The sequence below is a fragment of the Labeo rohita genome, chromosome 20 (genome assembly GCF_022985175.1).
Source record: "Labeo rohita strain BAU-BD-2019 chromosome 20, IGBB_LRoh.1.0, whole genome shotgun sequence".
Taxonomy (NCBI): domain Eukaryota; kingdom Metazoa; phylum Chordata; class Actinopteri; order Cypriniformes; family Cyprinidae; genus Labeo; species Labeo rohita.
The window spans coordinates 13,452,743-13,524,831 of NC_066888.1; the positions used below are offsets into that span (position 1 = coordinate 13,452,743).

The 72,089-nt window shown below is 38.5% G+C and overlaps 1 protein-coding gene across 1 annotated transcript; it reads left to right on the forward strand.

Moving 5' to 3' along the window:
- Positions 1-5,939: 5,939 nt before the first annotated feature.
- jag2b (jagged canonical Notch ligand 2b) lies at positions 5,940-59,519 on the forward strand. Its single transcript, XM_051138042.1, is given in 26 exon segments — positions 5,940-6,157; positions 6,558-6,878; positions 22,869-22,923; positions 26,694-26,951; positions 29,141-29,201; positions 35,114-35,244; positions 35,832-35,951; positions 37,466-37,579; positions 40,768-40,881; positions 43,543-43,589; positions 43,679-43,855; positions 47,549-47,711; positions 47,804-47,968; positions 48,389-48,502; positions 48,587-48,700; positions 48,801-48,914; positions 50,197-50,313; positions 50,461-50,488; positions 51,166-51,251; positions 51,623-51,736; positions 52,444-52,559; positions 52,637-52,888; positions 54,298-54,429; positions 55,452-55,602; positions 57,468-57,694; positions 57,696-59,519. Coding segments are annotated over 26 exon segments (3,654 nt in total). The 5' UTR covers positions 5,940-6,088; the 3' UTR covers positions 57,990-59,519.
- The last annotated feature ends 12,570 nt before the right edge of the window (positions 59,520-72,089 follow it).

Below are 72,089 nucleotides of genomic sequence, written 5' to 3' on the forward strand. Positions count from 1 at the left end.
CTGTCCATCCATCCATCCATGCTTCCTTCTTCTTTCATCCATCTATCTATCTATCTATCTATCTATCTATCTATCTATCTATCTATCTATCTATCTATCTATCTGTCTATCTGTCTGTCTGTCTTTCAATGTATCCGTCCATCTGTCTTGCTGTCTGTCTGTCCATCCATCCATCCATGCTTCCCTCTTCTTTCATCTATCTATCTATCTATCTATCTATCTATCTATCTATCTATCTATCTATCTATCTATCTATCTATCTATCTATCTATCTATCTGTATGTCCATCTGTCTTGCTGTCTGTCTCTGTCCGTCCATCCATCCTTCCTTCCTTCTTCTTTCATCTATCTATCTATCTATCTATCTATCTATCTATCTATCTATCTATCTATCTATCTGTCTGTCTGTCTATCTATCTATCTATCTATCTATCTATCTATCTATCTGTCTATCTGTCTGTCTGTCTTTCTATGTATCCATCCATCTGTCTTGCTTTCTGTCTCTGTCCATCCATCCATCCATCCTTCCTTTTTCTTTCATCTATCTATCTATCTATCTATCTATCTATCTATCTATCTATCTATCTATCTGTATGTCCATCTGTCTTGCTGTCTGTCTCTGTCCGTCCATCCATCCTTCCTTCCTTCCTTCTTCTTTCATCTATCTATCTATCTATCTATCTATCTATCTATCTATCTATCTGTCTGTCTGTCTGTCTATCTATCTATCTATCTATCTGTCTGTCTGTCTGTCTTTCTATGTATCCGTCCATCTGTCTTGCTTTGTCTCTGTCCATCCATCCATCCATCCTTCCTTCTTCTTCTATCTATCTATCTATCTATCTATCTATCTATCTATCTATCTATCTATCTATCTATCTATCTATCTATCTATCTATCTATCAATCTGTCTGCCTTTCTTTCTATGTATCCGTCCATCTGTCTTGCTTTCTGTCTGTCTGTCCGTCCATCCATCCATCCTTCCTTCTTCTTTCATCTATCTATCTATCTATCTATCTATCTATCTATCTATCTATCTATCTATCTATCTATCTATCTATCTATCTATCTATCTATCTGTCTATCTGTCTGTCTTTCTTTCTGTGTATCCATCCATCTGTCTTGCTGTCTGACTGTCCATCCATCCATCCATCCATCCTTCCTTCTTTTCTTTCATCTATCTATCTATCTATCTATCTATCTATCTATCTATCTATCTATCTATCTATCTATCTATCTGTCTATCTGTCTGTCCTGTCTTTCTATGTATCCATCCATCTGTCTTGCTTTCTGTCTGTCTATGTCTCCATCCATCCATCCATCCATCCTTCCTATCTATCTATCTATCTATCTATCTATCTATCTATCTCTATCTATCTATCTATCTGTCTGCCTTTCTGTATCCATCCATCTGTCTTCTATCTATCTATCTGTCCATCCATCCATCTATCTATCTATCTATCTATCTATCTATCTATCTATCTATCTGTCTGTCTGTCTGTCTGTCTGTCTGTCTTTCTATCTATCCGTCCATCTGTCTTGCTTTCTGTCTGTCTGTCCATCCATCCATCCATCCTTCCTTCTTCTTTCATCCATCTATCTATCTATCTATCTATCTATCTATCTATCTATCAGCAGGTTAGTTCTTTATCTAGTTCTTTATCGTCAGGTTAGTTCTTTATCTGTGTTGTAGTATTTGTATATCAGGCTGCAGTGAATTTTGAGTTCTCTTTCCCTGGCACAGAGTGTCAAGGTTGATTGGGCCCATTGTATAAGGTCTAATTGTAAAGATTATTGAACAGAGCAATCTGCACCTGCTCCAAAGGAGCGAATCAGTTGGGGGTGTGTCAGGTCATTTTCAAGGGTAGACACAAGAAGATTACACACTACAACTTGCCATGCTCATTCTCTTAACACTAAAGACAGCACATTGTTCTGTATAATCTATTTGTTCAATCATCATAAGACACATCTAAAGCATTGTTTTTGTATTAAGCTTTAATTTCAATAGTGAATCAAATTCACAAATTGCCTAATATGTAATTTTTCATTTTTTATACAGGCTGTGTTTCACATACTTGGTACACATTGACTGAAGATGAGCTCTGTCTGTCCTAAGATGTATCCCTTGTTTAGGTTACAAGGCTAGAGGAAGTAATGTTTCCTTGAAGATAAGAAGACTAAGCAGGGATCAGTGATCAGGGTGTGGGGAGTCGCAGCTCTGTCAGGTGTCGGATGCCCTCATGTTATGCACCACTGCAAATATGTACACCACTTTTACCATGCAAGAGGTCACAAAGTGCTTGACATGCATTTGACCCCTGAAAATAGATAGTGAGTATATGAATGTGTTACCAATAGCAAGTGAGTAAAATACTTTAAAACGCATAACAAGGAGTCATTCACATTATGTAATGTGACATGCTTCACTAGCTGTCTATCATGTCTTCATGAATGAGGCTTTGGTGTCCAACGGCGTACTAGGAGAATCGTTTTTGGAACGTGAAGAGTGAGATTCCATTTAGAACAACCGATGCCATTTCCTCATTCCTTTTTTTTTTTTTGCATGTTTGCTCTTTTAAAGTTATGGGGGGAGAAGTAGTTTATTTCAGATGCATTAAAAGCCACATATCAGTTGTATTTTTTTCCCTTGATACCTTTCTGCTGGACGCCTTATTGAAACCAGTATGTTCTGCAAAAGGTCATTTTTAGAATAAACTTAAAAAACACAGACCACTGACTGACAGCCTCATGCAGCATGTCACACCTCCACCCATGACAATAGTTAATGTCAGCACTAGCAAGATTAGTCTTTTGCATGATATTATATGTGAGTCATGCTTTGTGAGGATTATGTACAGATGAAAGTAAATTGCCTCAGGTTATCGGCCAGGTATGAACAAAGGTAAAGCAAAAAATAGAAGCAAAACCTGTACTTATTTTTTTCCCTAAAGGGAAAGGAAGTTTGCCTAAAGGTAAAACAAAAATAGAGGTATAACCTGTACTGTTCTTTTTCTTAAAGGTGAAGCAAAATGAAAGGCAGAATCTGTATTTTCTTTTTTATCTTTTTCTTAAAGGTGAAGCAAAAACAAGAAGTATAACCTTTACTTTTTATTTTATTTAAAGTATCAAAGTGGGTGTCTATAAAACTGCTTTAATAATCAAATCAAATCTGCTCACTGCATCTCATAACCATTCGAGAAACTCTCTTGAAAAGAAAACAGTGTTATGGATGACAAAAACTAGCTATATGTGTTTTTTCTTCATCAGATTTGATGGAAATATTCTGCTAATCATACAATCTGAATGGTTGACACTTTTTTTGCCATAATTTATGAGTCCAATATATGTAAACAAAAAGATGTTGTTTACCTCATACTAAAGCAAAAATAACTAGTAGCTAAAGAGGGCATACATAATATATTATGAAGTCAGTAATTCTGTGTAACTTGATCCAAATAACCCAGCAGCCATAAATCTGTGTGATTTTCCTATCAATAATTTCTCACCTTTGGGAAATCTCCTTATATCACATTTAATTTCCTGTGCTTGCTTTACAGTAAAATCATAAGCCTATCGCTATGGAAACAAGCTTCAGTAATAAGGTCATGCATCAAATATAGGGATGAGAATTGAGCACAGCAATTCAAAAAGCAAATGGATCCCACAATTGATTTATAACCTGTCAGCAAGTACAAACGTTGCTATTTGATGCCCTGTTTTTTCTGTTTCTGCATGGCTGAATGATGCTGTCACTTTAACATATGGTTTTGTCTTGTCAGAATCGCAACAAGGGATTCATTATTTCCCGATATCCCAGTCGCAGCTGCTTTTTAGGAGGAAATGAGCAACTAACAATTGTGAAAGCCATTAAAGTGGGTCAAGGCCATGATTGGAGATAAGGGAATCAATGCATTGGCTATAGGTTTATATGCGAGGCCTCAAAGGAAAAGCCATGAAAAATGGATGAGGGAAGCCACCAAGACACGCCCACCAGCACCAGCATCTCTGTCCATCAGTCCGACACTCCCCCTTCCCCCATCGTCTCCACCACAAATCTGTTATTACCCTTCTTCTTCTTCCTCTTCCTCCAGGCTCCCCCACCCACCCTTTTGCACCTGGCTGTGACAGCGTGTGAAATATTCCAGTTGAACTGAGGTTACGGTTTAAGTAACACAGCAATTGCCAGGTGAAAAGGCGTTGGGTGGCGTAAGAAAACGAGAGCCTGTTCGGCCACACTGTCTGTCTGCATTACTTCATGCACTCACAAAAGCATGCAGCCTGCCTCCTAATACAAATCAGGATCAGATATATTTTAAAATGATGGAGGACTTCAGTTCTGCTCATTTGTATGACTCTTTTATCTGACACACACAATTTATGTCTCTCAGCCTTTTATTAATGAGCTGATGATATAAATCAGATGTGATAAGTAAGGAAGACATGCAAAATGTGGAGCGTTGAGGTTATTATCCAAGACCAGCTGGTCTAGCTGGTCTATCAGCCTGCCCAAGCTAGTGTTCTGCTGGTCGGCAAGCCGGTCTACCAATTTTAGTAGCTGATCCTCTAAAACCAGCCTACAAACCAGTCTAGGCTGGTTTAATATGTTTTTAGGCTTAGTTTTAAAAGTAATAGTTTGCTCAAAAATGAACATTTACTCACCCTTAGGCCATCCGAGAGGTAGATGAGATTTTATTCTTCATCAGAAGAGATGTGGAGAAATAGCGTGGATCCTCTGCAGTGAATGGGTGCCGTCAGAATGAGAGTCCAAACACCTGATAAAAACATCACAATAATTCACAAGTAATCCACATGACTCCAGTCCACCATTTAACATCTTATGAACTAAAAATCTACATGTTTGTAAGTGACAAATCCATTACTGAGGGACTTAAACTTTAAACCGTTGCTTCTGGCCAAAATATGAGTCCATAATCCATGCTTCCTCCTGTCATAAAGCAGTTTGGACTGTCATTCTGACAGCACTAATTCACAACAGAGGATCCTTTGGTTAGCAATGCTAAATTTCTCCAAATTTGTTTATATGAAGAAACAATCTCATCATAGATAGTTGGCTGGAGTTTGAGGGTCAGCAAATTTTTGGGTTAGCTATTCCTTTAAGAAGTTATTCTTTTCAGCAAGGAGGATTGAGAACCTCTGACTTAGATACTAAGGTGATTAGATCTTTAAAAAAATTTTGTTGTATCTATAAATATTTTAAATATTTTTCTTTTTGGGGTCTCTTTTTCAGGTTAATGCACACATGTGCAGTAGAGGGCGCTCTCACCTGTGCCAAATCACACTAGCAGGCAAAGCACGCATCAGGAGATTGAACTGCAGTAAGGATATACAGGTTTCCCGAGGCTCTGACTACTTTACGCGGTTTTGTGGTTTCCACATAGTAATGAATTTCAATTAATCTCAAAGCATTTAATTGTCTTCATTGTTTTACATATAATGTTGCCAAAGCATCAATACACACAATAAAGAAGTAATAAAATAAAGTGCCATGTTAAATTAGAATCAAATACTAAATTAACTTATGCTAGAATATGCCAAAGTGTTTAAAACGAATATGGTTGAAAAGATTGACACCTTTCCAGTCAACTGGATTATGTTTTAGCACTTAAAATGCAAGTCTCTGTTACATTTGATGTGTGATTGTCGCTTAAAGTATTTAGTAAGCATTCACATAATAATATACAAATAATGTAATTTTACTGTTACAAAAATGTCAGAATTTTAATGGAAAAAAGACCGTGCGTTTTATTGCTCGTTGTGAAATGGGAATAGACAGCGTAAGTTTTTGACAAGCTCCGCCCCTCGCGTGGCGGTTGGCCAAACGAATCAGCAGGAGGCTTTGCGATTGGTTCTAGCAGCTGTCAATCACGCGCGATCTCCTCAGGCGTGTGGTAGCTGTGAAACATATCATTTGCCGTGAAGTGATCAGACGGAGGGAGAGATCAGCCCAGACCATCACCGCGCAAACACACCACGCTTGTGAATTTTTGCATGTCAGGAGCGGAGGATCCTGTCGCCGGTCAACGGCCGTTTTCCATCTCGTATTCATAACGCATAAAATCAGCGGCATGTGGAATTGTATCAGGATTAGGAATTGGTTCCCAATCGCGTGCCTGCTGTTAACGATATGGACGAAGGTGAGAGCGCTGATTGTTTCTAGTATTGCAGATCGATTTAATTGCCATAGCAGTGATCAGCAGGCAAAAGTTGATGGGTGTGGGCTGACGATTTCAATCAATTCTGCTCAAAGTAATCGATATTTGAATTACGCAGCCACATGTGCTCATGCATTTGAAAATGTCAGGAGATGAAATAAATGTTAACTTGCACCCCTTCGCTCCCGATAAACGAGGGGTGGATCAATTTTTAAAATTGCTTTCTAATACGCACTAACAGGTTAGCAAAATTATAGACTGATTCTCTGGAGAATGCACAAGCGCATGCTTTTTGCAAACGCGTTTTGCATTTCAATAATAAACGACTAGTGTTATGCTTCCGCTGTTTATTTAATTTTTTTTTATTAAATGTTATTTTTAGGTGTCCCAGTCCTCTGGCTATTTCGAGCTGCAGCTGATTGCTGTAGAAAATGTAAACGGTGAGTTGTGGGACGGGGAATGTTGCGACGGCTCACGGAACTCTCAAGACCAGCGCTGCGTGCGGGACGAGTGCGATACTTACTTTAAAGTGTGTCTGAAGGAGTACCAGTCTGAAGTCACCACCACTGGGCAGTGCACCTTTGGCTCTGGATCTACTGACGTTCTCGGTGGAAATATATTTTCTTTTAAGACTGCAAAGAACAACCCCAGCAAAACGAGCGATGTGGGAAAGATCATCATTCCCTTTCACTTCGCCTGGCCGGTAAGTGCGCGTCTTTGCATGAGCTATAATAATAACGCGCCGCGGTGAGCTGTCACTGCTCGGAAGTTGACTGCACTATATTGTTACGGTGATGACAGGGTCTGTTTTTTTTATCTTGGGCGTGTAAGACTGCTGTGTCCTGACGATTTTTGCTTAAAAAAGGTTATTTGTTATAATAGTTAAGAAATTGACTTCGCTGTGAGTGTTTGGTTAAGGTGCATTTAAGGTGACACGCATTTCTTAAAGAGATAGTTCACTCATAAATCAAAATTCTGTCATGTTGTTTCAAGCCTGTGTGACTTATTTTCTTTCTTGGTGCACAAAGGAGATGTTAAACTGAATGTCAGTCATTCACGTGTGTTGGATGAAAAACGATTCAATGTAAGTGAATAGCGACTAAGTCTGTCATAACGGAAGAAAGTCAGGTTTGAAAGAACATGAGAGAATATTACGCGTAGCCGGTTGTGTCTCAAATCCTAGTGAGCTGCCTACCTAGACATCATTTTTGAACATTATAGATGCCCTCTCTAGGTTCTGGTACCGCTTTTGCATTGGTTTTTTGTAGGCTTTTCATTGCAAGTGATGCGAATCTTTCTCAAAGCTTCTTGTGTGTTTTATAGTCATATATGACGCGTAATCCGGCGGCAGCTGCATTTGCAGTAATTGTGGCGTTACTGCTTTTAGTAAATTTGTTAAATCTCTCTTTTGTAGCTTATAACCTTCACAAAAATGTACCATGGTAACCAAAGTTTTTTATTGTTAGGCAAAAACATTAAATGTTGAAACACGCGTTGTGGTTGCCCCTCACACTTTGATATCCCCATATTTTTTTGCTACAAATTAGTTAAAACATTTATTAAAATAATCACAAATCTAAGTGTAAAATTATACTTGTATGTACTTATACTAATTTAGACTTTTTTAACTTTTTTAACGCCATGAATTTAAAAAACAACTGTAGGGTTAAAAAATTAATTTGAAGCTTCTAAATCTTGATCAGTTTGTTTTTATTATTATTATTATTAGTGGTTAATATTGCACTTTTCTAGTAGTTAGCAACCATAACTAACTTTGCAAGTGTGGGATTTTAGTGGAAAGTTTAGTTACCATGGCAATTTGTTGTAAGGGTAGCCTTGTACTACTTGCGTCTCCCTTGTGTTGATATGTGAAAAACTTATCAAGTGTCTCTCCAGACACGCAGGCACGTTACTGATGCTGATATCAGGTAGCAAATCGCTGCAATGTTTTATGCAGTTCGGTGTCACACCCGCAAACAACAACAGCAACAACAACAAAAAGAGATGTTGTGTAGTATTGACTGTCAGCTTTGGACGGCAGCCCAGTTAGGCACATACTCACCTGGCAGACCCCTAAACCAGCCCTCCCGTAGGCATGAAAAACTAACCCCCCCCCCCACCCCCCCTCAGCACTCAAACACTCAACCATTTAAGTTAATGTGTAACATGCTATCAAACTGACCCTTTCGGGGCCGCCTTTGATGCTACACCTGCTTCACTTCTGACCACCGCTTGAAATCTTACCTAGATATGTCCCTGCGTAAGTCAGATCACGTGATGTGTGGTTGTGGATATGTGTCTGAAAGCCTGTGATTGAGTTTGAATTTCAAATGCTGAGTGTTTGTAGTTTCTTAGTGTCCCATGGAAGCTAATGAAATTGGCAGAGGAATGTGCTCTTAAGTGCCTCTGCATCCGGACATCTGTTTGATGTGCTCGGTGTAACCTCATCTAGAGTGCATTGTATAAAGATATCTAGCACCGCACACAGAGTCTTGGAGATTGAGTCTGCCACCTGTCGGAGGTGCAGTTTGTTTTCTTATATCTCTAGATTGGTTTTGGTAAACCTTTTGCCTTTGCTTATTAGTATTACAATAGATTTACCAATTTGATTTAATAAAAACTTTCAATTTGATTTCTCTCCTTTTGCTTCTGTAAATTTTAATGGCATTTTTTGTGATTTATAGCAATGTTTTATTGTAACAATGTGGGAACATATATGCTTTTAATATTTTCAGTTTTGTATAAAATGACTCTTAAGTTGTAGACTTCTCTGAAAGAGCAGAAAAAGTCTTTTGAATGATTCACTACAAGATTATTCAAAAGAGTCATTTGTTTATGAAATATGAAATATTGCATGCAACCTATGTGGAATGTGTTTTTGCCATCCCTGCTGAAAAAACAATAGACACCATCACAAAAATTGTAATAGTTTTATTGGTTATAATGGGACTTTTAATGGAAACTGTAATGGACCCTGTTGGTCTCTACTGGTAATTGGTCACCTTCTATTGGTGGCTTGTTAAAACCAATAAATCCTAATGGAATATGTCCCAAAATACACTACAGAAACCCATTTTTTTAATGGTTTAATGGTTAAAAGTTGATGGTTTGTTATGTTTATAATGGTATTTGTAGTGGAAACCATTAGAATTTCTGTGATGGTTTGTATTGCTTTTTTTCAGCATGGATTATTCTGTTGTGGAAAGCCTTTTATTATATCATATCAAATCTGGACTGCAAACAAGGGTTAAAATATGGCCTTTTTTTGCTTTGGGGATGTAGATTTAGTAGTGGGAATGTAGGAAACACGTAGAGTTAAAGATTGATCTTGTGTTTTTTTTTTTTTTAAGAAGTACATATCAAGATTGTGATTAATCCAGAAATTATATATTGACCCGGCCCTACTTGGGTGCATGTATCCGTCAAATCGGTTTAGTTTATTTAATGCAGACTTTGAGCCAGTAGGTTAGTAAGTTCTTCACCTGTTAGTTCTATTCCTTTGCAGTTATGTAACATAGATTTGTGTTACAGTTTTAGTGGATGTGTAACTCCAGTGTAAGAGTTTGAGAGAGCCTCTCTGGTGACACGGTAAATGTCGATGATGGAGACGGCAGCTGTATCCGTCCGTCAGAGTGGAGGACCACTACGCTTCAAGGCTAAACGGCAGCGTCAGCCACACCTGATTGGGAGCTTGCTGGGCAGTTGCTAGGAGACCGTTACATGGGCCTTTAGTAAACAATTATCTATTGCCCTCTGAGTTCCCTTCCCCCTTAACTGGTCTTTCAGCGGAGCCACTCGTTCTCGTCTCACCTGGGAAAGAAGTGCTAGAGCCTCACGACTGATTACACTATTGACTGTGTAATTAGCCAGTCACAGCTGGCTGTGTCTCCGGTCAACAAAAAGCAGTAATTGTCCAGTTCAGCATCAGAGCAGGTGGCTGTTGATTGGGACTGATTATAGATCGCTCCTCCCCCAAGGCCTCAAAATGTCCAGTGTCCATCTTTTGTTGTTGTTTTTGTCTTTTATGGGGGTTGACCCGAAGCCACGGTTAAGTCATGGGTGGGACGGTGTCACATTTTCACAAGCTACATTTTAAGAATGGTACCAAATTCATAAAAAAAGGAACGACAGGTACAAACTGGCATTGTGGCATTCAAAAACAGCGACAGATTAGAAACAACAAATTTTTTTTAAGTTACCATTTGTTAAACTTTTTAACTTGACGTAGTGTCATAAAATACCGTGTTTGTGGCAGGACTCTTTATAGATGGATGTTGAAGTTTAACTTTAAAAGGTTGAATTTAGACATACAACTTTTACATTTGCAAACTATGTAACTGTTTGCTATTAGCATGCTAATTAGCAGATCGCTTTTAAAAATATAAAAAGTATGGCAACACTTAACAGAAGAGCCAGGACATTTTTTTTAATATAACTCCAATTGTATTCGTCTGAAAGAAGAAAGTCATATACAGTTGAGGTCAAAAGTTTACGTCACCCTTTCAAAATCTGCAAATGTTAATTATTTTACCAAAATAAGAGGGATCATACAAAATGCATGTTGCTGTTTATTTAGTACTGACCTGAATAAGATATTTCACATAAAAGATGTTTACATATAGTCCACAAGAGAAAATGGTTGAATTTATAAAACTGACCCGGTTCAAAAGTTTACATCCCTTTGATTCTTAATACTGTGTTGTTACCTGAATGATCCACAGCTGTGTTTTTTTTGTTTAGTGATAGTTGTTCATGAGTCCCTTGTTTGTCCTGAACAGTTAAACTGCCTGCTGTTCTTCAGAAAAATTCTTCAGGTCCCACAAATTCTTTGGTTTTCCAGCATTTTTGTGTATTTGATCCCTTTCCAAGATCCATCTTTTCACATTGAAGGCAACTGAGGGACGTGCAACCATTATAAAAGGTTCAAACACTCACCGACACTAAAAAAAACAAACATGTATTAAGACCCGGGGGGTGAAAACTTTTGAACAGAATGGAGATGTGTACATTTTTCTTATTTTGCCTAAATATCATATTTTTTTTCCAATTAGTACTGCCCTTCAGAGGCTACAGAAGATACTTCCATGTTTCCCAGAAGACAAAATAAGTTAAATTTACCCTGATCTTCAAATTCCAAAATTTTTTACCCCTCAGCTCTTATTTTGGTAAAATAATTAACTTTTTGCAGTTTCTGAAAGGGGGGTGTAAACTTTTGACCTCAACACCTACATAGGATGGCTTGAGGATGAGTAAATCAAATGGTAATTTTCATTTTTGGGTGATTTTCAAATTTTTCAAATTTTTCAATTTTCAAACTATCCCTTTAAGACATCTTGCATGGAATCTTATTGTGAAGTGTTACCAAAAACACTATTTCCTCACTAGTAGTCTAGTCTGCATTGCATGACTAGTTGACCTGTGACACATCTCTAGATCTAATAAAATGGGTCAAGGCAGAGTAGTTTTTGTTTTAACTGGCTGCACTATTCGCAGTCATCTGCAGTGGTTTGTGATGTTACAGGAAGCGCCAGTATTGATTCCTCTCTCTCCATGGAGACCCGCTGTGGTGATTCACCAGGAAGTTTAAGATCATGAAGAATCTCTAGCTGGATGTGAGACTCTCTCTCTTTCCCTTCCTGACCCTGAAATAGCTTTTTGTTCTGCCACCACAATAAACATTTTCTTTCTTGTGACCCGGGGCAGAGCAAGGCTGTTTGTACCCATGCCTTCCCATTAAACGAAGGGAAAGGCTGCATTTTCCCTCTCCTCAATGCAGCAGTCATGGTAGAGGTATTTTTAGCAGCAGAGAGACCGGACCAATTAAGAGGCGATGTGCCTGAGGTGACTTTATGAAGCAAACCTGTTATGATACAATGCGGGTTGAGAGAGGTTGTCTTTGGCTTTGTTGCGTTTTGTAAACATGGACAGTTTTCCCGCCTAGTTTTGACCATGTTTAATTTTATAGGGGACCGTTTCGAAAAAATTCCATGAAGAGAAACCATTTGGACTCTTTGTGAAGTGTACGAGCCAGGCACTTCCTACTCCATCACTCCCACATGATGGACTCTTGAAACACATGAAAACAGTCTATTTAGATGGGCCTCTGCCAAAATGCTGTTAATCGATTAATGACTAAAGAACTTGAATTGAAACCCACTTCTTGGTAACATCAACTCACTCTCATGTTGTTCCAAATCCGTAAGACCTTCGTTCATCTTGGGAACACAAATTAAGATATTTTTGATAAAATCCGAGAGCTTTCTGACCCTGCATAGACAGCAACACAACTGAAACATTACCGTCGAACCACTATTGTCACATGGACTGTATTAACGATGACCAAACTACCTTTCTGGGCCATTAAAGCCAGAAAACTCAGAAAGCCCTCGGATTGCATCAATAATATAATTTGTGTTCCCAAGGTCTTACAGGTCTTCTGTAAGAATAGAGAAGTCCACACCACAGCTATTACAATAATGCAATATCATTGAGATTACTTTTTTTTTTTTCCAGGTGATATACTATAATAACATCAACAGCCAATCAGAACTTGACTTCAAAGAGCATTTAAAATGGTAGATGGCACAACTGCAGCTCACCCTTATAATAAACGGAACGCTATCGTCCCTTGATGTGGACGCCGACGTAGTTATCATTATAGTTATCTTTTCTTTATAATTACATTCTTAGTGTGAATGAGCCTTTAGGCCTGGCATCAGGAAGTGAGAGCTGAAGAAAAAGCACTTATTTTGTGCAGTACTTCAGTTGAGTACCCAAGAAAGCATGTCGGTGCTTTTAGAGTATGTTGAGATCTTGAGCGTCGCCCTCATGAAGAGTGCAAGATAAACGGGTTCCCAACAGAAGAGCTTCCATTAGGATGAACGCATTGAGCCACCAGTGGTGGACATGATTGTATTAGGCAGTGCAATTATAATGGACTTTCTGTCTCCCCTGAGAAGGGTCATAGAAAACATGGGGTCCATTCAGAAGTGGGAGTTAGCGAGCTTAACCCTGACGTCCCTTCCCAATAACACTGGAAGCTAGTGTGCGTGTGAGAGAGAGCCGTTTCTATTGTTAGCTCCTGGTGCTCAACTAATTGTTTTCAGCTACCCATGATGCTCTACCTCCCTGGTACTGAGTTTCTCCTTTGCTTCAGCACAGTTTCACAAATGACAGCGTGAATGATGATTGTTTTTTGTATTTCCAGCTGTATGAATATGTTCAGGCAGAGCCTGATTGTTTTTGCTGTGTTGGCGTACATGGATGTGGCGCATGTGTCTGACTAATGCATGTGTGCACCTTCCTAAGCTAGTAGGCTAATGAATTGTGAGCAGGTGCGCTGCAGTGATTAAAGTGCATTATGGCACAGCAAGTTTAATTCCCGCTTGACCTCTGACCTTGTTCAAAATGATAATGATTGTAATGGAGTTGTAGCCCATGTGGGCTGTAACATCGCTGGAGAGACCAGCTACTAGCAACTAGGGCGAGAAGTGAAGCTACTTAGCAATGGCTCTGCCATTTTAACTAGATGCTGAAACTGGAGTAATCGGCAGTACTGTAACTGGACAAGACCGACAGGGAGACAACTGGCTTGTCAGATGGTTTGATGATGAGCTAGCAGTCTAGGGTGTCAAATGGCCGCCTCACTGTAGTAACCGAGGGGCTGCTTGCCAAATGGATGGTTGCCCGTGAGCAGTTTATGGAATATTGTCATTCCGTATTGGGGTTATAACACCAGTGTAGGGGCGGCTATCAGGTGGAAGAGTTTCACAGATGTGGTTGTTGTGTTCATGTTCATTTTTTGGAAGCTACTTTAGATTAGAATGGCCGGACTAATGTGTAATACACGGTTTGGAAGGATTTAGAGCTGTGAGAATTGATCCAGGCCGGCGTCTTTGGGAGATCTGTGAGCTGTGCCCACTGGGATATGGCAGCTTCCAACCTCACAGCCTGTTTCTGTTGCTGCCAAGCAGCCATTCTAGTCTCAGTTTCTACAAATGCTGCAGTCAAACCTTCTCTGAAATTGAGAAGATCTGAACGATTACTGTGTATACTGGTGATTGAGTTGTAATTTGCCTGCATGACTGCTATACTATACAGTACTACTGTACTATACCTTTTAAAATATGCATTTTATACAATTTTTACAGTCAAGCTATAAGCATATATTGTAATTCCAGTGCTTAAAGAATTAGTTCACTTCCAGAATTAAAAATTTCTAATAATTTATTCACCCCCATGTTATCCAATTATCCAATTTTCCTCAAAATCCAAGGTTTTTGAGGAAAATATTCCAGAATTTTTCTGCATAGCGGACGTCAATGGGACCCAGTGGGTTAAAGGTCCAAATTACAGTTTCAGTGCAGCTTCAAAGGGCTCTACACGATCCCAGCCAAGAAATAAGTGTCATCTTTAGTGAAACGATCGATCAAATAAAAAATAAGTGTATGTACTTTTTAACCACAAATATACTTTATATACTTTCTAGCCACAAATGCTTGTTATAAGGCAAACATTATAAGGTTATATGATTGGCTTGATTTGGGTGGCATCAAAATATGATTACATCAAATATGATTATGCAGATACTGTATGTTTTGATGACGTAATAGTAGTTTTGTCCACAAAATGAGTGATTACATGGTGGAAATTGTATTGTACTTTTTAAGTTACTAGTGTTTAAAATATTTTTTATTTTGAGACAGTTTGCAAACATGTTCCTACATCCCATAGGAAACTTTGTTATCAGGCTGAGTAAGATAACCAATACACACCTTTGCTTGTGTTTCTATATGGGCTGTAAAAGTGTGTGTGTGTTTGCGGCCAATGCCGTCCGTTCCTGCTTAATTAGCACCCAGAGGGGAGGGGTTTGTTGTATTGTCATTGCTAATGATCTTGTTGGCATAGCAGCGGAATGCTAAATGGGCCGTGTGTGTACACACTCACCCAGAGTGTGCCCTGCGTTGGCCAAGTCTGCAGCGATAAGCACCACGCAAGCATAATTCTGCATCTCGCTTGGTGTTCCTGCCTTTCAGACCCGCCGGACTTTCGTCCGACTCGCTTTATTGATAACGGTGTCTCGTGGGTATGCAAGGTTAACTAGACGCATTGTAGTCGATGATGGTGCTTTATTATTGTGTCTGTAGGAACTCAACCCCCGTGTGGGAGTTTGCTGAAAGAGGGGAGGTTACCGAGCGCAGAATATCATTTACTGGCTCCAGGGCCCAGAGTGCACGTCGGGCTGCATCTTCCTGTTCTCCCAGGGCCATAATGCCGCTTAAACAAAGCTATTGTTCGCTTTTGTGCTCTGGAAGCCTGGCGGAAAATGACAATTGACTGATTCGAAACGAGTCGTGTCATATGGACTTGTTGTGTTGAGAGGTCACTCCTGCACTGGATTTCTGGGATGGAGTAGCGAAGAATTGCTCATCCAAAGTTGGGTTGTTGATGAGGATGGATGGGAAAGACCTTTCACATTGGCCTCTGGAAGAGGGACTAACAAAGCCACCTAGAAATCCCTTTTCAGCTCAACCGTTTTGGTTGAAGCAAGGGTTCTCGATGAGGGTGGGAAAGACTTTCCACATTGTTCTCAGAATGAGAGACCATCAAAGCCGCCCAGAATCCCTCTTGAGCTACAGGTTGAGTTAGGGTGTTCCTCCAGGTTCTTCCCCAGCAATTTTTGCCAGCCATTTTCTTTGATCCTGTCCCCTCCCCACCCTGCTCTCCTGTCATTACCCAGATCCAAAGAGCTGTTTCCTTCGGTTTAATTAGACTGCAAGCTCAATGTTGTTTTCCTCAGAGAGTTGTTGTGGCTGGTCTTGTGAGAAAGCTGGAAACTTGGGACAAATAAAATGGAGTTTAAGATTGATGGGATCGATACAGCGTTGACAGACAAGGAGAGGCCGGGAGAAAGAGCACAAATGAAACGACCTGGTCACCCCCTGTCGGCAGTGTGGCCGAGACCCCTGAGCATTGGTGATGGAGTAGGGGACACCTTTCTCTTGTGGGTGATTGATTACAGAGCTGGCTTTTCAGCCTCCTCTTCCCACCACTGAGGGCGTGATGTGGTCCCTGCGAGGTGACTGGACCTCCCCGACACCCCCGATCGTTCCCCGACCAAGTCTAGACTTGGTTGACACAAACATGACCTTGTCATGCTGGGGCGGGTGACAGTCATCATCACATCGCTCATTGCCTGCTCTAGAGGGTCGGTGAGAACAAAGTACCCTCATTTGTGATCAGACCTGTGCTGCAGGGAAGAGCACAGAATCTGAGTCAACACCGTCTTGATCTATGCTGTGGAATTGCACTGTACTTTCTAAAGGGGGTAGGAGTTCTTGGGCTCTAATGTGCTGAATTTATCAAAGTGGGTTGGCTTTTTGATTTATGTCCACCATTTTTCATGTACCATTGATGAACGCCGGTTTCAGAGTTTAGGCTTATTTAGACAGCCTGCTTCTACAATTGTATAATTTCTTACAATTCTTAAATCATTGGAAATTGTATAGATGAAGATTTCAATGATTAATAAAAGGCCTTTAAGTATCCGTTATATACTGTTTTCTCTAAATAAATTGTTCTATTGTAACAAACCATACATCAATGGAAAGCTTAGTTTGCTTATTTTTGAAATCTCAGTTTAAAAAAGACCCATATGACACTGGTTTTGTGGTCCGGGTTCACATATATGATAGTAATTGCTCATCCGTAGTTAAAACTGCATACATTCATAGCCTTATTTATTGACAAAGATTAAATAGTTTGTTCGAAAATTGATTTCTGCATCATGTTGAGCTAATTCAATATGTCAAACAGGAATGAGTATTTTCTTATTGCGTCACATTTTAAGGACATGCTCTGCTCCAAAACTATCCGTTAGTTTTGGGAAACAGTCTCATCTTGTTCCAGGCTGATGATACAAAAAAGCCTTTCAGTGTCCTTTAATTGGCCTGGTGGTGTCTTACATTTTGTGGTAATTGAAGGTTGCGGTCAGTGTTGTCCACTGCCTCTCCACCCTCACTTTGGCCCAAATCTCTGTGTCAGTCAACAGTTCAGCTAAAAAGATGGGATTGACATCCCAGATTAATGGAGATTATATACCGTGGTCGCTTGCCATGGAATGAATAAATGGCCTGCAGGTCCCCTGAGGACAATCAATCAAAAAGTCTGGCGCAGAACTTGTACGACTGGTGCTCAGACTATAAGTGACAGGTTTAGTGTGAACATTGTAAAATATTGGTTTTATGGGTAGCTAGTTCAGGTAAAAAGCCATGTATGATTAGGTGTTCACATGAAAAAAGTATCTGCATGCAATAACAGATCCCAAAGGAGCAAGATGTCACTTTTTAAAAGTTGGATTATAATGCGAGTGCTAAAGACTAATCACCGCAAAACTAACAAAACAGTTATCCATAGGTTATATGTTTTGTTGTTGAACCGCTGTGACCCTAGTTGGTCGGCAAAGAGGGTGGGGATGATATCTTCCTGCCAGGTCAGACAAGGGAAGTTTGCCTCTCTCTGCAGTTCCCTTTCCAAAAGCAGATGAGGAAATGAAGTACTCGTTTTCTCACCGAGGTCACAGAGGAATGAAGACCTATTTTTTTTCACAGTTTCTGTGATTTCTTTTTGACTCTTTCCGTCCCTTCTTTGCATCTCAGTCCCAGTTCTTTAATTTTCTTTCTATTCTCGTTCACTCTCTTTGTAGGGTATTGACGCGGCGCTGAAGGCTTCGGGTACTTTAGATAAGGCGTGTGAAAGCTCTCGCACTTGCTGTCAGCTGGACGTCACTTGTTCGTGACTGCTGGTGGAAAACACTTTGCTTTCTTAGCAAGAAGATCCCACATCATCCTGTCATGTGATCAGTGTTTGATTAAAGTTGACATTGTTTAATGTAATAATCATATGGTTTACTCTCAGTAGGGCCTTGTGTGCGAATGCGTCAGAGAATTGCAGCCAGTTGCGTGTGTGCGCCACTGCCAAATGAAACTGCGGCGTGGGAGCCTTTTGAAGCTGATGAGAAGCCTGATGAAAGGTCTCCAGGGTCATTCTTAGCCTCTCTCACTTCAGCCCCTTCTAATTTCAGCCCTGCCCCACTTTAAACTGCCCCATCCACTGACTGTGGGAACTTGCACCTGTGGCTCCCTCCACCACCACCCCACTAGCCACCCAGCTACTTACACACACACTGAGGGCGTCCCAACATGACTGCAGTACCTAATGCGAGTATGCAATTGCTCGAAGGTTTGGTTGTGATGTACCCTCCTAAGTACATCCGAGCCAGGCGGGCTGTGTTAGCTTGTTCACAGCCCTCTATAAATATCCTCGCTATCAGCAAAAGTAGTCCACGATAAGAAGGGAAGAATTACTTGTGGTGAAACGGCAGCATGCATCTCCAAGTTTGTTTGGGTGCGTTTGTTGCATGTTGGGCCACTTCTAGGGGTGTGTGTGTGGCCGGAGGAATGTTCTCGGAGTGTCACGAGACTCAGGTTGATGGTGTCTTGCAGTGATGGGTTTTAGATGGAGGTCTTTGTTCACTGGTTACCTCCCCCACTAGTCTTTATCCGCATCTAGCCCTTTGGGCAGCTGTCACATAATCCAGCTAATCAGAGACCGAGTGTGTGGGAACAGGACCGTCCCCATGCTACCGCGTCTCTCTCTCCCTCTCACGCGCGCACACTCCCTGACATTCTGACCTTTCTCCTTGGGTACGCGCATGCCATGCTACGGTACACATGACCGCATGTGCACGGCCAACCGGATCAATCCAGCATATTCATTTACTGATGGAGCTTTGGACCAAATCCACATGTACAGATAAGCGTGCGCACACAAACACACGCATTTGATGCTTGCTACTACGAGACCCCACTAATACGCTCTCTCACAGTGGCTGCCCCCTGTGTTGGGGGATGGGTGGAGAGGTCAGAAGCCCTGCAGCATGTCGTGGGATGATCCACGTTCATGTCAAATAATCCATCTTTTTAAGACGCATCTGTTGTACGTCTGCATGGATATGTGGCCCACCCACTCCAACCCATCCAGACAGACCTGGTGCTGCCAGCCTGCCGCTAATCCCTGACTGCATCCACCAGACCAGCCCACAGCCCCCAAACACGCTGTCTGGCTCCGCCCCTCTCATTTCACCTCTGGAGATGAATGAGATGCATGTGTAAATCTAACAGGTCACTTTAAAAGTTCTATTTCAATCAAATGCAATAATCAGTCTTTTTAAAATAATATAAACGTGTTAGTCTGGTTTTTGTGAAGTCAGACTTAAACCCAAAGTATATTTTCGTTCGAAAGCATAAAGTCGAACGCCTAGCCTTTTAAAGTATACTCCATTTGATGTTGTGCACGAACGCGGACAGTCGACACGTGCGCTCTAAAATGCTTCATCCATGTCCAGTGTCTGCTCTATATTCTCCTATAAGTTACAAACCGATAACAAATATTTTTGAACACTTTTAAAGCAAAGCTGAGCTGTCTCATACCCTCTCGCTCACAAGCGCTTGTCAATGTGAGTGTCCCTGATAGCACACAGACATATCGGAGACGTCTTTTTGACGTCTGCATTTACAACTGCTAGACCTATTTTTTTAGTGTTTGCTCTGCAATACGTCTATAGGACGTTTTTTATCAGATGTCAAATAGACGTCTACTAGATGTCTTTAAGATGTTTATGATTTAGAATGTATGTAAAACTGACATCTTATGGATGTCTGTCAGATGTTTGTACACAGCAGATGCTTTCCAGATCAAGTGATCTTTAACAGACATCTTGCAGACGTACGTGTGCTATCTGGGGTCTGTTGTTGTTGCAGTGTCTGCAATTTTGTTGTTGTTGTTCTGTCTCTTTAGTTTCCAGCCTGTGGAACAACTGATTACTGCAAAATAACATCAATGCGCGCGTGCGACCTGCGCGTACAAAAATCGTGTGGTGCGCATACAGTATGCACATACTATTCTGATGGCGAAATTACGTCCCTCGCATATGCGTAAAAAGTGAAGTATACTTTGGACTTAACAGAACTAGATGTTCCGTTTATACCTTGGCTAGGCCAGCATGTATACAAATTATTCAGACTATGTTTGGTCTACAGCTGGGACTACCATTTTAATATTGCTGTGGTTTTCAACAACTTTATTGTTTAATGTGAGCATACATCTTTGTAGATACTAGAAAGTCAATGACGTTAAACATAGTGAGCAGCCAATACTTGTTTACACAGTGCATTCTGGGAGTTTCTAATGTACACTGAGATGATATTGACAGTAGGACAGTCTTTGCCAGTGCTAACTCACTAAGGGGCCACCCTCAAGCTATCCTAGGTGTATATGACTTTCTTCCTTCAGGTGAATACATGAGTTATATTTAAAAAAGTCCTGGCTTTTCCAAGCTTTATAATGGCAGTAAATGGGTGTCGAGATTTTGAAGCCCAAAACACTGCATCCATCCATCATAAAAAGTGCTTCACACTAGGGATGGGCGATATGGGTTTAAAAATATATCACGATAATTTCTGGTATTATTGCGGTAACAATATCAATGGCGATAATCCAGGGAATCCTGTTTCTTTAGAGAAAAGTAATCTTTCCTATTGTTGTGAGCATTACTGATTACTGAGTACACGTACTGTAATGACCATTTCATCACAAATCATAAACATCTTAAAGACATCTAATAGATGTCTGTTTGACATCTGATAGGAAACGTCCAATAAGATATCGATAGCAAATGATAAGATATTGCCCATCCCTACTTCACACAGCTCTGGATGATTTAATAAAGGCCTTCTGAAGTGAAGCAACGTATTTGTGTGAGGAAAATATCAATATTTACAACTTTTTAAACCATTATCTTTTGCTTTTGCTAACTGTCGTACGCATGTTCACGAGAGAGTGGCGTCCCAGTGGATGATGTTGGACGTAAGCGAACATGGTGATGAATGCGGAAGTGAAAAATTAGGTACAAAGTGTAAAGTACAAAATGAGGATTTGTAGAGAAAAATGTTGGAGGATTTTGATATAAGCCAAGAGACGACTGCTTTTTCTTTGCTGTAAACAAAACTTGGTGAGACTTGCATATTATCACCAGGGCTTATGCTATGCCTACGCCTTAACATCATCTGCTGGAAGGCCACTCTCTCGTAAAAGCGTGTACGACAATTAGCGTGGTCATGGTTTATAAAATTTTAAATATAGATATTTTTTTTACACAAATGCATGGATTCATTTCAGAAGGCCTTTATTAAACACCTGGGAGCCATGAGTAGCATGTTTTACGATGGATGAATGCACTTTATTGGACTTTAAAATCTCAACACCCATTTACTGCCATTCTAAAGCTTGGAAGACCCAGGAAATTTTAATATAACTCTGATTGTATTTGTCTGAAAGAAGAAAGTCGTATACACCTAGGATGTGAGTAAATCATGGGGTAATTTTGATTTTTGGGTGAACTATCCCCACATTAGTTTTTAAATACAAGAACATACACTCTTCGTTCTGTACACACACAACTAAGGGTGTGTTCATACTTTTAGTTCGGTTTGTTTGGTTCTCGTAGTCCGAACCAAAAAGAAAAATGATACATTCGGTACTGGTCCACTTAGGGTTCACACTGGAATTTTTGACAGCGAACCTAAAGATACCGAACCTAAAGGCATAGTGATACTTTCACAACCTAATTGGTCGGGCTGAATGACGTAAATCTTGTGACGGAACTCACAGATGGCAGCGTTCACACTTACTCTAATGAACCGCACTAACACATCAACCGCACCGGAGTTCGTTTTAATCAAACCAAACATGACAAGTGTGAACACACCCTAAAAGCATACGGCTAGAAATGAAAGCCTAGCGGTTAGCATGTGCAGTTAACACGTGATGATGTTTTCTTTTCAGGAGGATTAGTGAGGTCGTATAAAGTGCTAAAAGTGGTGTCGTGTACCTGTCCAGGGTCAGGAGTGAGAACATCGTGTGAATAAACTCGTCTCTAAAGGAAACGCATGAATTAAATGATTCTTTTCCTCATTTCAAGATGCCCTGCTTCGGTGGCCTGTTTTTGATTCTGTTAAAGTTGATAATTTGACCTAGTCAGGTAGGGACTATAGGCAGCGTGTTAGTAGATGGACTCCCAGAAATCAGAGGAGCATCAAGAATGTTTCCAGATTTAGTTTGAACATCCAAGGTGTGGCTGGAAATCTCCCCCTCCCTCCATTTCGCGTGTAACGTAACTCAACTCTTATAAATGCTGCCCGCTGTCATGAGAGAGGACTGTAATGGAGCTTTAGCATCTCTGTCATTTCATTAGTGCTGTTTGCTATTTGCTAAGACAAACACCGCTATTTCTGTTGCTCATACTTGAGGTTAGGGATTTGAATAAACCGCTTACGCTCAGTATTACATTTACATTTACATTTAACATTTAGCAGACGCTTTTAATCCAAAGCGCATTAAAACTGCATAAATTGTCTGGCACAATTTCTGCCACCTCAGATTTTGTTTAGAGGAGGTGTGCTATTCCTTTCAGCAGCCACCTGACCCATATGTTGGGATCAGAATATCATAAAGACTTGAGGGTGGGACCTTTTGTCCTGACCTATTAAGAAAATATAAAAAAATTGTTTGTTTCTTGTTGTGCTTTCTTCAACAGCTTCATCTCCTAATGATATTCTCTCTCTTTCTCCCCCAGCGATCCTACACACTCATCCTGGAAGCCTGGGATTGGGATAACTCCACTCAGAACAGTGAGTATTTCTCTGTAACCGCTGTATGATTTACTGCTGCAGGCTGCTGTAGCCTTTCTGGGCTGGGTTTGATGCTCATAATGGCTGTTCCTAGTCTGTAGTTTTGCGCTTTAGAGAATGACTTCATATGTGGAGATACTTGAGGATGAGATGAAAGCGTTGAAGCTGCCCTGCTGACGTGTTGTAATTTTAGCGTGGGGGAATTCGTTAGGGCGTGTCAGGGCTTTATTGGACGCGTATGAGGTCGTTTAAGGATTTTGTTGTGGGCATCAAGTGTAGAAGTTGTCAGTTTTCATGTAGGTACTGATATAGAGGGTTGGAGGTATGCATTCAGTTTGAGAATTTTTAACCACACTTAGCAGGGATTTATCATTTTTGACAGATATATTGAGATGATGTGTTGCTTACCAAAGAATCGTTACCTGAGCTTCCAAAGCATTCCAGAACAGGGAACCTCACACGAACGTGCGTTTTAAGGCTCATACGAGCACAATCTTGTGTCTTCCACACCTGCTTCAGTAGTGCACGCAAGTCCACCGAAATTTCACAATAAACCTGATCATCTGAAGACCTCTGTTGATTGTAGCCGCTGGGTGAAATCTTCAAGGATCCTGAGTACTGAGTCATACACATAAATTACAGATATGAGGTTTTGGCACATAGTCAGCATTATAATGTTCAATTGTTTGGATTCCTTTGGTTTGTACGACAGATCTGTTGATCAGATTCATAAGCAAACAGAATTGCAATTAAATTTATTTCCTTGAGGCCCAATGTGTTAAAACAGGTGAAAATCTCACCTGAATATGACATCTTGGGTTGTAAACCCCTAACCCTGGTTCTTGGGGGGCCTTCCATCACATTAGGATCTTGGGGAAACAACATTGGCACCGTAATTCCACAGCTGTATCCTGTTTTCTCCCGCCGCCTTTGTCTGGCTTGAGGAATTGTCGGTAGGAAAGGGTCAGGCGGAGGAATTCGACGTATGCAAAAGAAAGGTGAACGCTGGTAAAACAGGAGAGACAGGGGGAGCCTGGCTTTGATCTGCAGATGTGATTTGTAGAATCACTGTATATTCCAGCGTCTGTAAAACTCCAAATGCAAACACTCTTTCTCTCTGCTTGAAGTCATTATGTCCTGTTTTTCGTTTTCATCTTCGCATGCACCGTCAGCCTGAAACAGTGGCCCAGAGGACTTTTGTTTGACTCACTGCAGTGACTCAAGTATCTTGTAGGCCTCTTCTCCATGGTGTTTGCTCATTAGGAGTACACTGAGCGTGACTTCAGAGAGACGCAATGCAGGTGTCTGGGTTTGTTTAATCAGTGCTTGAGCTATAATTTCCAGACTGACTAAGATTATTTGTTTTTTTTTTTTTTTTTTGCTTTGCTTTTTTTTTTTTTGTTTGTTTGTTTTGTTTAGTGTTACGATTTGTGTTTGGTTTCCTGATTTTGTTTGGTGTTGTTTTGATTTTTTTCTTGGGGGGTTTGGTGTTTTGTTTTTTTTTTTGTTGTTGTTGTTGTTGTTGTTTCTCATTTTGTTTGCTTTTTGTGTGTTTTTTTTTTTTTTTTTTTTTTGTTTTTTTTTTTGTTGGGTTTTTTGGTGTGATTTTTGTTTGGTTTTCTGTTTTTGTTTAAATTTTTTGTTTTTGTTGGTGTTGTTTTTTGTTTGGTGTTTTCATATATATATATGTGTATATATATATATATATATGTATGTGTATATATATATATATATATATATATATATATATATATATATATATATATAGGCGTGCCAGACATATAATATATATATATTATTTTATTTTATTTTATTTATTTATTTTTTTTAATTATTATTTTGTTTAGTTTTTGTTTGGTGTTGTTAATTTTTGTTTGGTTTTTGCTGTGTATTTTATATTTTGTTTGGTTTTTGTTGTGTATTTTATATTTTGTTTGGTTTTTGTTGGTGTTTTTTTTGTTTGTTTGTTTTTTTTTTTTTTTTTTTTTTTTTTTGTTTTGTATTACTTTTTTTTGTTATATGATCACATAAAAACTTGGAAACTTGCTTACATCATGTTCTATTTTATACTATTCAATTTTACGTATAAATTTCATTCTTTTACTATAAAAGCCTGTATTATTGCTTTCAAAGCTAATATTTTTAAAGCTAATCAGTGGCTTAATTTCTACCACCTCAAATGTTTTTGTACTGGTTTGCAACGGCAGTGTCAGCGAAGAGTTTGAAATGAAATATGAGATGTGTGAAGAAAACGGACAAATCAAGATAAATATCACTGTATTTTTAATGTCCCTCATTGGCAATCAAAATATGATTTTATCAAATAATTAGAAACAACTAAAAATATGAGTCATTAATTTAAGATACATAACATTCTTAGAAATTAGCTTTAGAGTTAAAAAAATGACTGTAGAAGTTTTCACCAGACCATCTGTAAGCTCTAGTGACCATTGATTAGAAAGGGTTGAAGTTGACGAGCTCTCTTTGATGATCTGGAGCGCTCTCAATGACTTGGCAGAGCTCTGTTTAAGACAGTGGCTTAATTTATCACTCAAGTCCATAGTACAGAGGCGTGCCAGACATTAATGATCTTGTCATAGAGAGAGAACACTGCCAAGGTCTGTCTGATGCGACTATCTGCAGTCTGTACTCACGCAAGGCTTGGCAACAAAAGCACCAGTACATCCTCCTCTCTCCAATGCCGTTTGATACTACATGTTTAGTATGCAGTGTGAACGCTCAGAGCTGCCGCACCTCTTTTCTTAAACCGGACACGTCCCCACGCCTCCTTGTCTGTCTGTCAGAAACCCAAGGGCAAAAAATATGCCTCTCACTCTTTCGCCGGGGCGAATAAAGTTTAGCCCGCACGATCCGTCACGTCATCTTGGGATTCTGGATTCGAACTGACAGAATTAGCCGGCATGCATTTTTTATAGACGCTTTAAATAATTCTGTTACATCTGTCGGAACGGTTCGTATGTGTACGTGTGCTTGGTAGGGCCATGCAGGCCGCAGGAAAAGTCCTGTAGCATTGTGTTTACTCTGCAGGAAGGGCCCTGGACTGCCCAGTGTTTAGACACTGGGCAGAACGGGCCGGCAAAAGCTCGCTCCATTGTTCTTTATCTGGAAGCGCCAGGGCTATTTCTGTTTTTGTTGCTTAATTCGGTCGACATTGTCAGGGGACGGAGAGGAAGGTATGTGTATGTGCGCCCCGCATGTGTGTTTGCAAGAGGAGAAAGACGCGGACGCGCTCTGCGTGTCGGGACAGAGGAAATCGCAGGCCCCCCGTTTCCACCGTGATTGTTCGCCATCTCCGATCCCACAGCGATAAAGATTGCTTTCTTTGCAGAGAGGCTGGGAAAGCTTGGGAAAATGGAGCTCTTAATGTGAACGCTAACCACTCTCACTAGCAGGAGGGATTCGAGTCGAGGGTCTGTGTCCTGGTGGACCTGGACAATGTGCTTGATGATTAGGACTAGGGTGGGTTCCAGGTCCTTCAAGGATGACTAGGGCTAAGTGCTGAAAGTGGCCGGCTATGGAGACCAGTGGCTTCCTCAGCCTGCTGCTCTTGCCCAGATCTCCCTGGTAACAGCAGTCAAACTCGCACCCCTCCCTCTGGCCAGACATCAATGATTTTATTAGAAGAACTAGATTTAGACTAGAACTCACTAGAAATGGGAGCGTTTCTAATAATTGTGTTGTTGCAAAATCTAGTTTTTAATTCTGTTAACAAAGTATGGGATTTATGCGCCTACTTCTGTTTTTTTCAGCTGGAGAGGAGAATTTGATCGAGCGACACATTCACGCCAGCATGGTGAATCCCGGCGACCACTGGCAGTCCATCCGGCACCCCGGCATCACGGCCCACATTGAGTACCGCATCCGGGTCAGGTGTGATGAGAACTACTACGGGAGTAAGTGCAACAAACAGTGCCGGCCAAGAGACGACTACTTCGGCCATTACCGCTGCGATCCGTCAGGAAATATCGTTTGCCTAGATGGCTGGATGGGAGAGGACTGCCGGACAGGTGAGTGATTTTAACCCTCTATATTTTGTACATAACATTTCAGTTTATTGAGATGGCCAAAAAAATGTTTCTTTTATATTTTTAGTTTCATGTGCTTTTGAATTTCTATTTATTATTTTCTATTTTATTTCAGTTTTAGTCATTTTAGTACTTGAGTAGTACTTTTAGTAGTTATTTTAATTATAAGTTGACAGGGTAGTATTACAGGGTTCTACGCTTACTTTTCTTTTTAGGAGCACAGTCAAAATTTTAGGAGCACCTTCTAATCAATAATCAGAAATCTGATCAGAAATTAGCCTTGCCATTACAAGGTGATATTTAACTTAATGTGATTTACAGGGGAATTTTGTTTTTGCTTTGTAATGGCATTCTTGTAATGGCATTATTAAAAGTACGTCATCTTTTATGTCAATTTTAAATATATATATATATATATATATTTTATAAGCTTATTAAAATTTCTAATTAAAACAACAGAATAAGAACAAGTAGAATAAGAATAAGTTATCAATCAAATGAAGTCAGTATTAGCAAAATGTATTTGTACTACAGAGGTGGCACAGAAGAACACGAAAGTGGCTTATTAATATTTTCATATGTTTAATGAGGCTCTGAGGTGGCATGAGTGCAATCAGATTCATAAGTTCATGTTGAGATTAATGTTTTAAATATAACATTTTGAATACAGAAATATTAAATGATTTAAAAGATACTTTAAAAATGAAACTAAAACTGTCAGTAGATGGCGGAAAGTTACTGATTTAATTACTGAATCATTTATTCATGTGATTCGTTCAAACGGCTGATTCTTTCAGGAGTAAAACAAGTGACTGTCTTTATGAATGGGAAATTGAATCATTGACTCACTAGATTCATTTAAAAATGCACGTTCATTCATAAATGAAACACTGCTATGTTTGAACGGAGATGCACAGCGGCTCAGTTGTGACTTGTTTCAAACTATTTTTGATGACGAAATAGAGCAAAATCAGGCAATAGTGTTATAGTCAGACATTGTAAGTCACTTAATATTAACTTCTTGTTTAACTGTTATATTAAATCAACATCTAATTGACAAACTCCCTTAAAAATCATTAAAAGCTGTCACTCATCTTAGTTTATCGCAATCTCACAAAGTTTCATTGTTATCAATGAAGCTCTCTACATTGCACAATGAGTCTCTTATTTACACTCTCTCTACACTTAGTTTATAAAAGGATTCGTGAGATATGTCTGTGATACATTACTTAACGCTGCAAAAACACAGAAACCTTTGAAGCTCCCCTCAGTGCAAACACTGCTGATCAGGTCAGTCACACTGGTGCTCCTAAATATTTTTTCATAGTCGCATGCAGTAGTTTACAGTAGCAAATGCGACTGAAATGGTCGCATTGTAGAGCCCTGTATTAGGTAGAAGTTTAAATTTTAAGTTTGTTTTTCATCTAATATTTATATTTTATGATATGTCAGTTTTATTTCAGTTAATAAACCCAATTTTAGCTGTCTTGGTTAGCAATACTGCACTAAAATCTGTTTTTTAAATGCTGCAACTGAATTTAGTCATCATAGTGTATGAAAAAATGAGATTAATTTTGAGATTACATTTAGCGGTTTAATAGTAATGATTTATCTGGCATCCTCAGTATCTAACCAAGTGTTATTAGCCACATTGCCCTTCATGAAGGGTGAACTAGGGCTGGCTAATGTCTTGAAGCGTATAGAGAGAATCCCTGTTAAATCTTGCCCTTTACTACCCTGTAAAGAGACCTGCTGCTATCAGTGTTTTCACAGCCCTGTGATCTTTGCTCCTTTGCCTGGAGGTGAGATTGTGTTGTAAACGACACCTCTGCAGTCCTGGAGTCACACTTTCCATTAGCTCAATTAATCTGAGTGATGCTGGGGTTTTTGATGTCTTTAACCGACCACTGCAGGCAACCTAAACACCTCTGTTCTGATGCTGTGTGTCTATACCCCACTAAAGAAAGGCAGTAAATCACCAGCCACCATACTAATGAGCAAGGGTATGAGTAGGTGGGCGTAACAGGGGCGGATGGGGGCAAGCGTATATGTGTGTTCGGGCCATAAAGTTGTCTTCTGTCACAGCGAGCATGATGAATTTGTCTTGTCGCTCTTGTAAGGCAACACAAACAAACAAGACTGACCTCTCCTCCCTCTCTCTTCTCTTACAGCAATCTGCAAGCAAGGCTGTAATCTGATTCACGGAGGATGTACGGTGCCTGGAGAATGCAAGTAAGTGTTTCATCATTTCATGCTTGGTTGGCCAGGCTAATCTGGCTCCTTAATTTCAGCAGGGCCATATGTGCTCATGCTGATAAGGTCTTTTCATTTGTTTACCTTTCCATTAATTAATTAGTGCACTGAAGCCATTGTTTGCGCAAGCTGTTTTTGTTTAATATGCTTTTTTTGATCACGCTGTACTTTCGCTCGAGTGTTTAAAAGTTGTGAACGATTATCATTTGATGGAGTTAAATACTTTAAGGCATCACAGCTACTTCAAGAGTTAGTTTACACAAAGAGAACAAAAATTCTGTTATCAGGTGCTCAATCTCATTTCACCTCAAGCCCATAATAGTGTATGCACACCAAAAAAAAGCGAAGCGAATATTCACATCACGTTACTCACTCTAGATGGGGATGTTTTTTTCGCGTCACTCACACAGTGCTTTCCTCCATTTTTTTTTAGTACAACGAAATTTCCCACTCAGGTTGAAATTTGAAACTTACTGAGTGAATAACACGCGTTCACAGAAATTTGTATGTAATCTAGGGATGTCCCGATCCGATATTGATATCGGAAATAGGTCCGATATCAGCCCAAAAAAACTCTATCGGATTATATCGGACTGCGTTAAAAATCTCCGATATAAGCAGTCCGTTCCGCTCTAAACTCCGTTACAGCTATTCTATCCAGCAGCGTCCAGAGCCAGCGTGCAAAGCCCACGTGATCACAACACTGCTTGCTAGCGAAGTAGCAAAGAAAAAGCGATGTCGGCCGTGTGGCAGTATTTTTCATTAAAGTCCGAAAAAGACAGTGTGGCTCAGTGCAACACTTGTCATGCACAAGTTTCCCGTGGTGGAACAGAACCGGGAAAGTTTAATACGTCCAACCTCATCGTGCATTTGAAGCAGCATCACAAAACTCTGCATGAGGACTTTCGCAAGACCACCAAGTTAAAGAAACAATCCTCTGGCAACTTCAAGCAACCAACGCTGCCTGAAACCCTCGCAAAGCGTGACAAATTCCCAAGAGATAGCAAAAAGGCATTAACCTTAACAGAAAAGATATGCCAGTTTATTGTGCTCGATGACCAGCCACTGTCGGCGGTGAGTAATATCGGGTTTAAACGCTTAATTGAACACCTTGAGCCTCGCTACGTTATGCCCAGCCGCCACTACATTGTCGACAAAACCATACCCCAGATGCATAAAGAAGTTAAAGAGTGTATTGCTATGCATCTGGATAAAGCAAGTGCTGTTAGCTTCACCACTGACATCTGGAGCTCAGACCACTGTCCGCTATCTTTATTGAGTCTGACTGCGCACTGGATAGACGCTGACTTTACTTTGCAGAGAGCAGTTTTACATGCACGCGAGTTCAGAGGTTCACACACAGCTATATTTATATTTATTTTATATAGTTATATTTATTTTGTTTGCACTATTTTTGTGGATAGTAAATGCAACGATCTCATTCTTTCGGGCAGTGTGTGTGAAATTGAAACTTTGGACACTCAACCTTTAGCAGTTGGTCAATTAACAGTATATTTTTTTTCTTATGTTCCTGCTCTCGGCTGTTCCTACCATTTGCTAACGGTAAAAAATAAATAACTGAAGTGACCTTTAATTAGTATTTTGCACTTTAAAAATTATATTTTTGTTTATTCAATTAAGATATTTTACAGGGTCTTAATATTTATTCTTTAATTCTTTTTTATATATTCTTATGTAAAAGGTTCACATTTATGCAACCAATAGTTAATAAATTGGTCGTTTTTTTCCATACTTACTGTTGCTGACTTTTGTTCTCAGTTTGATCTAGCCGTTCATACATTCCACACAACGAAATAGGTAAAAGTATTCATGATTTGTGCTGATTATGGTATCGGATTTGTATCGGTATCGGTTAGTACTGAAGGCTGCAATATCGGTATCGTATCGGAAGTTAAAACGTTGTATCGGGACATCCCTAATGTAATCTACTTGTGCAAATAATTCAGTTCACTTTTGGTGTTTAAGTTTGTTCTTAACCACAGAACTGTGGTTGACCTTTTTATATTTGTTGATCAATATTTATATATGCATAAAAGCCTAAATTAAATCTGTTCTTCATATAAAGCAAACTTTAAACCGCTGGATTCATATGGATTAGGTTTATGTTATTTTTATGAACTTTTTGAAATGTCAGCTGGCAAAAAAATCCACTGAAGGAGGGTCCTGAGTCTCATCTACCCAGCTGAAATAAAAACAATACAAACCATCACAGAAATTTCCACTTCAATTTCCACATTACAAACCATCAACTGTAACCATTAAACCTATTAAAAATGGTTTTCTGTGGTTTGTTTTGGGACATACTCCATTAGATTTAGTGTTTTTAACAGGCACCATTAAGGTTACCATTAAAACCAGTACAATTCACATTATAATCAGTAAAACCATTAAAATTTCTGTGACGTTTATGTGTTTTTTTTGTTTGTTTGTTTGTTTTTATCAGGGTACTTATGTCAACCACCCAAAAGATTTTAGCAACAACAAAAATGTTCAAAACTTTCTGAACACTTTAGCAACCTCTCATGTTTTGCAAAGGCAAACTCTAGATTTAAAAAGTTGGTTAAAGCAGTGTCCCAGCGTACCTTGTGTTCTGGACATTATCATCATTTGATAATTGTCAAACGATGGTATTTTGCTCTTGCTGTCACAGGAAACTCTGATGCTTCCTGTGTTGGAGCTGAGCGTTAAATCCACCTCGCCATCCCACATCGCATTCTCCTCTCGTTCTCTTCCTGTAGCTTAGCTCTGCCTTTTTCCTTTGCCACAGGAAAAGCTCCTCATCTTTGGCACGAGGAAAGCCTTTTCGCTCATGCCACCTACAACCTCAGTGTCTAAGGGCAGGGAATGAGTAGATCCAGAGGTGTCTAAACCAGGAAGTCACTCTCGACGATAATGACATACTGGAATCTTTTGACAACAAATCATTCAGACACTTAAGGACCCCTCACGCTTTAGTTTTACAGTTCTTACTACTACTGAGCAGAGATACCTGTCCTCATTCTTCTGCCCTCCTTTGCCTACTCAGAGACCTGAGCGGTTTCAAAAGGACATGGGTATTTTCTGCCTCAGGCATCGGAAATGCCACGAGTAGCATCTCGGGGGACGCTATGGCCAAAAACATGCTTGAGGACATCATGTACCCAAATCTCTCGATGGCCTGGAAGAAAGAGTTTCTGGAACCGGGGCTAGGAAACAGAGGCCAATATGTTATTTCAGAGTTTGAGTATTTGGGAAGTTCGGTGAGCCTCACTCCCCTGCAGGATGTGGTGACTCGCTTCCCTGCCGTCACTAGCTTGATAGTCCTTGGAAGGAAGGAGGTGGAGACTAGAAGACTAAGGTTGTCACAGATAGTTAACCAGTAGATATATTTGATTTGGTTTGGGTTTTTTTGGCTCTCTTTTAAATAACCATTTTAGGTGTTTTTTTTTTTTTAAAGCGAACTCCAGGTGTTAAGACTTTTAAGGCTTAATATAACATAAATTATGTCTGCTGAAATATGTAGCAGAAAACCCATAAATGACTAAAAATCCACACCGTTTTATACATATTTTGGACTATGGGGGCACCATTATTTCAATGACGTGCAATGGCTGCACTCGGTGCGATAATGCCGCTAACTGTTGCTATTTTTAACCGCAGCACAAATCGGAAAATAAAATGCTGATACAATGCAACATTGTGTAGCTTTGCTTGTAATTTTCAGTCGAAGGGCAACAAGAGAAATGATGTAAGTCTTCACTGCTTTTCCTAGCAATAAGAAGAGGAGCAAAGAATGGGAAGATGCCTGTGGACGCATAAAACTTCCTATAGACTCACGTCTTTCTCTCCACTTTAGCCTTGATGCCTTTGCTTTTAGTAGACCACAGCTACTGAAAGAGCTTACAAACGGCAGAAACAAGAAACGCTAGATGCCATCCTGGCAGGATGTAAACTTGCCGATGCTTGTCATGAAGTCGCAGTCACTTAAGGACATTCTCAGCGCACATTTCGCTCGATATCCGGAGTGTTTAGACTCCTTGTGGGGAATATCTGTTGTACGACATTTGGTTTAAGCTTATACTTGCATCCATTGTCCCTGTAAGTGCTTTCAGTAGCTGTGGTCACCGTATCAGTGTTTTATTTTCAGAGTTGTGTATTCTGAATTGTGTTGTGGGAAAAATAGCAACAGGTAGCACCAGTAGCTCAATGAATAGAATGGTTACCAAGGGTAACCATTTCACGTCATAATGGCGCCCCCATAGTCCAAAACATGTAGAACACGACATGGATTTTTTAAATAACGTAAATCTTTCATGGGTTTTCTATTATGTATTTCAGTAAGAGACATCATTTATGTTATACTTTAATTTACTCACCCTCAAGTCTTTCCAAACCATTTTTGAGGTTTATTTAGACTGTTTTTGTCTACACAGTTGAAGTCAATGGGGTCCAATATGTTTGTATCAGCATTTTTGGCTAAACTACCCTTTTAAGTGAATCAAAAGTGAAACAAAATGACACACAAATGCACTTGCGATTTAAGTTTAAGGCGTTTTTATGGTTGTAACGGACATGTCCTGACACATAAAGTAAATGCAATGCAACTTTCTCTTTCTCTGAGTTAGTGAGCAAGCTTATGTTTGGCAGTGCTCGGCAGAGCTGAACGCCCCCGTGCACAGGCAGGGTTCAGACTCTCCCCACACACTCCGCTGCCTACATGCTCTTTCATACAATACTAGTAAGGTTGTTACTGGGCAGCGTGAGGCTGTGTGTGCTCTGGTGTAAGTAATCCAGGCTCTGGCCTGCCCCTTGGGCACAGATCTGGGGGGCTATTTCAGAGACCTCATTGGAGATGTTATAAGTGGATTTGGATCAAGGCCTCCATGCAGAGAATGTGCCAGGTGTGTATGCAGTGGCCAAATCCACTTCGCCCACCTCCTCGAAGAGCACATTTGCCTTATTTAGTTAGTAAACACCGTTGCTTTTCACCTCAAATGTTTTGGAGTTGTGAGCCGATGTGAGACATTGGGATCCTGAAATATGTTTATTATACATTGGAATCACCTTTGAATACATGGAGAAAAAATACAATGCTAATTGTTAGAATATTAAAAGCAGTATAATTAAATCCAGGGTCAGAAAGCTCTCGGATTTCGTCAAAAATATCTTAATTTGTGTTCTAAAGATGAACGAAGGTCTTATGGGTTTGTGACAACATGAGGGGGAGTTATTAAAGACAGAATTTTCATTTTTGAATGAACTATTCCTTTAATGTATTAACATCATATTACTGGGAGTAGCATGTTAGTCCTATGGTAAATGAATAAGATGATAATCATTCAGTGCTGTCTGTTTCTCAGAGTGCTGTAGTATTTCTATCCCTGTACCACTATAGTATTTATTTGTAAGTCTAATAAGTGTTAGGTCTGTGCCGTTTCTCTCTCTCTCTCCAAGACACTGAGGTTGAGATATGCAGACAGCGTCTCTCCACTCGGCAGCTGGAGTTAGGCCATACCTCTTCTGCAGGAGAGCTGTCTTAAAATAGCCTGCTCAGAAATGACAAGACAGCTGGGTGAGGGGTGTGGTGGAGGACGGAGAGAGCACACCACTAGCCTTGGAATAGCGGAGTGCTGCTATAAACTAATGATTAGTTAACCCCTCTGCAGAATTTCCCTCTGCGCCCCCAGACTGCAGCCGAACTGCCCGAGGGGGGAGCGCGCGTCTGTGCGCGGTCGTGAAAGTGTTCTTAACCTTTGTCGCCCGGAATGTCGTCTTGTCCTAAGATTAGGTGTCAGCGCAGTTACGTGCAACTGAATGTTTGTTCCTGTCTGTCATTAAGATATCATGGGGGTTCAGTCCTTTAAGTTTTAACACCTTAATGTGGTTTTCAGGTGCAACTACGGCTGGCAGGGCCAGTTCTGTGACGAGTGTCTGCCGTACCCCGGCTGCTTGCACGGGACCTGTGTCGTCCCCTGGCAGTGCACTTGCGAGAAGAACTGGGGCGGTCTGCTCTGCGATAAAGGTAAGGGTCAAACACGCTCATACTGACAATTTGACCTAGTTAGTTTTTGAAAAATCGAGGTCAACCTGGAATTGACCTATTAAATGGTCAGCAGTAGATCAGAATGAATACATTAAGCCTGTACACATCTAGCTGCAAGGTGCCAAGGCAGCAAATTCATATCGTGGTGTTAAATAGAATTACAGCATCTTACACTGAGCTGGTTTGTTGGCTGCAATGTTAGCACAGGCTGTGCATCATGTGACAGCGCACGCACAAACACACACTCTGGATATTGTGGTTGTGATTGGAGTGGCGCTCAGATATCTGATCTGTTGGTCAGCGTGCGTCCTGGAAGGTGGTTAGGAATGAGAAGCAGCTGAGAGGTGCCTACAGTTCTCTTTATTTATTTACCAGCTTTTATGTGCACGGCCTCGCCTTACAAGGCCTGCTGGGAAGCCCAGCAATAGTTTCTGCCAACTGTTTATTTTTATTCAAAGAGCAAATGTTTGCAGGCTTAAAAAAAAAAAAACAGAATATAGTGTTAGTACTGTTTTCCCCATGGCCTCAAGAAGTACCCCAGTTCACTGTTTTATGTGTCCTTACAGATTTGAACTACTGCGGCACGCACCATCCCTGCGCCAACGGCGGGACCTGCATGAACTCAGAACCGGATGAATATAACTGTGCCTGTCCCGAAGGGTACTCGGGCAAGAACTGTGAAATAGGTACGAGATGGATGGGGGGGTCCAGTAAATAAAAGAGATACATGGAGCAATTATTTATATGATGTTGTGCAGATGGATGGATGGATGGATGGATGGATGGATTAATAGAAAAACAACAGATGATTGTTGGGTTAAATGGGTGGTGTTGGGATGGATTGATTGATAAATGGAGTGATAAATAGACTGATAAATGGAAAAATGGATAAGCTAAAATGTGTGGATGGATTCATGTTGGGATGGATGGATGGATACTAAATAGATGGATAGACTGATTGATAAATGGATAGAAGGATGGATGGACGAATAGATAAACGGATGCATGAATGGAAAAATGGTAGACGGGCTGTAAATGGATGGACTAATAAATAGATAAATGACTAAATAAATGGATGGATAAATGGATTGATTTATAAATTGACAAACATAGATTGATAAATAGATAATTGGATGGATGGATGGAAAGAAAAACTATTGATATATGGATAGAAGAATAAAATAATGAATGGATGATAGGTGAATGGGTGGATGAATGATAGATGGACCGATAAATAGATGAACTAATAAATAGATAAATGAATAAATAAATGGATAAATTAATAGATGGTTAAATAGGTTGATAACTGGATAGACAAATGGATAGATAAATAAATAGATGGAAAATTGGATGGATGGATGGATGGATGGATGGATGGATAGAAGAAATATGGATGTATAGATGAATAGAAAAATGATGGATTTATGGATGGATGAATAAAAAAAGTATGAATGGATGTGTAGATGAATAGAAAAACAATGGATGGATAAATAGAAAAATGATGGATATATAGATGAATGAATATAAGTTATGTATGGATGAATAGAAAAAAAAAGGATAGGTTGATAATTAGAAAAATGGATGGATGAATAAGAGAAAAATATGGATGGATGAATAGAAAAAATATGAATGGATACACAGATGAATTAAAAAAACGATGCATGCATGGATTGATGGATGGATGAATAGAAAAATGATGGATATATAGATGGATGAATAAAAAAATGATGGATGGCTGAATAGAAAAAATGTTAGGTTTATAAATGGATAGAAAAATGGATAGATTGATAAATAATTGGATGGATGGATGAATAGAAAAACTGTGGATGTATAGATGAATAGAAAAATGATGGATATATGAATGGATGAATAGGAAAAAATATGGATGGATGCATAGATGAATAGAAAAATGATGGATGGATGGATGGATGGATACATGGATGAATGCATGGATGGATGGATGAATAGAGAATGATGGATGAATAGAAAAAAAATATGTATGGATGTATAGAAAAAATAGGATAGGTTTATAAATGGATAGAAAAATTGATAGATAAATAAATGGATGGATGGATGAATAGAAAAACTATGGATGTATAGATAAATGAATAGAAAAATGGATGGATAGATGGTAAGATAGATAGATAGTCTTCATTGAGATTTCCATGTATTTATGACATACTGTTGTGTTTTTTTTCAGCTGAACACGCATGTGTTTCCAACCCCTGTGCGAACGGAGGCACGTGTCACGAAGTCCCGACCGGATTTGAGTGCCAGTGTCCACCAGGCTGGGAGGGACCCACTTGTGCTAAAGGTGCGTAAACCTTTCGTGCACCTTCCTGTCTGTATTTTCCAGGCTCAATCTGTTCCGTCTGGAGACCTAGTTACAGCGCTAGACTGGAGCACAGACACCCGTCCCCTCCCCAACATGTGTCCAGATGCTGTGGCCAGTGTGCCGCTTGGCTGCTTGTCATGCTGGGATGTGTCAGGTACATGGTAGGGGAAGCCAGTCTTGGATCTTGGCAGCACAGCAGGGTCCCATCGCATGGCGAGCGTAGCTTGAGCTCTTACGGGTCCCGGATTAGAGCCTGGTGATACCCATCACTGAGACAGGGGGGATTTGCATAATCTGTCTTCACTTTGAACCAGCGTTTGGCTTCACAAATTGAGAACGCAGTGTGTCATGGGCCGCCCTTCCTTCTCCACCCCTCCTGTTCCACAAAGCATCCCACTTTAGCGCCACAGAGCTCGTATTTGATCGGTTGCAAATGTGTTTCTCACCTCCAGGATGCCTAGTGGTTTAATTTTTGGTATTTCTCACACTCTTCATCGCTCCCTCCACATCCTACCTCCTCGGTCTCATCCACCACACATATGGGGCTGTGTTTCCATCGTCATAGCAACAGCAGGGTCCCCTGCTGGAATTTGGACATTCGCCCCCCCACCATTTTGCCCATAAAGGTTTTTCCCCCCACCTCTTCCCTCTTCACTGGCCTGTCTGACCCTTTTACACACCCCGCTCCACCCCATTCACCACAATATATGTATAAGACTAAAGCGAGAAGAAAGGAGGGAGGAATTTCTCTTGTTTTTGTTTCCTCGTATTTTCTTCCAAATTTCAAATGGCTGCTGCTCAGTTCTTTGTGCTTTTGTGCCTGTATTAAAACTGTAACGATTTGGGCTCTAATAGCAGCTAATCTGGCGACCTGGATTATATCAAACTCTAATCGTGTTACTGTCTTGCATAAAGAAAAGCCTATGCTCTCTTTGATAAACACACTGACACTCTCTCCTGTCCTTTCTCCAAAGCCGTTTAACCAGCATTATTTTATTGTATTTTGCTTTGTTTTTTTTTTGTTTTATTTTATTTTATTTTATTTTATTTTATTTTATTTTATTTTATTTTATTTTATTTTATTTCATTTCATTTTATTTCATTTTATTTATTTTAGTTAGTGCTGTCAAATCGATTAACCACATCCATAATAAAAGTTTGTGTTTACCTAATATATGTATGTGTACTGTGTATATTTATATGTATATTATAATGTATAACAGTACACATACACGTATTATGTAAACGCAAGCCTTTTTTTGGATTCGATTAATCGCAGTTAATCAGTTTAACGGCACTAATTTTAATTCATTTTTAGTTTATTTTATTTTTTTAGTTAGTGCTGTCAAATTAATTAATTGCAATTAATCGCATACAAAATCAAAGTTTGTGTTTACATAATATATGTATGTGTACTGTGTATTTTTATATGTACATAATAGTATATAATAGTACACATACATATTATGTAAACAGACTTTTTTGGATTCAATTAATCGGCTTAACAGCGCTAATTTTAATTAATTTTTATTTTATTTATTTAGTTAGTGCTGTCAAACTGATTAATAGAAAATAAAAGTTTGTGTTTACATAATATATGGATGTGTACTGTGTATACACAAGACTTTTTTTGGATTTGATTAATCGCAATTAATCAGTTTAACGGCACTAATTTTAATTCATTCTTATTTTATTTAATTTTTTTAGTGCTGTCAAATCAATTAATCGTGATTAATCGCATACAAAATCAAAGTTTGTTTACATAATGTATGTATTGTGTATTTTTATATGTACATAATAGTACACACACATTATCTTTTTTGGATTCGATTAATCGCAATTAATCGGTTTAACAGCAATAATTTTAATGCATTTTTATTTTATTTTTTTAGTTGGTGCTGACAAATTGATTAATAGAAAATAAAAGTTTGTGTTTACATAATATATGGATGTGCACTGTATATTTATATGTATGTAATAGTATATAATAGTACACATACAAATATTATGTGTAAACAATCTTTTTTTTTGGATGCAATGATTTGACAGCGCTAATTTTAGATCATTTTTATATTTTTGAATTTTATTAAGTGATGAAAAATGTAAAAAATGAATTAAAATTAGAACTGTTAAATTGATTAATTGCGACTAATCGCATCCGAAAAACGTTTGTTTACATAATGTGTATGTGTATTATATACTATTATATACATATAAATATACACAGTACTCATTCATATATTATGTAAACAAACTTTTATTTTGGATGCGATTTATCATGATTAATCGTTTTGAAAGCACTATATATATATATATATATATATATATATATATATAAAATATAAAACAAAATAAAACATGTAAATATACCCAGCACACATACATATTTTATGTAAACAAACTTTTGATGTGATTAATCGCGATTAATTGCTTTTACAGCGTTAATTTTAATTCATTTTTTAAATTTTATTTTATTTTATGGATTATTGCATCATTTTTTGAATGATGCAAAGCAAAAGACAAACACAGCTACACATTATGTAGAGTAACAAGTTATTAAAACCAATAATATGTGAAAAATATGACTGGATATGTGTGCAGCCATTATGAAACAGTCGTGTACCTGCACTCTTGTGACTGTATATCATTTTAATTGTTTATTATTGCACCGAATTAGGACCTACGTTGGCAACACAGCAAGCAATGCATCATCTAAATTGTTCACATATATTGATTTTAGAATGCATGCTGTAGTTTTCTGCTTGTTGGATGTGTTTTTCTTTTAAATTCTGTGAATATACTGCAATATTGAAACAATAAAGAACACATGCTGACACATTTCCATTGCATTGTATACATTATAGTGCCTTGCCCTACTTTGTATCATTTTAAAATCAATGTAACTGATCCTTTCTCTAGTATCTGTAGCGTGTGTGTGTGTGTGTGTGGTGGGCGGTGAATAGCCTGCACGCACATGCTGGGTGTAAAATTGCCCAGTTTGAATGTTTATATGCATGAAACTGAAAACATCCCATAATATTATGGGATGTAACTCCTGTAATAGCTTTTTTATGCAAACTGTCTCTCAGCATGTCATTTAAAAGCACAATTTCAGGTGTGTTTTTCATATCTGCAGAACGTAACATGATTTTGTGTTGATGTTGCAGACATGGATGAATGTGCCTCCAGCCCGTGTGCGCAAGGCGGAACATGTATCGACCTGGAAAATGGCTTTGAGTGTGTCTGCCCTCCGCAGTGGGTTGGGAAGACCTGTCAGATCGGTAAGATTGAGATCCTGCTGTATTGCAGTCATGCTTGAGTTTAATTTTTTATTATACACACTGTTCACTGGACCATCCACTCATGTCATATTATTCATTTTTGCATTGCCATTTGTTGGAAAATATGAACCATTATGCATCCGAATGAGGTGTGTTAGATCTAAATTGCATGCACTTCGACAAGCCAGCATGTGTTTTAGACAAAGCAAGACTTTAAAAAAGTAATTTGTGACAAGTGTTTGCATGAGGAGCTTGTAATGGTTGTTGACTTTAAGGCAGCTGTATATGCATATGTAAAAAGAAAGGCCAGCCTTAGAACTGGTTCTAAGACTAGATCAGATGGCATTGCAGGCGCCACAGGAGTTTCCATCATCCTTTTGCTCACAATGGTGTGCGGCCCTTGTCAGGGGAAGTGATGAATGTGAAAGGAAGTGGATTGTGACCTGTAAACAAGCGTGGGGTGGGAACAGGAGTCGGCCTGCTCATCTTACGCTTCGAACCTTAGCCTCCAGCTTGAGTTTCACTCACAAGAGCCAGGCCTGAGCATGGTGGGGAGTCGTGTTTCCCGGAGGACAGGTGCGCAGGGGAGCGGAGCGCACCTCACTAGGGGCCCCGGATGAATATTTAAACACCTAATAAGCACTAGTTTTTTCATGGCAAAGTCAAGAGTCGTAGCCCCCTGAACTGGCTGGTCACCTGCTGTAGTCTAATTGAGGAGAGATGAGATTACGACCAGCCCCTTAGTTTGCGATGGAAAAAAACTTTTTTCTTGGCCCGTTTTGTCTTGCTTTACAGTAAAAATATTTAAAGGGATAGTTCACCCAAAAATGAAAATTCTGTCATTAATTACTCACCCTCATGACGTTCTAAACCCGCAAGACCTTCGTTCATCTTGTTAACACAAATTAAGATATTTTTGATTAAATCCGAGATGCTTTCTGACCCTGAATAAACAGCAACGCAACTGACACTTTCAAGGCTGAAAAAGGTAGTAAGGACATTACAATGGTAAAAATTGTTAAAATAGTAAGATTTTTAAGATAGATTAATCAAAAGTATCTGTAAATGCATATAGACGTTTTTTATATTTTAAATAAGTGTTTATTATTATAACTTTATATTCGTCAGTGAAGCAGTGAAAAAATGTTTCCAAAATAATTGTTTTCAATGTAGATAATAAGAAATGTTTTTTGAGGAAACCAGAATGGTTTTTGAACTATCTTGTAATAGTAAAGACTGGACTAATGGCTGCTGAGAATTCAGGTTTGCCATCACAGGTATAAATGACATTTTATTAATGCTGGGCAATGATTAATTGCCATTAATTGCATCCAAAATAAAGGTTTTTGTGTACGTATTTATGATGTGTATATATATAAAGACACACACATACAGCATATATATTTTGAAAATATTTACGTGTATTTACATGTATATATTTATATTCATATAATTTATATTATATATAAATATATTTAATATATAAACATAACATTTATTACTTAAATATATACATGCATGTGTGTATACTTTTATTTTGGATGCGATTAATCACAATTAATCGTTGCCCAGCTATATAATATAATATAATATAATATAATATAATATAATATAATATAGATGTAACATACAACCCTGCTGTACAAATCTCATAAGAAAAAACTAAATAGAAACAGTTATTCCAACAAACAAATTTTAAAAAAAATGCAACACAGGGAATTATGTATGCTACCGTTATATTACATGCAATGTCCAATACTGTTTTTCACCATATATAGTAGGGGAATTTACTGTTAACCATTTAACAGGTTTTTACTGTAGCATTTTTCTACAGACTTTTACCGTTAAATTCACGGGCAATTTTTTACATTGTAAATCTTAAATAAAATGATCTTGTTTTAAGGATGTTTAGGTATTTTATTGGAATAAGCAGAATATACTATTTGAGGTTTATATATTCATCTATTTATTTATTTTGCTGTGTAATGGTCATTGATCAGGGAGTGAAGCAGTCTGGCAACATTGTGACTGTTAGAGTTTCAAGCCAGCAGACTGTTCAATGGGCTTAATGGTGGTGGGGTTACACAGCGAGATCTCCGATTTCTCTGCCCCTATCCTGCTACTCTACACTTCCCATCTCCTCCTCTTCAATCTCCCAATCTACCGATTGTCTACGAAATCTCCCAACTCTTTCTTTCCCTCACTTTCACAGATGCAAATGAGTGTATGGGGAAGCCTTGTGTAAATGCTCACTCTTGCAAAAACATGATTGGTGGATATCACTGTGACTGCTTTCAAGGATGGGCCGGACAGAACTGTGACATCAGTCAGTATCTCCTCATGCTCCTCTCCTGTCCTTTCCTCCGTCTTTAACAGCATACACTATAGTGGCGCTCAGGGTTTCCTCTTTGGACACTTGATATCCTGTGGGTTTCTGCACACTGTATATTTTGTCTTAGGCTTTACTTATTGCATGCTGGGTTATTGGTTGTACCTCACTTACATTTGTGCTGATTGTACTAACATTTCCATCCTCAGCGCACTTACCGAGCTCATCTAATTCGAGTTAATTGCACATCTTCAGCTGTCCCTAACTGCTGTCCTGATTTCCTCCACTTAGCCATTGATTAATTGCTTCATTTACTTTGCCCACGACTGCAGATCTCAATGGCTGCCATGGACAGTGCCAGAATGGAGCAACATGCAAGGTATAGCCTGCTAGAATTCGTTGTTTACTTTAGCAACTCAATTAATTGTGGTATTTATATTAAGTGCCATTTCATTTGTGTCTGAGCAGGAGCTGGTTCATGGAGGTTACCACTGTCAGTGTCCTCCAGGTTTTGTGGGCTTGCACTGTGAAGTCTCAAGGAACAAATGTGCCAGCGGTCCTTGTCAAAACGGCGGCCGCTGCCATGTCATTCTGGACAGCTTTGTTTGTGAATGCCCGCCTAACTATGCAGGGATGCTCTGTGAGGTGAGAATCTTTACTGTTTATAGTGTTAAAGACATTTCTTTTTCTTTTTTTCACAGTAAACTTTTTGTCAATATTGTTCAGCATAATTTTGCATGTTTTTTGTTGTTTTGTTGTGCCCCAATGTTTTTTTAAGTTTTTTTTTTTGTTTCATTTTAAGCCCACATTCAAATTTTTGTTTTATACCCAGATGTTTTTTTTTTGTTTTGCTTTTTTTGTTTTATGCCCAGATGTTTTTTTGTTTCATTTAGTTTCGTTTCGTTTCATTTTGCTTTGTTTTTTGTTTTATGCCCACGTTTTTTGTTTTGCCCAGATATTTTGTTGTTTTTTTTTGTTGTGCCCAGATGTTTTTAGTTTTGTTTCGTTTTATGCCTAGATTTGTTTCATTTTGATTTGTATTTTTTTTTGTTTTGCTTTGTTCGTTTTTTGTTTGATGCCCAGATGTTTTTGTTTTATTTTTATTTTTTTTCAATTTCATTTCGTTTTGCTTAGTTTTTTTTTTATGCCACGTTTTTTTGTTTTTCCTGGATATTTGTCTTTGTGGCCAGATGTTTTTTATTTTGTTTAATGCCCAGATATCTGTTTTGTTTTGCTGTGTATTTTGTTTTATGCCCAGATGTTTTTTGTTTGTTTTGTTTTATGCCTGGATGTTTTTATTGCTTTATGCCCAAATGTTTTTTGTTTTTGTTTTATGCCCACATGCTTTTTGTATTGTTTTGCCCAGATTTTATTTTTTATTTTTTGCCCAGATGTTTAGTTTTGTTTTGTTTATGGCCACATGTTTTTTTGTTTAGTTTAGTTTTGTTTGATGCCCAGATGTTTTTGTTTTGTTTTATGCCCAGATTTGTTTTGTTTTGCTTTATGCACAGATGTTTGTTTTGTTTATTCCAGATGTTGTTTTTTTTTTTTTTGTTTTGTGCCCAGATGTTTTTGTTTTTTTGTTTTATGCCCAGATGTGGGTTTGTTTTAATCTCAGATTGTTTTGTTTTGTTTCTTTTTTTTGTTGTTTATTTTTCTTTGCTTTTTACTTTTTTTGTTTAGTTTTGTTGTTGGTTTATAAACATTAAATGGAAACAGTGGGGCTCGTTCTTGATTAATCGATGACATTTAGCTTTACAGATGGTGGTCACTTCCCCATTCATACTTCGCTCACAATCTCGTTCGGCGCAGCTAAATTGGTCGGCACCCCCGCCGTCGCGTGTATGTATGTTTAAAGCCTTGGTGTAAGGCAGATCAAGCCTGCTATTCGGCCACAGGTGTGCCAGGGTAACTAGAGCAGGGTTTGGGTGGAGGGCTGGAGTATTTTTTCTTCATGTGGCCATTATTGCTGGTCTGGAGCCAGTTTAAGTCTAGTGGCAGGCTAAAGATGGACTTCCATAGAGGTGCTGGAAGCTGGTCCTGAGCCAGTCTCAGCTTACTGTGCAGACTAAAAATAAGTTGTAGTGAATGAGGCAACTCTTCTCATGGCCTCCTGGCCGCCTGCCCACAATCAGCCCGGGAAAGAGAAGGCCTTGATTTTCACGTTATATTCATGCCTGGCGTGCCATGAGCTCACATTAGACCATACCGTCTGCAGTCTTTTGGAGAAGTGAGACTACCAGGGAAGCTTTTGATCTGGAAGAGCTGTTTTCAGTGCAGGTGCACAAAAGGCTATATATATAATGGTCCAGTATTAACATGTTTTGATGTGACATCAGATCTGTTTAATTGAAACGTTGTTAGAATAAATTTGTGATTTACAACTTTTAGCTGCATCACAAGATCTGTTTGCCTCTGAATAAAAAGCTTTAGATTCATAATTTAAAATGATGTGCTGACCAGTTTTGACTATCAGCATACCACTGTTTGAAACGCATCCAAATGAGTTTGTTCTATGGATCCACTACAGACGGCTTATTATCTCTTACATCTGTCTGCTTCAGCAGTTTTATGTATCTCGATACAGTCTGGTTTGCAGACGCTCCTCTTACATCACTGCCTGAATAAGTGCTTTGTGCAGCCATTTGGCTTCCAGTATATACAGTGTATATCCCTAATAGAATAAACGTAGCGGCCTTGGAGCTCAGGAGAACAGCGTTATAGTACAAGCGAACACCTTACATGGCAGCTGGCATGTAGAGGTTGTTTACTTTCCAACAGAGGTTCATCTCCTTAAGAAATTCATTTGTGAGAAAAATGAGAAGCTGGGACAGTGAGGGAGTCATAGAAAAATGCAAAAAGCTGCATTAATCAGTAAACATTATTGGAACAGGTGTCTAGTGAGTTTCTGCTATTTTATATTTCATTTTATTTTATAATTTTATGTTTTGTTTGATTTCATTTAATTGAATTTTATTTTTCAAATGTTTTGGGTTGGTGAGATTTTATTTATGTATTTTTTTTATGTCTATAATAGCATCTTATGCTCACCAAGGCAGCATTTATTTGATCAAAAAAATACAGTAAAACAGTAATATTGTAAAGTGTTGATTTAAAATATATATTTTTTATTTTAAAGTGTTAAATAAAAAATAATATAGTATTTGGCTGGCAATTTAACACATTAATTCAGAAAAATTAATTATATAAAAATGAATGCATTTAAAAATACCCTTCACCCATAGAGAATTTGATACAGCATCCTAAAAATGTGGCACCCATGGCAAGAGACGTGATGCAATGGGTAAAGACGTCTGTCTGCTTGTGTCCTAGACCGTAGTTAACAAATAGCACAGACAGAACGTGTGAACGTGTCCTAAGTCTACCTCAGACAGATTGGCAAACTCAATTGCAAAACGATAAATTGCTGTGGAATGACTTATGGTGAAAAAAAGCCACTTTTGTATAATATAATTTGTGACTTATGTTGCACGAGTATATTTGTAGCAATAGGCAAAAATACATTGGATGGGTCAAATTTTTCTTTTATGCCAAAAATCATTAGGATATTAAGTAAAGATCATGTTCCATGAAGATATTTTGTAAATTTCCAACTGTAAATATATCAAAACTTAATTTTTGCATTGCTATGAACTTCATTTGGATAGTTTTAAAGGTGATTTTCACAATTTTTTGATTTTTGCGCCATCAGATTTTCAAAAAATAGTTTCAAATAGATAGTTTTCAAAAGATTTTAAAATAGTTGTGTCTTGGCCAAATATTGTCCTATCCTAACAAACTATACATCGACAGAAATAATGTGTATTTTAATCGTTTTATTATTCATAGTAATGATTATTGATTTAATAATTTATAATTAAGCTCATTACATGGTATATTTGAAATTTCATTGGTCATAACACAGGGACATTATTATTTAAAAAAATATATATAAAGTATTAAATGATGTGAAGTTTGTTAAATATGTTAACATATTAAAAAATATATATGTTAAAAAAAGAAAAAAAAAGTAAGAATTAAGAGTTTCTGTGTAAAATAGAAATTCATTTCTAAGAATATTTACCAGAACAAGGCCAAGTCGAGGTAGGAGAACTAGATGTGCAAAAGTGTTCCTCGTCCCAGTTGAATATGCTCGGTAAGGGCGGAAGGATGTCTAAATTTAGCTGCACAGTTTGTTTTGATTGGTCTCTTGTGTGAGTATAATGGTGCTGTCTCCTTTAGCTGTAGGCTTATGGGAGTCTTCAACAGCTTACCTGCCTGTTTATGACTATATCTTAAGAGGACTGGCCTAACTTAATCTCTCTGTCTCATTTGAAGGTGGAGAGTCTGTCTCACCCAAACCCCTGTGAGCCGAACCCTTGTCAGAATAAGGCTTCGTGCTACAGCCTGCCGGGTGACTTCTACTGCGCCTGTCCTGAAGACTACGAGGGCAAGACCTGTGAAAACCGCAAGGACCACTGCAAGACAACCCCATGCCAAGGTACTGCCCTTTCTGAAACAGACGGAGATGACCTGCTTTTGTACAGCAGCCGTCTGATCTTATTCCTGCTTGTCTTGTTTTGTCATTCCCAGTGATTGACAGCTGTACGATTGCTGTGGCGAGTAACCGCTCAGATGGGGGTGTGAGACACATCAACTCTAATGTGTGTGGTCCTCACGGACGCTGTATCAGCCAGCCAGGCGGCAACTTCACCTGCACCTGTGAGCTCGGCTTTACAGGAACTTACTGCCATGAGAGTGAGTCATCCTTACTGTTTCACCTTTTCCCTTTTTTAATCATGTTCCTGTGACGCCTTTTCATCTTTGTTTGTTCGCTTCTTATCCTAGCATAGTAGATGGGTAATTGATATGACATTTTAAGCAGTTTCAGTAGATCCTTGTGCTGTGAAACTTTTTTTTAAACCAGTTGAACTCAGCTGAAAATATTATATTTCAAATTCCACAAAGTTCACATAATCAGTCTGATTTGATTAAGTACCTAAAAATAGTGCAGAAACGAACTTCATTATGTTTATTTAATTTTATTTTATTTTAAAAAAGGGTTCATTTCCAGTTCTATATTAGATTTTGGTCTTCTGAAGTTCAGTGTGGTCTTTTGAACCTTATTGTGTCCTAAAATCTGGATGCTCACTGTAATTTTGTATATCGACTACACAGATGTAAACGACTGCGTGAGCAATCCGTGTCGAAACGGAGGCACCTGTATCGACGGGATCAGCTCTTTCCAATGCTTCTGTCCGGACGGCTGGGAGGGTGACCTCTGCGACCTCAGTGAGTGTCCTTCTTCATCTTCCTCATCATCTTGATCTTCTTTACATTCAGTATCTTATTTTTTCATTTTGTTTCTGCACTCAGATGTGAACGAGTGTAGTCGGAGCCCCTGTAAGAATGGCGGCCGCTGTGTGGACCTGGTCAACGACTTCTACTGTGAATGTGCCAATGGCTGGAAAGGAAAGACCTGTCATTCACGTGAGTTACCGCTCCTTGTTTTATGTCAACTGACTCCCTCTTTTCACATTGTATAGTTTAACTGTGTATGTTAACTGACTGGTATTTTTTTTGTCTTTAGGTGAAAGTCAGTGTGATGCCACCACTTGCAGTAATGGAGGGACCTGCTATGACCACGTAGACGCTTTCCGCTGTGCCTGCCCTCCCGGTTGGGGAGGAAGTACATGCAACACAGGTAAGCAGACCTCTGTGAAAGTCCAGTTTTCATATTCATTTTATTCACAAACCAAAAATGCCTTTTTATAAGCCCAGACTATTCATAGACTCCCCTCACTTGCATGAAGAATAGCAAATTTTATAATCAAATCGATAATCATGCCCTCTCAGTGCCCTTTGTAGTCCGTTTTATATTGTATTGTAGTTGCCGATTTAATTTATAGAAATTGTCCTTTATTTATTGTGTTTTTGCATTATTTTTATATGTATTTATATGTAGATATTTATATTATTATAGCTTCTTAAATTGGTTCAAAGATCGAAACCATTTAATAGAAATAAATAAAGAAAATAAATCATGGTTGCTTTTATGGTTTATATATATATATATTTAAAATGTACATATATAAAATATATAAAAGCACAAAGTCACAGTACAGAGTCTTCTATCTTTGTTTTTTTTTCGCTTTAAATTAGTGCTGTCAAAAGATTCAACATGATTGATCACATCCAAAATAAGTTTTTGTTGTTTTTGTTGTATTATATACACACACACATACAGTATAGTTTGAAAATATTTCCATTTATTTACAAGTATATATTTATATTCATATAATTTATATTATATATAAACATATTTAATATATGAAGATAGCATTTTTCTTAAATATGTACATACATGTGTGTATTTATTAAATTTTAGTTTAAAATTAAATTTGTTTGTAAATGTCTATAAAGAAAATGAATGCAATATATTTTTTTTTTTTTTTTTTTTTTTTTGTGACCCTGGACCACAAAACCAGTCTTAAGTAGCATGGGTATGTTTGTAGCAATAGCCAAAAATACATTGTATGGGTAATAATGATTGATTTTTCTTTTATGCCAAAAATCATTAGGATATTAATTAAAGATCATGCTCCATGAAGATATTTTGTAAATATATCAAAACATTGCTAAGAACTTAATTTGGACAGCTTTAAAGACATTTTTCTCATTATTTAGATTTATTTTTTGCACCCTTTAGATTCTAGATATTGCGCCCTCAGATATTGTCAATTAGTTTATCTCGGGCAGATATTGTCCTGTCCTAACATACATCAATGGAACGCTTATTTATTCATCAATCTCTTCAAAAATTGACCGTTATGACTGGTTTTGTGGTCCAGGGTCACATTTAGTAACATCCTCTGACATTTTCTTCAGACCCCCTAGCTTCTGGCCTTTGGGGGACCCTATTTGAGATATACTAGTCTACAGAATTGCTCACTATCTAACGTTTCCATTTCGTCTTTGTGCTTCAGCGAAGAACAGCACTTGCGCGTCCAGCCCCTGCCTGAACGGAGGAACTTGCGTGGGCGGTGGTGACACGTTCACCTGCATCTGTAAAGACGGCTGGGAGGGGCCCATCTGCGCTCAGAGTGAGTGAATTCCCCCATTCACAATTTAGCTGCCAGTGCATGTCTGCATACCACTGAAAGCAAACATCACGATCCGCAAAAGTGTTAAATTACATCCGATCGAAGCGCAAATGTCTCGCATTGACGCTCTCTTTTGATTCCTTGCAGACATCAACGACTGCAACCCTCACCCCTGGTAAGAAGACCTACAGTTGTTCTCCTACTTATTTACTTTATCCCGCCCCGGGACGCCAGTAGATCTGTTGTGCCCTCTGTTTGGGTCGACCCTCCCCTTCCCTGTACAACATAGACGGCTAGGAATAACCCTTCTAATGTGGCTTTCTGCCCTATTCCACCCTGTTGTTCCTGCCACGCTAACCCCCATTCTCTGCAAGCGGATGCATTGAGGGGAGGGGTTCGAGGGGGAACGCTGGTTGTAAAGACGGGAGAAGATGTCCCTAAATCACCCCTAAATCCGACAGCTCAGGAGACCCCGGGCTGGTTTTAATGGGAGCCACAATAGAGCCGATGGCCCTAAAAGAGCACCCCCAGCGGTGAGGGGAGGAGGGAATGGACAGGCTCTTTTTCTCCCAGCCTGCTCTGTCCTCCTGCCTTTCTTCATCGCTGACCTGGGAGCAAGGGATTTGGGAGGTGGGGCGGGAGTAGGGGGTGGGGATCCCAGCAAGGAGCCACTGTGGGGATTTGCATCTAAAAAGGTGCTGGTGTCCCGCATCCCTCTTCATCCACTCTTCTCTTCCCCCTTTTTCCTGCCTTTCCTCTTCTATGCATGTATATTGGAAGTATTATGTCAATCACTGGGGCGAAGGTGTCTCTTTGGGCTGATAACCTCATTGTCCTCACGTCTCCTCGCAGCTACAATGGAGGAATCTGCGTGGACGGGGTGAACTGGTTCCGCTGTGAATGCGCCCCTGGATTCGCTGGACCCGACTGCCGTATCAGTGAGTATCTTGAGGAGGAAAGAATAGGGATGTATAGAAAGTGGGTGTTGGTGGATTACCGAGCATCCCGTGCCCTTTGACCTCCTCGGGGGTCAAAGGTTAGCCGTGGCTCACAAACAGACAGAAGAGATAAATTATTCAACCAGTGGAAAAATTCCTCTCCTTGTCTCTTGTGTCCATTGACTTACTCTTTAAAGATTCCATGCATTTCCCCAGCCTCATTTTCTGAGGTGCAGCCATGGGAACGCCATCAATCCTAACGCTTTATGTATTGATTTCAAATCACAGTTTTAGCTTTCCTAACTGTTTGACATTTCAGCCCTAGGCAGTAGGGGTATTGATGCGAATGCATGTTCTTTTTGCTTCACCAGATATTGATGAGTGCCAGTCGTCACCCTGCGCCTACGGTGCCACCTGTGTGGATGAGATCAATGGCTTCCGATGTGTCTGTCCGCTCGGTCGCACCGGACCTCAATGCCAAGAGTGTAAGAGTTATTGTTTAATCATTAAAACAGTCAATCTCTTTTCATCCCTCAGCTTGCTGGTATTGAGCAATGGACCTTAAACACCCCATGAAATGTGCTTTCCCTATTGTTTCAAAGTGAGAGCCTCAAAAATAGCCAGAATGGTGTATTTACTTCACAGCCATGAACATTATTTCTGCTTGTTAGTCGGAAGCAGGTGGGACATTCTGTCTCTAGAGAGCGTTTGATTGGACAAAAATCTCTCTAGTGCAGGATAAATGTTGTTGTAAGTTTCCTGGAAAATAAACACTGTACATTTTAAATGCATATACTGTTCAATAGTTTACGTTAAATTGTAATATTGTGAAATATTTCTAGAAATATAAAACAACTGTTTTCTATTTATGCGACCATGGACCACAAAACCAGTCTGGTTTGTAATTTATTTCTGTAATGGCAAAGCTGAATTTCACATGATCCTTCAGAAATCATTGTAATTTGGCACACTAGCCTGTACATGAGCTAAAAGCTAATAGGTGTGGATCTGAAGCCACAAAACGGGGAATATGGTTCCTAAGAAGTGAACGACATGAAAGGTAGACGGCATCGTTCGTAGAAGCATTGACCTGGCATCATGTGACTTAGATCATTCCAGACAGGAAAGGGATCTGCTCCTAAATTAGAATTGGCCCCAGTCTTACGGTGTTTGTGTTTGTGTTGTGGCGCAGTCATTGGCATTGGGAAGACGTGTCACTATGCTGGACTTCAGTTCCCGCATGGCAGTCGCTGGGAGGAAGAATGCAACACTTGTCAGTGTGTTAACGGCAAAGTGGAGTGCACCAAGGTAAGTGTCTGGAAAAAAAAACAAGTCTTTTTTCTATTTTATATAAATAAATTAATGTGTTCGTGACACTTTTTCAGGTGGTGTGTGGCCGGCGGCCGTGCCTGTTGCCAGGGACGCCAGGGCGAGAGATTCACTCCTGTCCAGGAGGTCGTGAATGCCTGGAGCACAACTTCCTGACGTGCCTCTCTCCCCCTTGCCACCAGTGGGGGTTTTGTTCAAGGCCTGAAGCCACCCCAACCCTCCAAACCAAATGTGAGCCCAACTCAGTCTATCTGGACAAGAGCTGTGCTCGCATCACCCTTATATTCAACAAGGAGAAATTACCCACAGTAAGTATTCGCCTTTAAATTGTTGTTTTATTCCATTACACAAAAGCCCTGTGTGGTGGTACCATGGTACAATGATGGTATCAAATCGTAAAATCATTGCCATAGTCTATGAAAACATGGTAATACCAGTTTGTTAGTGCTATTGTCTCTGTCCAATTCATGACACAAGTCAGAAGTTTGTGGTCAGGTAACATTTAACTTTTGTGTTTTTTGTATCTTCAGTCATCATAGCTCAGTAAATGTGGTCACAGACACAGAGGTTTACTTTCAATTTCATCAAGCTGATTTCTCACTTAAAAACTCCCACAGATCATGTTTTCATGCCATTTTAAGTCTTATTTTAACGTTACAAAGTGGTTATATCTAAGCGTGTGAGTTGTTTACTTACTTTTAGTCTTTTTTTAGTCTACTAATTAGTCTTCCCATTAACTCAATAAACATTAGCCCATAAACATTATATTGTTCATTCAGACTGATTCGTGAACACGCATGAACATAAGAGGCGGAATTTATGGCATGAACCAATCACAGCCGATCGTAACCAGTCATATCCAATCATGTCGTGATAGAGACATTGCCTCCTCTCACATGACTTTCCCATATTCATTCTCAGTTACCCCTCATCAAACTCACCGCACATTTTAGGGGGTCTTTTAAAGCTCAGTGGGGGCCTAAAAAAAAAATGCTCAAACTCATGAAACTTTGCAAGCATGCTAAACGTGGTGAAAATTTACATCTGATATGGGTTTCAGAAGTGGGTGTGGCAAAATGGCACGATAGCGCCACCTGAAAAATTTCAACGAAGTGCCCCTTGAGCTACGTTTCACATAAATGTATGAAATTTGGTAGACACATGTAACAAACCAATACCTACAAAAAACTCCCCTGGTATGAAGCCTGAAACTCAACAGGAAATCTGTTATTTTTAATTTTCTTGGCAAGTTTTGTGCCGTTTTTGCCATTTTCAGGCGTTGTGTTTAAATGAACTCCTCCTAGAGATTTAAACAGATCAACACCACATTTGGCCAGCCCTTTATGATGCTGAAGTTTTCGTTAAAAGGTGTGTCTGTGGCGGCTTGACAAACTTCGATGTTTGGCCATGAAACAGGAAGTTGTTATATTTCAGGCATACAGTGTCCAAGCTGCACAATCCAGTCCTGAATACATGCCCATGCCCATATCCAGTTAGTCATAGCGCTACCTGCTGACAACAGGAAGTGGCATGTTTTATGCTCTAACAAACTCATAGATGCGGGTGCGAGGGCCCATTCAACGCTGCTTGCAGCTTTAATTTTAAACTGTAATTAATATTTCCCAATATTTCTGTCTTTACTGTAGCTTTAATCAGTTATGGTCTTGAATAGCGCTGTTTCTGAAATATTGTTCTAAATACGCAATGTGTCTTCTAGGGAACGACAGTGGAGAACGTCTGCTCAGAGCTGAGGTATATGCCTGCCACGCGTAGCCTGGCGAAAGATCACGCGCTGTTGGTTCTTTGTGACCTCTCCTACAAAAACCAGGACGCAGTAGAGGTGGCAATTGTAAGTACATTTTGAAGACCCTCGCTTTGTGCACCTACATTTTAAATTCATGAGTCCTTTGCACGCCTATACCCATCACACAGCAGTGTTGTGTGGGCCCCTAAGATCTATTATCAGCGGAATAGAAAGTCAAAGCCATGGGTGTCCTGCATACTCATCGCACAAATCTGTTAATGGATGCAAATTTGATTTCCTCACCGAGTCGAGCACAGTTCCTCGAAATGCCCGGATGCCCAGAGTAATGCCAACCGACCCCCTCTTCAAACCAGCCCATTATGTTGTAATGAGATTCAGTTGACTGACCAGCAGCGGGCCGTACTGCATTGCAGCATTCCCTCCACCCACACGGAGAGCACTGGAACCGGGCTTCGGCGCATCTCACACAGCCTTAGGATGTACACTTTTGTCTTTAGACAAAAAATGTTGCATAACCAAATAAGCTTGAAATAATCCTTAAAATAACAAAAAAAAACATACTTGGGTAATGATATGAAAATTAACATTTTGCCGCCAGACAGGTTTTGTGTAATTTGAAGCCACATTTCCTTCGTTCAATGAAACATTTTGCCTTACGGATGTTACTTACAAGTAGTGGTTACCTACAAATGTATCCTTTATCCTCGATAAGATTACACTAAATCCCTACAGTGTTGTAACAAGTCACTAACCGAAGGCCCCTGTTAAACTGTCCTGACTCATTAAAATGGAACCTGTAGGCAGGAACTTCAAACAGCTGCAGGTTTTTGCATGTTGAAAACAGAATAGAGTTGACTTAGTCAACTACTTTGTGAATAAAGACTGCTCTCGTTTTAGTTATTTTACTGATTAATTACAGGTCTTTTTTTTGGTCTTGTACCAAAAGTGAACTTTTCTGGGGTCTGTTCCATGAAGACATTTTGTAAATTTTTAGGTCTATACTATAATTATAGATTGTTCTTTGTAGGTGGTTTTTACTTGGAATCTTGGCTCCATGTTTGGGATGCAATCTAATGTATATTTATTCCACATTATTTCTCTTGCAGTCCTTCCAGCAGGATGAGCAGCCTAACCACAGTCAGATCCAGGAGGCAGCGAGTACCATCGTCAGCACGCTGTCCAAGCGGCACAACAGCACCGTCATGCTTGCCGTCATCGAGGTCAAAGTGGAGATGCCGGTCATGTCCCAGCCAGTGGGTGAGTAGAGCTGGGGCCAACTGGCCTCGAGGCTAAAGCCAGCCTTCATCCCCTGACCGAGTGTCAATTCCCCGTCTCCACCAATTAGTGCAGCTTAAATGTCTTTGTGAGTCACAGGAGGAAGGGTACGGAGAGGATTCAGCAGTTGTGGGCAGGAGGCCATAAACCTGTGTGACAGTCATATAACTCCTCCACAGTCATCTGTCACGCCACAGCAATATATTAACAAGAATGATGGGACAAACTTAATGATTTTTTGGTTAAGGCAATTATAAATGGTTTTAAAAGAGGATTAATATTTGAAACCTACAGGAATTAAAGCCAAATAATTTGCTCTTTTTCTCCCACATTTCGAGTCTGTAATGTTATGGTCAGTATTAAAAAAGATGTACTAATTGTCTAAAGATTGTCTAATTAAAAAAAAAAAAAAACTTAAATAATTCTTGTCAATAGCTAATGAATGTTAAAGTGGATTATGAGCTAAAAAATAATTTATTCATTTAATTTATATAATTATTTTAGAGTGTTTATTATATCGATAATTGTGAATACAAAAAAGTATTATATTATGTTACATTACATTACATTACATTATATTATATGCACAAGTTGTGGCCAATGCTGATAAGACAGTGGTTGTTTCTGTTTAATGTAATGGACAGCGTTACGAAATATATATTATTTTGTCTAATTAAAAAAAAAAAGAGGATAATTATTTGAAACCTAAATTAAAGCCAAATAATCTGCTCTTTTTCTCATTCATTTCAATTCTGTAATGGTATGGCCAATATAAAAAATATATATATATATATATATATATACTATTTTGTCTTATAAAAATTAGACATTGAATTATTTAATTTATATAATTATTTTAGAGTCCTTATTATATTTATTACTGTGAATACAAAATAGTGTGTTTATATTATATTATATTATATTCACACTATTTTAAATTAAATATCTAATACAATTAAATATCTAATTCTGGCCAAATCGAAATATCTATTATTTTAATAGTTGTGGCCAATATTGAAAAGATGATGGTTATTTCTTTTAAATTTTATGGCCAATATTGCAAAATATATACTGTTTTGTCTAATACAAAAAAAATCTAAAATAATTCTTGTCAATAGTTAATGAATGTTTAAGTGGCTGAGCTTAAAAATAATTTATACATTTAATTTATATCATTATTTTAGAGTGTTTATTATATTTACTATTGTGAATACAAAATAGTGATTATTATATTATATTGTATTATATTATATTATATACACACTATTTTGTCTTTATAACCTATAGGCATTAAAGCCAAATTATTTGATCTTTTTCTCCTTCATTTCAATTCTGTAATGTTATGGTCTTTTTTTTTTTTTTTTTTTTTTTTTTTCTAATAAAAAAAAATCTGAAATAATTCTTGTCAATAGCTAATGAATGTTTACGTGGCTTCTTATCCTAAAAATAATTTACAAATTAGTGTGTTGATGGTTGTTTCAGTTTTAATTTTATGGCCTATATATACTATACTAATACATACCATTTAGTCTAATTAAAATCTTATCAAAAGCAAATGAGTATTCAAGTGATCTTAAAAATAATGTAATAATAATTTTATTTATATATACACACCATTTTATATTATTAATATATGTACACTGTTTCATCTCGAATAGTATCTAAAAGATTGGTGGAAGGAGCCAGGCAATCAAAATCTCCACTATTGACCATTATTGATAAATGAAGTGACTTACATTAGCCAATAACCAATATAATTTTTATGTCGTACATCCCTACTTCATTATTTTCCTCTTTGGCATAAATCCCAGATTTGCCAGGTCTGACTGGACTCTCTTTCCATACAGACTACCTGGTGCCCATCTTGTGCGTCGTCCTGTGCGTACTCTGGGTCTTCTGCGTCATCGTCTGCGTGTGGTGGACCCGTAAGCGTCGAAAAGAGCGCGAGAGGCGGGAGCGCGTGCCCATGGAGGAGAGCGTCAACAACCAGTGGGAACCGTTGAACCCCGTGTCGCGGCCGCAGCACAAGGACAACCGGGACGCGCAGTACGAGCGCACCAAGCTCATGGCCTCCCCCGGACCGGACCTGCACAAGCGGGGAGGACGAGGAGGAGATGGAGGAGGAAGAGCTGGAGCTGGTGGAAGAGTGGTGCGGGACGGAGGGGGGCAAGCGTCCCATCCAAAAGTACTCTAAACCTGCAGCGCGGACCAAGAACGGGCTGATCTGCACCACGCGGAGCAGCGGCAGCAGCGGCGGCTGCAGCAGCCCTTCCCTCAAAGCACCCTACTGGACAGGCTTCAGCCCAAAGGACAACAACTGTAAAAATGTCAATAACGCCACTGCTGAGCACAAGGAACATTGCGTATGAGCTCCGACCGAGCAGGACGAGGAGACCAAGGCCATCTCAGAAACTAAGACTGAGTTTTTTTTCCCATGTGTTATTTTTATTTTTGACTTCTCTGAGGCTGATAAAGTGGCAAATTTCTTTCTTTCCTTTTTTATGTACAGAGGAAGCAAATTATATTTCATTATAAGGAGGCGGTGAGAAGCCTTGCTTTTGTTTTTCGGAGAAAAAAAAAACTGCTGGATTTGAAGCAGGACTAAGGAACACGTGAGACAACCCATTATAAAGACTTTTACGTTGTTGTTTACAAATGGTTGTGCTTTTGGTTTCATTTTGAGTGGCCCAATTTCGGTGCAGACCACGTGCGGGAGGTGGGGGACGCTGATTTCGGGGGGATCCCCCTTCAACCGTTCATCTGTTCTCCTTCCACGCCTGCCTTACCGAGCTCGTCGTCCATGAGGAGGGCTACAGTGCCTATAAAGTGGCCTTGTTTTTTCTGTCTTGGCTGAACGCTCTTTAAAAAACGGATTGCAGTATTTTGAGTCGGTCGCAAGTGCCTTCGGACAAGCCCCTCGGTTCTCGATAGATCACGACAAAGAGGAGAGGCTGGTCTTAAGAGCAGCTCCCATTATCACCATCAAGGTATTTGTTTAAACAAAGACAAGGGATCTGTAAATATGTGTATATAATAAAGGAGTCGCTGTGTATATTTGAATTTAGTAACTTAAGTCACTTTTTTATTATTATTATTATTATTGTTATTATTATAATTATGATTTAAAAATTATGATTATTATTGTTTTTTGTCTTTTTTTTTTTTTTTTTTTTTTTTTATACACCATTCCTTTTATTTATGCCAGTTGATATGGCAGGTTTTGTAAGATGTATACAGCGTCCCACAGTCAGAACAAAAATATAATCAGAAATCATCCTATTATGTTGTTGGTTTTGTTTTCACTAGACACCTATACGATCGTGTGCTGTATTGTGGCGTGTGTGTTCGCCTCTTTGAAGAGCCCTATTCCCTTTCCACACCTGTCCTTTCTTGCTGATCATAAAACCATGCTGCTTGTTTCTTGTAAAGATGCTGATTATGATGTCCAGCTGTTTGTTTCCTCCTTTTTCGTTTGTTCGTTTTGGTTTGGTTGGATCGCAACTTCATGAAGGGAACAATTATGTTGTAAAGCATTTGTACTTGAGGTACCAGCTCAAAGAAATGGATCACCTCAGAAACGACTGGCTATGATTTGAGTTCTTTCATCATGATGTTAAATCGAAGATTTCATTTTTTGCTGATGGAAAAATGTTCCTGAACAATTGGTTCACAAGTAAACAAGTACAAATAAGCAAGTTAAGCTCAATGTCCGTTATGGAAGGGAAACGGGGTGGAGCTGGAGTTGAGTTTCTTCTTTTGTTTTGTTTTTTAAAATGTAATTTTTTTGTACAGAAGAATTGCTCTGAAAACTTATTTGGTTCATTTAGTGGAATTTATGTTTGTTCTTAGAAATAAATCAAACTATTTATTAAAGCATTTTATAACAATGTGCTCGAGAACCGCTGTCTGCTGGTATTTTAGTCCTAAAGGCGCTCGCCTGAGTTTGCGGTAAGTCTTTTCATCATATTGCATTACCGATACAACAAAATAATCCCCCTTCCCTTGCCAGAGGTGAGGACGGCTCCGGATCGATACAGGAACTCGTGCTTCCAGTCGAGATGCTACCGACGGGAAGCAGCCAATGGTAACTGGTCTGCTGTTCTCGGCTGACTGCTGGCTGGCCAATGGACGCTGGGTTTCTCATGGCTTCATCTGGTGTGAATGTTTTATGAGGATACTTATGATGATGCAGTGAGTTTGTTATGGTTTTGTTCCATAAGTAACGGGCTCTAATGGGACGGAGGCCTGGAGTCGTGTTTCACATCACTCAGAATACCGTAGTGTTGGGTTTACGCATCTCTGATGGTGTAATTCAAGTTGGGTCGTGGAAGTAAAGTGGGGGAATCGTATTTTGTGAGGAAAACCCAATGAAGAAGAGGAGACCGGTGCTGTTGGGAGCCATGACTAATTATGGTTTGGTAAATGTTTTAATGGTAAATGGCCTAAATGAAATAAACTAGCAACTATGTTGCATCCTTTCTTGAAAAGGATTGTGTAAACAGTGCTTTCATATATGCATTTTTGTGTGAATGTCACATCATGAAAAAATATAACAAGGTAAAATCTTAAGTTACAAAGCTCTTGACCTGATGATCTAAAGCTTTACTGCAGTGGTGAGCTCTGGGGTCATTCCTATTAAGAAGCTGATTTTAATATCCCTGTCAAATATATGTCTTAAAGGGATAGTTCACCCAAACATGAAAATTGTGTCATTCCAAATCCGTAAGACCTTCGTTCATCTTCGGAACACAAATGAAGACATTTTTGATGAAATCCGAGAGCTTTCTGACCCTGAATAGACAGAAACGTAGCTGAAATGTTACGAGGCTGAGAAACTGCTGTCTATGCAGGGTGAACTTTATCCCTTTAATATATGATACATTATTAAAACATTACACATCTTACTTTAATCATAATTATGTGAACATAGGGTGAGTTTTAAGTAATTTAAAGGAGAAGTCCACTTCCAAAATGAAGATTCACATATAATGTATTCACCCCCTTGTCATCCAAGATGTTCATGTCTTTCTTTCTTCAGTCGTAAAGAAATTAAATTTTTTAAGGAAAACATTTCCGCATTTTTCTCCATATAATGGACTGCTATGGTGCCCTGATTTTAAACTTCCAAAATGCAGTTTAAATGCGGCTTCAAACAATCCCAGATGAGGAAGAAGGGTTTTTTTCTAGCGAAACGATCTGTTATTTTCATAAAAATAATGGAATTTAAATACTTTTTATTCTCAAACGCTCATCTTGCCTTGTTCTCCTAGAACTCTTTGTATTCTGGCTCAAGACAGTTAGGGTATGTCGAAAAACTTTTGTCGTATTTTCTCCCTCAACTTCAAAAATCATTTCAAAATCATCCTACATCGCTGCGGAAGTTCCGACCCAGTCTTTGCAAAGTGAGCATACAAAGATGATCAAACACCCTTAACAAAAAAGGTAAAACGGCAATATAGGATGATTTTGAAGTTAAGGGAGAACATGAGATGGGAGTTTATCAACATACCCTAACTGTTATGAACCGGAAAAAAAAAAAGTTTGGGCAGAGTAAGAAAAGACGAGTGTTTGACATTAAACTGCATTTTGCAAGTTCAAAATGGGGGCACCATATCAGTCCATTATATGGACAAAAATGCTAAAATGTTTTCCACAAAAGCATAATTTCTTTACGACTGAAGAAAGACATGAACATCTTGGATGACAAGGGGATGAGTACATTATATGTGAATCTTTGTTTTGGAAGTGGACTTCTCCTTTAACCCATTTGAATTAAGCAGATGTCATTTTTATCATGACCCTGGTAAAAACTGACATAGTGTTTCTAATTTCGTTTTGATATGGATTCAAACCTAACCTGTTTTTAACTAATAAATTTGTGGATTTCCCCTATATGCCTCAAAGAAAAAACAACACTCCAAAATGCAAAGAACTTCAAATGAAAAGGAAATAAAACGTACATCAAGAAAGAATTTAAATGAAGGAAAAATGCTAAGAAATGTGTTCTTGTCAAAAAAATTTGCAATGCAAAGAAAAAATGAACAAAAATAAAGAAATGTAGTTCATCAGCATTGTTACTGCCAGAGGAAAAAAATTTGACCTGAGGATCTAAAGCTTAACTGCAGTGGTGAGCTCTGAGGTCATTCCTCTTGAGAAGTTACTCACCTTTGTGTCATTCCAATCCATAAAACCTTTATTCATCTTCGGAACACAAATGACAATATAGCTAATGAAATCCGACAGCTCTCTGATCCTGCATTGACAGAAACATAGCTGAAATGTTACCAGGCCCAGAAACTGCTGTCTATGCAGGAAGTTCATCAGCATTGTTACTGCCAGAGGAAAAGAAAAATTACATTAAAATACTTAGTTTACATTTTATAAAAGAAGATAGATCATTTAAATTTTACCAAAGGGGAATGTATCTGATTGCACTGATACAATAAATTAAGAAACAAACTTAGTTTCTTCCTCAAAGAGTTACATCAACAAAACTATAAATTTGGAAGCCGGTTAGGTAAATATTATGCATATGCATAAATATTAGGTAAATATTATGCATATATGCATATTTTTCAGGGAGTAACTATGCTAATAATCCCTTAACTATAAAAGGGAGTTCCCTAATGACGTCATACTTCAGGAAATGACATCACTTTGGAGGATAAACAGCACAAACATAAGTATTATCAATGGACCTGTCTGATGTTTTGCATTGGTTTGTCTCACTGTAGAATGTGCAATCCTGTTACAATTTGCAGAAAACGCTATAATAATAAAATAATAATTATTAAAAATGGTTAAAAGCATAAACTTGTCGGCCCAGATAGCCTTGTTGGCAGTGGGCCAACTTCTATGCGCGTATCTATCTATCTATCTATCTATCTATATATCTATATTAAAACTGGGTTCAGTTTAAGCCCCTAGTTAAAGCTAAAGATAAACCTCAATCCCACAATGGCAATGGTTAACTTTAGCTTTTTATTTGTATCCTCTCAGGAATTCTGACTACTATTAATGTACACAACGAAGTTCCAGCATTTAGTGGGTACTGCATAACTGGAATGAGACAAATTAATACAGTCACACCATTTTCTTTTGCAAAGTCTTATGCATGAGCTTCAGGCATATTTTTACCACTAAAAAGGGATTTATTTATACTATTATTTATGTATGTGTTTATATATTTATTTATTTATGTATATTTATTTATACTCTCACAGTACCTCTCAAGGTGTAAATGTAAGGTCCATATAATAACGCCATTATCTATGTAAGGACAGCATTCGCTCTAGATAAAAATTATATTTAAAATACATTTATTTCATACTAAGTATAGTATCTATTAGCATATTTACTGACATCGCTCAAGACTTACTTGTATAAAAATTATACTTTAAACTTCTAAATTAAACTTTACTTGGAGAACTACTTGTGCACAATGCACATTTCTTAATATTAAACATAAAAAGTATTTTAATATCACTAGTGATGAAGACAGTATGATCCTTGAATAACATCAGCATTTAATTGTGATATTAAAGTGTAACTGAAGTATACTTGCAATAGTCCCACTTTAGCACAGTCAAATATACTTAAGTATATCTTTAGTTGGACTTCAGCACTACTTTTGCACAATTAAAGCACATTAAGTACAAAAATAGTTCTTCCAATTTAGCAGACTATACCAGTATAGCATGCTAAAAGGCTTTTTATTAAGCACATAAATATGTAAATATATTTGTAGCATGCTTAGCATTTTAATATATTTATTTTTCACTAGGGCAGTGTGATCCAACTACATATAAATTTCCCTTGAGAACTTAATGGCTATGTACACACACACACACACACACACATACACACACGTATATAATTATTTACATGTAATTTTCAGCAGCTATTACTCCAGTCTTTAGTGTCACATGACCCTTCAGAAATCATTCTAATATGCTGATTTGATGCTAAGAAACATTTATTATTATTGTTGAAGAGGTTGAAAACAGTTGTCCTGCTTAATATATCTGCAACCGTTTTTAAACATTTTAATTCAGGATTCATAGATAAGATTCATAGAATAGAAAGTTTAAAAAAAACATTCATATGGAATCTTTTACATTGTAATGTCTTCACTTTCACATTTGATTTATTTAATTCTTCCTTGCTGAATTAAGTATTAATTTGTTTAAAGCTTTTGAACAGTAGTGTGTATATTATGCAATATACAATACACTTGCTTTAAATAAACACCACCACCAAATGTAGAATCTTGCTTAAAAGTGTCTCGTTAGTTGAACACATACATTAACATCTGGTATATCATTCTACTGCAGTGTAACCTTCTTGTTCATATAAAGCACCTTTAAACTGATGTGTTTTTCACAGACACGAGTGACCTACATGTGTGATGGAGTCTATAAAGTTGCCCCATGTCTCCCCGTACAAGACGGCTGCATGTGGCTGAAAGCTGACACCAGATTCCTGAAGTGTTTCTCAGCAGTCAAGGACGTCTGACCCACACACATTTATAAACATTTTGTGCCTGTCATGACCCGAAATGAAAGGTACTGTATGTCCGTCTCATTCAACCATCAGTCTGCTGTTAGATATTAAAGAGAAACTCCCTCTTTTCTTCTTGCATTTGAACAAGCTATCCAATAACAACCTGTTTGACTGATTAAAGTGCATCTCCCTTTTAAAGTATATGGCAAAATGACAGGTTTCTAGATCTTGTGCCAAATGTGCCGTACCAAGAAATTGAGAAAGTCAAAATGTTCTCGAGCCTGATCTGAGTTGATCTGAAACTAAAACATTTGGCTTGACAGAATTAGGGAATAGTATGTTGGCCAATTTAAAGCCTATGCCTTCAATAATAATTCCTCTTGGCTTTTCATATCTCCCATTTAGAAGAAAAAGGTTGTAATTGGGAACACTTGACAAATGCCAACATAGACTATTTACTTTTGCGAATGCCAACATTTTGGCGCCCCTCTGGAGTTGGAGGATTATTCCTGTCTGGATTTAAAATGGTTCAGTTGTTAGTATCCAGTCTAATAATTTATGCAGGTGGATTTGATTTAAACATTTATTTTGTTCTCTGCTCGCTTTCTAGAGGATCCACATTTTAACTCCCAGCCAAATGTGTTGGATAGTGTTTTGTTTGTTAGTCTTTTTTTGAGAGTGGACAGTTGTTTCAAAAGTAAAAATGGTATATGCTTCTGTTTTTTTTTATTTATTAGGTCCTAAACATTATATTTAGAAGTGCAGTTTTGTATAAAGCAATGCAAAACTGCGCTTCCATGATCCTGAAGAGAAATACCCACCAATCAGAAAGAATTTTTTTTTTTTTTTTTTTTTTTAATTAACCTTTACTGGTAACGCTTAAAGCCTTTATGCATGATGCATTATAAAAGGGTTATTAAAGGGTATAATGCATTGTAATTAATCATAGTGTGCATTGTAATACATTATTTCTTGTCATAAATAATTATAGCTGAATTTAAAGTGCACAGTGTATCAATGAATTGGGAAAAAATTGTAATGTATTAGTTGTGGTTAACAATTATTGATGAGATTGTACGATGCATAATAAGGTGCATTACAAGGCATAATTAATACATTAAAACTATTTTATAATGCATTATACGTAAATGCTTTAAGTAAAGTGTTGCCATTTAACTTTTTCTTTTTTTTCCTAAAGTTTTGTTGCAATTAATCATAGAACTTTTCAGCTTCGTTCATGTCTATAGAACTTTTTAATAAATATTTTTAAAATCCTTATGGCTAAAAATAATGCCTGGACCAAAAGTAGGTAATCACTGTTGCTCTATATCCAGCTGTCATCGCCATCCACTGAAGGACAGAATCATTTGCTCATCTTCTGTCTGGTGAGTCAGATCATTATAATTCAATCAAAGGTTGTCACTCATCCTGCAACTGCTTTGGTCTTAGAAGAGTGCGATTGGAATGTCAAAGCAGTGAGGTAATTTTTAAAACCTCTGGAGAGCAGAAAATGCTCATCACATGGGTGTACGGATTCAGATAACACTCAATACGTCCAACACATCAGCATCAGTATGACACATCATCCTTCCCACCAACGATAGAACATCTCCATATATCTTTGCATATATCCTTGCCGTATGTGATGTTGAAACACCCTGTTCCCAAAAGATTACTGGAGATTTGGCCTTTTGTGGATTTGCATCATTATGAGTGGATCAAATCCAACCAAGGATATGACACAAATTATGATAGTTCACCCATGCCAGTCGTCCTGATTGCATCTGCTCTAATTAGACCCAAAAGATCTGAGACATGAGAAATACTGCAAATGCATTTGTTGGTGGGACAACATTTGTCAAAATTGCATAACAAGCTGTATATCTTCAGGCCTTTCCTCACAGCATTTGTGACCTGTGGCAGAGCTGGCGTAGAGCTTTAAGGCCTCAACAAACAAGCGCACGTGTTCTGGCCTGAAGACAGTGGAGTAAATAGGGGTTGCGTTGTGCACCAAGATGCTGTATGCACCTCCTTTGGATATGAACAGTAGCGTTGCAGTAGTGATTTTAGGTCAGTAGTGTTCATTGCACTTTTTATGGAAGTTCTTGTCATCTTGAATAAACCACATCACTGATATTATGAGATATTTTAAGCAAGTAAATCACCAACCATTCACTGGTGTGCATATCCCACATTATCTCCATCTAGATATGGGATGGAGCAGATGAACTCCACCCAGGGGCCTTTATTCCAGCAATGAGGCATGGATTATGCGGCAAAGTCTCATGGGTAAGGCTTTGGCAGCACGATAAAGGTCATGAGCCCCCATGCAAGCATCACCCCCTCCATACAAGATCAAGAATTACTCCCATGGCAGGTCATCATGTGTCTATGTTCAGATTCATGTAGTGCAGCTCAAGATGGCTGCGCTGTGTACCTTGTTTTTCTGCTCCAGTCCAGTGAAGTTGCGTATGTTCACTTGATAAGACACATCTTTGGCCCAGTTTGCTTGTGTCCCACACAGTGTTAGAGGCTACTGGGAAATTCATCATGCTGCCAAGGACCAGCCGAAATGTTATTGTTGCAGAAGAAGGTGAATTTAAAAAGGAAGAGGAGTGCAGGCCGAATGCCCTATCCTTGAGAACATGCTGAGTTGATATGTTGACTTTGGGGCTGCTTTGCTTCCTTCAGCTCGAAGCCAGATCTTCCTATTTTCATAGTCAGCTGACATTCAAGTAATGCTTTTCTCAGCTTGGATGGAATAACTGTTGACCACTGTCTTGGTGACCTAGAAACCAAAAAATTCCCACTGACATCAAAGAGAGGGCCTTCCAAAATATACACGTTCATACAGATTCACCTCTCAAATATCAACAGGTCCTTGCTGCCCGTGGACATCAAACAGACTTGAAAGAGACTTCCTGACCCTTATGGGACTTATTCATTGTTCAAGTTCCCGTTCCTGATTCCATTTTCTTCAGTTTTGTGTGTCTTTGCCTGTGTTGTCAGTATGTTCACTGAGTAGACTTCAGTAACATAACTTTGAGATGTTAACATAGTGATTAAATTAGGAAATCGTGGTCAATTAAAAAAATCTGTACCTATTGATGACAAACATTCACATAATTATAACATGATTCACGTTTTCCGTTGTGCGCAAAAATCTTAGTCACTTCCTTATTTCAAATCATGCTAAATACCTGCATAGATTGCTTCACTGACTTACCTATATCTGTATCAGATTGCAAGGGAGATTGTGGAAAATCCCCATAACATATATGTGAATCATTTCAAAGCACGTACAAATGTTTAATTTCCCACAAAAAGATTAGAACACAACTTGGTAAGATTGCACTTTTATCAGATGCTAAATAAAGGTTAATGAACAAAAGTTTTGTTTATTAGCATTATGGTTACGGGATAAAAAGTTGAAAGTTTGCTATTATCTAACTAACAATGAGTAATACATTTGTTACAGTATTAATTAATCTTTGCTGATGTTAGTTAATAACAATACATCTGCTCGTTGGTCTATTAAATAATACTGACAGATACAACTTTAGATTTTAATAATGTATTAGTAATTACTGATATTAACATTAACTATGATTAATAAATGCTTTAGAATGATTTTATCATTAGATCACAAAACCTGTAAAGTTCATGTTAACTGATGTAGTTAACTAATGTTAATACAAAGAACCCTATATTATAAAGTGGTACCGATATTTTTTTAATGCATCAATTTTAATCAATCTGTAATTTTGTCAAATAATGCAAAAACAAAATAGTGTGTATTTAGGATACATAAATTGCCATTGCCAAAGACACGATATTAAACAGTATCATGACAAACAAAATTCAGGAGTTGGTTCAAGCACGCATAACTATGCAACTGTTTGTCCTATCGACGTGGAAATTGGTAGTCCAAAGTACCACAAGTGTCTATAAAGATATTTGTGTATTTCAAACTTTGAGCACCTATTGGACAAGGTTAACAGAGGCCAGTTGGAACAAAACTTGGTGGGCCTGTTTGACTCACGGCCCTAAAGGTTTCGGAGAAATTGGCCACGGTGAGGGCGATAGGCATTTTTCAAGAATGTAAAGATTGTATATTGCATGGTTTTTCACAAGCACGCACAACATTTGTATCATACGATAGACCTCGTCGTTCCAAACAACTTTGCCTCTAGAACCACTGCTGTCAATCAAACTGTTAAATGATTAAGATGTCAAAAACCTACTTTTGCAAACTAGTCCTAGGTTTTTTACTCAATCTTGAAAAAACACTGCAGTACAATTCTCAGGACTCTCTAGGTCAATAATTAAAAAAAAAAAAGTTGAAATTTGGGAAGCTATAATGGGGTTGTTTAGCAAAGGGGCCTGTCCAAATATACCCAAAAGCCTATAAAGCCTAAACGAAAGCTCAAATCTTCACGAGCACATGCAACAGGTTTCTAAACAAGCCTGCAACATTTTAGGGAGATCGGACCACAGCTGCCCCTGTAACACTTATAACCATTAAAAAAACATCATAGTTCTATGGTAAATTACCTGTATTTGCCAAAAATGATTTTTAAAATCATTGATTAAGGTAGTTACAGGCTTGCTAAATAATATGTAATGTGCTTAAATGCCGTAAAGCGATTGAACCCCGGTAATCGCTGCTTGCAGCTATATTATTCCTTTATTTTCACCACCATAATTTCCACAGAATGTAATTGAAGGAACAGTTCACCCAAAAATGAAAATCCTGTCATTAATTACTCACCTTCATGTCGTTCCAAACCCGTGTGCCATTCATCGTTAGAACACAAATTAAGATATTTTTGATGGAATCTGACAGTTTTCTGACTCTCTGATTCAACTCACACGTTCATTGGCCAGAAAGCTAGTAAGGACATCATTAAAATAATTCCTGTTGTAGGCGCTGATAGCCTTATGGGAGGTGCGCCGACATATGGTGCAGTTGCGCCTCGGGTGTCCCGAGTTTGAGTCCCACCTCGTGGACCTTTCCCGATCCCACCTCTTTCTCTCCTACTCACTTGCTGTCTCATCTCCACTGTCCTGTCAAAGAAAAATTAAAAAAAAAAAAAAAAACAAAGTTCCTGTTGACATCAGTGGTTAAACCATAATGTTATGAAGCTACACAAATACTTTTTGTGCGCAAAAAAACCCAAACCAAAATTATACAACAATTTCTTCATTTCTGGGTCAGTCACGACGCATACCTGTGTATTCTTCTGCTTGTAAGCAAGGCGCAGTGCAACTGGGTTCTATGTCTGTGGCACTGAAGAGAAGAAATTGTTGAATAAAATCATTATTTTTTGTTTTCTTTGCACACAAAAAGTATTCTCGTAGCTTCCTAAAATTGCAGTTGAAATTTTCATTTTAAGGTAACCTCTATCTTTTAAACACTAAATCATTTGAGATGTGCTAGAAATGACAAAGAAACAATGACAAGCAAACTAGTAAGAGTGAGAAGTGCTACTTTTTTACAGCTTTTCCCTCCACTGTACCAAATATGCTCATAGTTGAGGAAACACCCCTATAGGTCTATATTTTTTCATATCTCCCTGTGGATCTTGTTTTTTTGCAATATTTTCCTGCCAGAAGTAGTTCAATAAACAAATCTGTTAGAATAATTTTGTAATATCACATTCCGATGTCAGTTCAGGCTTGTCTTGAGCACCTTCCACTTTAGTGTAACGTTACTTTCAAAAGAATGATTTCACATACTTCATATACAGCATTGAACAGCAAAAGGTATGAAGGAGCATCTAATAAAATGTTGACCACTGAGTACAGAGATATCATGCCTCAGCGTAATAACTGTCATAACCTTAATCCAGCTCTCTTTCGCACCTTATTGTGTTGTGTCCATTAGAGAGGGCAGAACTCAGACATTATCTGCGTGGGGTGAACTAAGCCCAAGGAGTTGGTCACATGCCGCAGCAGGGTTGGGTCCTGCTGCTGCTCTGGACTGCAGATGTTGTGTTTTCCAACAGCTGCTTCTACAAAAGCTTGGGGAGTGGTGGCCTTCATTGGAGTTGTGTCTGAAAAGGAACTTAGATCCACCAAGCATTACTTTAGCCAATTTTTTCACAAGCCTGAACAGGAAACGGGCACTAATTCGTCATATGTATTAGTTAAAAGGACATGCTGGGGTTATAATGTAATTGAGTTTTTTGGCATAAGGGAGAGGAGGGACCTCCCCACGAAGCTGCAGCTTGTTATGCAAAAGGTCAGGTTTGAACACGATAGACGTGGGCATGGCAGGAACAACTGGGGTTGGCAGGTCACCATGTATGCTGGCAGGCTGCCCCGCTGGCTCGAATGCTGCTCTTTGATCTTCGCACAACATGTGGAGCTGATGGTACCCAGAATTCTCCTGGGAATACTGTCTACTGGTGGAAATATGGGTAGCATCTGATTCCAGAATTCTGCACCTCATCTTTGTCTCTCCCATGATGTCTGAGTGCTATATTCCTGTTATTAAATCTGATTATAACATGGCTGTCCAGAATACTTAATTCTGATTGGTCAGTCATGACATTCAGTGGTGGGATATTGTTTTGCTTCAAATCGAAGTTTGTAATGTTGGGATTCACCTTGTAATGTATCATGATTCACTGTATTTCACAATAATTAAATCCCTTAAAGGGATAGTTTACCAAACAATGAAAATTACCCTATGATTTACTCACCTTCAAGCCATCCTAGGTTTATATGACTTTCTTCTTTCAGATGAATACACTCGGAGCTATAATAAAAAATGTCCTGGCTTTTCCAAGCTTTAAAATGGCAGTGAATTGGGTCTAAGATAAAATTGGATGGATGACGTTCAATAAAAGTGCATTAATCCATCATAAAAAGTGTTACACAAGGGGGTTAATAAAAGCCTTCTGATGCAAATCGATGAGTTTGTTTAAGAAAAATATCAATATTTTAAACTTTATAAAACTACTACCTGTAGCTTCCGCTAAATAGCTGTCGTACGCGTGTTCACGAGAGAGTGTCGTTCCAGCGGATGATGTGGGACGCAGGCGTAAGCGGTGAGAATATGCTAGTCTTTCCAGAACCAAGTTTTGTTTACAGCAAAGGAAAACCAGTCTGCTCTTGGTTTGTATCGAAATCCTCCAACGTTTTTCTTTACAAATCCTTGTTTTGTACTAGGGCTGGTTGATTTGACCTAAAATCAAAACCTCAATTAATATAACACTTTATCTCAATTCTGATTATTTAACATTTTTTTTTATTATTTATTTTATTTTATCTTATTTTTGCCCTCATAGTTTATTAAAGGGTTGTAGTACTATTAAATGTGGATAATGAAAAGTGCATTTCTTATCATTTTGATTTTAAAATAATTGAAGGAAACAAACTATTTATGGTTATTTGTTTAATATTTTGAACAACTGAAATCAAAGCTTGTTTGAAATGAAGGCATCTTGTGAAAATTGTCACATTTTTGTTTTATCGTAAAAAGCAAGTTTCCTAAAAAAAAAGAAAAAGAAAAGAAAAGAAAGTTCATTTTTTGCAAACAAAATAAATGGATATTGCCATGTCAAAAGTAGAAAATAACTAGCATCTCTTACAAACAAAATACATTTTAAATATTGAAAATATTATCATACGAAAAGTAGAAAATAATAACTTGCATCTCCTGTAAACAAATGTTTTAAATAACAAATGTTTGCAAATAGAACACTGCTGCTTAAAAGAAAGAGCATGGCACCATCTCATTGATCTTGTCCTGTCACCCTATATGTGTAGTTACTCTAGATTCTTACTGGCCGTACACACAGAACTTGTCTTTGTGTCTAAAAACGCGAAATGGTTTTAAAAAAGCGCAGCACAGAATGCCTTTTCCGTTGTGTTATGTCAACCTGCTACTGTAAACAAAAGTTTGCAGTGCATGCCACCCCGGAGGTCTTCTGATTGCTCCACTGTTTGGAATTGACATT